Source organism: Rhipicephalus sanguineus, chromosome 11 (assembly GCF_013339695.2).
Source record: "Rhipicephalus sanguineus isolate Rsan-2018 chromosome 11, BIME_Rsan_1.4, whole genome shotgun sequence".
NCBI lineage: Eukaryota > Metazoa > Arthropoda > Arachnida > Ixodida > Ixodidae > Rhipicephalus > Rhipicephalus sanguineus.
Genome location: NC_051186.1, coordinates 111,474,569 through 111,546,657, shown reverse-complemented (window position 1 = coordinate 111,546,657; position 72,089 = coordinate 111,474,569). Strand labels below are relative to the sequence as shown.

The 72,089-nt window shown below is 47.4% G+C and overlaps 1 protein-coding gene across 1 annotated transcript; it reads left to right on the top strand.

The window, feature by feature from the left end:
* The first annotated feature begins 18,134 nt into the window (after window positions 1-18,134).
* Window positions 18,135-47,272, top strand: LOC119373843 (uncharacterized). Its single transcript, XM_037643901.2, has 5 exons — window positions 18,135-18,212; window positions 19,337-19,360; window positions 26,800-26,841; window positions 37,641-37,823; window positions 47,136-47,272. The coding sequence occupies exons 1-5, from the start codon at window positions 18,161-18,163 to the stop codon at window positions 47,195-47,197; spliced, it is 363 nt and encodes a 120-aa protein (XP_037499829.1). The 5' UTR covers window positions 18,135-18,160; the 3' UTR covers window positions 47,198-47,272.
* The last annotated feature ends 24,817 nt before the right edge of the window (window positions 47,273-72,089 follow it).

The following is a 72,089-nucleotide window of genomic DNA, read 5'->3' as shown; positions in this document are numbered from 1 at the left end:
TATTCACGTCATTATGATAAATTGTATCTGTCTGGCTTGCCAACAAAAGGCTTCGGGCATGATTGTAGTCAATCTTCATAAATGTCTTCCTGCTATGAGATTTCTCGAATATAGGGATTTTTATATTAACTAGTATTGGCAAATGATCTGAAATAGTTTGCTGAAGTACTCGGGCATCTACATTAGTTGGTTCGTTTGTCAAGACGTGATCGACTAGAGTTGCTGAAGAAGCAGTTACACGTGTTGGCACAGTTATAATATTACGAAAATTATATGACTGCAGCACATTAGTATACTCAATGTTGTTTGAATTAATACTGTCGATATGAATGTCACCAACGATTACAACAGGAACGTTGTCGTTTAAGAGTGACAAGAAAATTTCTTCTAGTTTACCTAAGAAGTTAGGTATGCTTGAATTCGGTGGCCTGTAAACCACCCCTACTATGAGTGAGCTTTCCAATCGAAGAAACAATGTTTCAATGTGTGGTAGGCTGACTGTAGCCGACGAAACGATGGAAAATCCTAGCCCACACCGTACAAAAAAAGCAACACCACCCCCCCGAGACGTTGAATCGCGTGATTCAGATACTGTTTTGTACCGAGGTATACATATGTTTTCGTTCTTTTTTAACCAAGTTTCTGTAGCAGCAATGATATCGTAATTCTGTTTATGTTGTGCGATAAGGGAGAAAAGCAAGTTTAGATTTTTATGTATACTACGGACGTTGCTGTAAAACATAGCTAAATCGCGCGCACTTTTCGATGTACGGTCTTTGGCCATGATTACAAATAATACATGTTATCAAGGCTCACGTCATACTATTTTCGCCAAGTCTTCTTCGCAGGTCACCTGTACTACCCTTGTGTTTTCAGCCTTCCTCATGAGTATTTTGCCGTCAGAAACCCGGAAAAATTTCCAGTTGTTTTCCCTCTTGACCTGTATAGCTTTCCCAAGTAGTATATTGTTTTCCCTACAGAGATGCTCGTTTATGAAAACGGGCGTGTTTTCCTCAAAGCGAAGCATGGAGGCATTCAGTCGGGTTTTTTTCGCCGCCTGCAAAAACCTGTCACGGGCACAAACACGGATCTGGACACAAACTTCACTACAATATTTTCAGGCCAGTTTCCCCTCGTCGGCACCCTGTGGACAACATCTATTTCACTACTGGCATGCTCTATTTGTAAGCTCGTAGCGACTACTTGGATAGTTTTACGAAGGTCCGCATTCCCTCCAGCAGGCACACCTTTCAATTCAATGTTATTCTTCCTCCCATATTGCTTTAGTTCTATCAACTCTTTATTCACTTCCTTCAGTTCTTTGTTCAATTTCTGGTTTTCCTGCTGCAGGTCGTGGGCGCGAGTTTTTACTTCATTTACTTCCGAGCGAAGTGACTTGATTTCTGACTTGAACTCCTCAAAACTTTCGTTTATGAAGTCCATCGACGCCCGGACAGATGTCAGCTCAGCTTTTACCGCCAGGTTCGACGAGTTAAGCGCCTTCATTTCACTCTTGAGATCATGCAGTGCTGTCGTGAATTTCGCAGTCATCTCAGTCATTACTTTTACTATTTCCGTGATGCTATTAGGCGCTTTTTCGCCCAGTATTTTAGCGAAGTCTGTCAGAGCGTCTGTGGCATTCGTATTCATTGCAAATTAGCAGCCACAAACAGAATATGCAAACTCAAAAAGAAAACGGTGCGCAGTTGAGCAGACCAGCAGCCGCGACCACCAAGCACTCAGTTCACAAATGCTACGTATACACGCAATTACCCGCCTGCAGAATAAAGAAGGAGCATGAGCGCATGTAGCGTGCACGGCTGCTGGCACTGCTCTGTGAAGCTGGCCGGGTTGACGTTCCTTTTATAGGACCGATGGGGGCGTTTCCCACGCGCAGCGACGGAACACGTGGTGGACTGTCCCGGCTTGCAAGGAACCAAGATGCCACGTCAAATCCGATAGTTGTTGGTCAACGACGTTGCCTGTCTGATGATTACAACATGCTTGTTGCCTGCAGCATAAAGAAAGATCATGAGCGCATGTAGCGTGCACGGCTGCTGGCAATGCTCTGTGAAGCTGGCCTGGTTGACGTTCCTTTTATAGCATTGATGGGGGCGTTTCCCACGGGCAGAGACGGAACACGTGGTGGACTGTCTCGGCTTGCAAGGAACCAAGATGCCACGTCAAATCCGATAGTTTTTGGTCAAAGATGTCGCCTGTCTGATGATTACAGCATGCTTGTTGCCTGCAGCATAAAGAAGGAGCATGAGCGCATGTAGCGTGCGCGGCTGCTGGCACTGGCTGCTGGCAACGCCAGCGGTGGCCTTGATTCTCTGATAAGTCCCTATACCATAACGTTTTGTTATAATCCTTCCTGTGATATGGATAAGGCAGACTTTACTCTCGAGGAGCTGTGTCACGCGCTCTGAATATCATGTCGCCATACTTCCCCAGGTGAAGACGGAGTTACGATTCAAGCCGTAGGAAAATTCGATGAGACCTTCCGCCAGTTCGTCTTGGACGAATATGACAAAGTGTGGCGAACGTCGGTCATCCCTGTTGAATGGACGCCCTGCAAAAAACCTCAAGTCATACCGGCCGATGTCACTAACTTCTAATGTTATGAAGCTGATAAAGCAAATGGCACTGTTTCGTCTAGACAGCAGAGTACACGAGCTAAATTTCATTCCTCATATTATGAGCGGCTTTTGTCGACATCGCTCAACCATCGATAGTATCAACACTTAAATATGCTCGAGGAAACGGGGTCCCTCATTCGCTAGTAGATACCTTCGCATGTGGGTATTGCTGCGAATGAAGAGGCCGATCACCTAGCTTCGAGTTGAGCCCACAGCGAGTGTGACTACCAAGACATTTCATGCCTATTTGACTATGCTCAGCTGTTAGTCCGCCGACATCTTCTAAATCAGCACCCTGACCAGCGTGTCGCAAGCGGATTGTTCCCTCCTCGTATTCGTAGCCGTGGATTACCTCGTCGTGACAGCCCCTTTTATACTTTAGTTCGCTCTGGATTAGTTCGTTAGCGATTATATACCGTCAAGGACGTATAGACAGTCCCTTATGTACGTCGTGTGGCTCCTGTGAGGCAGTAGAACACATAATTCTTGAATGTACCGCATTCGGTATGCAGCGAGCACTGCTCATCAATGAATATGGACTTATTGGTCGTAAGTGTACGAACCTTGGCGATTAGCTGTTCCCGGGAGGATGTGCTACTCGGCGTGACCAGGCCCATCGAGCCCTACTAACGTTCTTAAACAATACCGATTTGGCATCGGGTTTATAGACATTTTTCATTGTGACTACCCATATTTGTTTACGTCTGTGTTATTTTTATTATTTCCTCTTGTCTTTCGTCTTGATTTTCCTCTCTCGTCCTTTCCTCTAAGTTTCGCTTCCCGAATGAGCAGGCGGGCGTTGTGCCCCTTTAGGCAGCAGCTGTCAGCCTGTTTCCTCCCTATTTCCTCACTTTCTTCGTGTTTTATACGTATCCAAATCAAATAATAACAAATAATTTGCCGTTGAGGCGAAACTGTGAGAGTGTTATTTTCTTACTGCCAGTGCAAAATTTCCGTTCAGCATGTCTACGTTGAAGCAAACTACGACCCTTGAAATCGGCTTGTAATTCTAATAGGCATACTTTTACGCAATAAAATTGCGGAGGCCAAGCGATCAATCAATAAATATACTTTTACACATATTTCCTACTCATACTTAAGAACATTCTCATCCTCTCATAGAGAGTTTTATTTACAGAAAAGCAGAGAGGTTGACCGGAGTTATAGTATGCTCTAGCCTGCCACTCTACACCGGGGGAAGGGAGCAGGGGAGAAAAATAATAATGAATAACAATGGTCAGGTAGGGAAGTGAGTATATACAGTCCCGTCAAGGTGGCGAAATGTTATAGCCGCACATCTAGTCCAGTTGCTTGTAGGAAGGTTATGACCGCTCTTACGACCGGACTTGCACAGTTGACGTCAGGCCCAGCACAACCTTATCAGTTAATGACCTGCTACGAAATCGTTCAGTACAGGAAACAAGGTTCTGTGGTTCGCGTGCGTATGCTGGGCAGCTACAAAATATGTGCTCAAATGTTTCTAGCACTTGCCTGTGATCATAATTGGGAAATGTGTCACTGTAGCCGATGATATGTGCATAAAGTCTTGTGAAGGTCGCACCAAGAAGAATCCGGTGAATCATACTTGCGCTGTGTCGACTTAATTTACAAGGCATGCGGAACTTCATTTCCGGGTGCCATTTGTGCAATCGCCAGTGTCGTCGATGCGCTTTGGTCCAGTGCACAATGCACAACCTCACACTTGAGTGAGGTTGTGCATCACGCACCGAAGCAGGGCGTTCGTGTCAGGCCGAGAAAACGCAATGCGCACTTCAGGGCCACTGGTTAAGGCTCTTATGGCTTGGGAATTTGCCTTTTCGTTTCCCATGACGCCATAGTGGGCAGGAATCTACTGGAAGGTGACGAAGTGGCCATTTGCTGAAGCAACGTGAAGGAGCTCCGTATTTTATATGGCTACAACATAATATGGACCTTATCTACTGACACAATGATTTGCGAAGCGGGTTTGGCATCGCAGAATATCGTCCATGTACGAGGTTCCTCTCAAGAAATGAATCTTATTGCCTCTCAGAGAGCAACAAGCTCTGCGGTAGTTGATGCGGTTTTGTGGTCTACTTTGAACCGCAGGACGATAACCATTTGTGGGAAGACAAAGGCTGCAGTGGAGGTGCATAGCGTGGTAGATCCATCGGTGTAAACGTGTACGGTGCCGCCGTACGTTGTATAAATGTGATGTAGGTTTAGTTATTTTCGGCTAATCTATGAAACTTCCAAGAATCAACGACACTACTGTCTACGGCTTACGAGCAACAATTTTTATATGTTGAATATTAAACAATGTGCGGGTTGTTCATGGTAGTTGTACTCTAGCCTTCAGGCTTTAACAATGGAGCGCCAAGATATTTTGCTCAGCAAAATGAAGTTGAAGCAGCCATCGCACGAAATGCTTAAGGCGAAGGTATATGGCTCGTACATAGCAGCGAAAGAAAGAAGGGCTGCACTTGTTGCGCTGAGGGTTCACGAGACAGATGTCCCTGGTGGCGCACTTGTGACTCGCTTGGCGATACCACCCTCGTATTGATCTACTGTCGTCACGTTCGTACGGGTTAGAGCTGCCTGTTTGAATAACTGCTAAGGGGATGGCCAAATGGTGACGATGTCACCTGTTACACATGATATTGCGCGAAGGTCGGCGAAAATGAGCCACGTGATTGCTCCTGCCAGAAAGCTATCAGCAACGAGCACTCTGTAAACCAGTCCTTTTTTCACCCGCTGAAGCTGGATGTTCTTTTCCGCGATGGTGGGACAACTACTGAATAAGGGTCGTGCTTCTTCCATAACGGCAACAGACTCGGCAGCAAGTGCGGACACCGTTGGCCGATGCCACAGTGGTGCTTCTAGAGGTAGGACGTCTTCTTCAACTGGACGCCATGCGCCCTGGCCAGCCGTCCTCTTACATATCAACCTGGTTACGCAGAAAAGGCAGAATTTCTGCAGCCTGGTGAGCTCTCTCTTAGGAATCGCCATACCGGACGTATCCTGTGACGCTTTCTTTGAATTCTGGCGATAGAGTGTCGCAAGGTCGTCAGGCAGACACTTCATTAGGACGCCTTTGAGGACGACGTTGTATTGGTCAGGCGAGACGCCCAAAGCGGCCAACTCAGAGGCTTGAAATTGGGCGATGCCGTAGAGTAGTCAAACTTTCTTAACATCCACCGAAGACTTCACTGCTGCCAATACGACAGAGTGGTCGACGAGCACGCTCATGAGCAAGTCGCGACGACCAAATCGCTACCTCAAAGTCATGGTCGCAATGGTACAATTAGCTTCAGTCACTCGAATACCATCGATCTCTTTCTTGGCTGTACCACTTAAATATGACAGTAGGTCCATAAACTTCTTAATCTGCAAAAGGTCTATGATGCACAGATGACCACAGATGTGGTTCCAGAAGGACTGCCAATCGCGAGGCACGCCGGAAAACGTAGGAATCTGCAGTTTCGGCAGGATCACTTATTGACGACGCGGCACGGTTCCTTCACGAGGCGTTGTTACACGCTCTGTGCTGAGGTGCCGGCAAAACTGGGGTCAGCGTTCGGTAAAATAGCCTCCGACCCTGCAGCCGTCGCTTTGTTCGCCAGCTCTTGAAGCACTCCCCCTCGGGACACCGCGTAAGACACATTTCAGTCGTATCCTTCGGCTGCCTCGAGTTCCTCGTTTAAGCCTCGTCGTTCATAGCGTCAAAGATTTAGTCGTTGCGGTGAAAAGCTCCACTTTCGTACACGTTCTTAATCACTTGCGCCTCCTGAAGACCTGGACAAAGCGGCATACATCACTTAAGGAGGCTAATTGTATTTCAATGGCAATAAAATAAAGGAGTTTTTTTTAAATTCTATCACGCTTACTGGCCAGTTTTTTTTATTAGCATTTATATGACCGACTGTACGATTTGCGTAGCACTGTGTCTTTCACTATTCGCTATATTTCTTCAGTTGACTTCTTTATGTATACCCAAAAGAAACAAAAAGTTTCATGAAAAAAATTCAAAAGCGCGTTTCATGAAAAGCTACCCTTCCACCTCTCGATCAGATGCAGCCACAGGACGCGTGGTAGCGAAAACCACGGAGCTGCTATCGCTAAGCCACGCCCAGCCACGGAGAGACCTTGCGCAATCGAGTTCCGCCGCGCTACCGCCGCTCGATCTGATACAGCGATGGGGCACTGAAAGAAAATACCTGCTACTGAACACGAAACAGCGCATGGTGAAGCGAAGCTAGTCGCTGTGCAAGAGCGGCAACGGCAGCGACGAGCACACGCAGAATACGTGGCCAAGGAAAGAGAGAACAAGAGACGGCGAGAAGATACTGCCGATCATGGTCAGTGGAATGCAGCGCGTATGCATAGATTTCATCTTTGCGAACTTCTATATTGCCTGCAAAAGCAAGTTGTGGAAGCTGCTGGCAGTCTACCACAGTGGTCACAAGGGTCTGATGCTGCAGTACCGGTCATCCCTGCTTCAGAACAGCAAATACCTCTGTTTGCTGATGAGCAGCTTGAGACTAGGCTACGAAGCTGCTACATCGCTTCTGAATTCTTCCTTGGCAAAGCATTTCCTTGCGATTGTAGTGTGCCCCCGGTTCCGTGTCTCCCCCCCTAACTTCGTATTTCGCAGTAACTCTAGCGCAGTTTTTTAATCATGAAAAACCAAATAGCCCAATACCTCACTTTGTTCAGGTAGAGTAAGAACATCAAGAAAAATTAGTAGAACACTTCAGTTGTGATGGTTAACCCATAGAATACCCGACGACGAGTCGGCGAGAGAATTTCAGACGAGTACGCCCCGTCTCTTAAAAAAAGCGAAATATTGCACTCGGCTGCGCAAGGCTTGAGAGACAGCAAAGCTGGCCGGTTTGATGGTGTCATATCAAGTTACCAAAGACCTATCATTGTCAAGGTCATCATAGTCAGAGCCAAGTTCAGACCCAGCTACAACCAAGTATAACGTAGTACGGCAACGTTTACACCCAACTACACCCATGTAGTTAGACCTAACTACACCAACCTCTAGACAGTACAAGCTTTCACTTTTTTCTTTCCTCTTCTCTTTCTTTCTCATTAGTCCGCCGCAGAAGATCTGTGGTTATGGTGTGCGGCTGCTGAATCGCAGGTCGCGGGTTCGATCACGGCCGCGGCGGTCGCAATTTGGTGGAGGCGAAATGGTAGAGGCCCGTGTCTGTTAAAGATTGCCAGATGATCGAAATTCCCGGAGCCCTCCACTACGGCGGCCTTCATAATCATAATCATAAGTATCGTGCTTTTAGAACGGAGAACCCCACATCATATTGGTATAATTTCTCATTCTCTTTGTTTCTTGTATCTCGTTCTTCAATTTCCTTCTATCTATTTCTTTCTCACTGTATCTCCTTCTTTCTTTTTGTTCCCTTTCGTTCTCTTACTTCCCTCTCTCTGTTTCTTTCTGTCTCTTTCTCTCTCTGTTTCCGTTTTTATGTATTTATTTCCTTTTTCTATCCATTTTTCTATTCCTCTTCCATAGTATTTCTCTTTCAGTCAGGTGGTGCCGTACCAGGATGGCTACAGCAGCACCCTCCAAATAGTGGCAGGGTTATGAACCAGCGGAGATGCTAGGATTCTTGGTCGTATCCAAGCCCTGTAGCTGAGGCTTGACTTCAGGGTGCTAATATTCGTAGTCATTCGAGTAAACTGACTTGATGCATCGTCCATGCGCGTTATATAATTCGTGTTTACCTGGCGGAAGACGAAACGTATGATTCCTATATCCTTAAAGATCTTGCACGTGGCACAAACCTGCAAGTCCTCAGAGCCCCTTTCAATGCGACATTCGACATCAAGTACACACTGAAGAGTACAGTGCGGTGCAGTGTTAGACGATGCCTCGTTTGCGATTTTAGTGAGTCATTCGAGTATTTTTAAGTTCTCGAATGAAAATAAGGTATAACTGACGAGAGAAAAAGTAAGGGCGTCTCACGAAATTTGATAATTAAGACGAGAACAAACACCGTGGCGCTGATGTCTGTTCAGCTGTCTATCTTTGTATCACTATCCCGTGTTTGACGTTGTTTGTTCACGCCTTACTGATGCATCATCCAGCCCAGTTAGATACACTCGTGCCGTCCATGCCTGAATCCCAGTACTTTCGCGCTTTCCCCCCAACTAGAAGGAAATAAATGAGATGAGACGCCTTATTTTGTCTCGTGTTTCCCACTCGCCAAACTTATCAGTTCCATCCTTGCTTGAATTTACGAGTGGTTTCAAAACACCTCTTCCCGTCTGGCCTGAAGCATCATAAGGATGCACCACACGAATGACGCTTTTGGCAGACGAATGATTGCAGACGCCTTTGGCTCTAGTTGCATACAGTGCACCTTTCAGCACAGAAAATAAGCCGATGAGACTATTAACTTCTCCCCTGCCCCTCGACGTCTCATACAAACAGATAACAATTGTGGAGGTTTTCATTCTCTCAACTAAAATATTGTCACGGGGTTGTGACTTCGACAAAGGCAGTAGTCGGCGTGTCTAAGATGAAACTCTTTATTTGGCCGAACTTGTGGCCGGGAAACGGAAAGTCAAACTACAGCAATACGCACTGTACGCTCATAGCGGCGAACAGAGCAGCGGCTGTCGATAAAGCTAATTTGAAACAAGGCGCGTCTACATTTATACATGCGGCATCGAACATGAGAGCCTTATCGCTGGTGGCCGTGTTTGTTCCAGAATGGACACAGCTGGGGTGCTATGCAGGATGGCCCGAGTTTGGCGAAACTCGGGATCTTTCCGAGCTCTGGCGACACCCCCTTCTGAACGAGCTAACAGTACGAGAAGGTGAAATCCATCCCTCAGGGCGCGCTCCGTTCCATTGGTTACGATCGAACTACAGGCACCTTCTTTCATTTGTTTGTCGTTCCACTGAGTGCAGAAGTGAACCCATGCAAGAGAAGTGACAGAAAGTTCTACTAACTGTATTTTTATGTATTCGCAGGCCATTGGATCCATTTTCAAGCGTTTTATGTCTGCATTAAGTATCCTTTAGAATAATCAGCACCGTGGCCTCCGAGATTAGTTCCGACCGAGCGCCTTACAACACCGCGGCTAGAGCCAATCGCCGACGCCACGTGTATAATTACCGCGGTCAGCCTCTACATTCTAGCGCGTTGCTCGGCCGGCGCGCGCCGTCTTTGTCGTCTTATTAATCGTCTGCTCGCTCCCCGAGCAGGTGCGGCCGGCTGATTAGCTAATTGGCTGGGCGGTATACCTAGCTAAGTCAGGACATGCTACGACGAAGCTCATTAAGTCAAATCATGCTAAAGCTGAGCTAATTAACCACGTCTTACTAAGACCATGCTAATGAACCGTATAAAGCTAAGAACAAGGTAATTAGAACCCTGCTAATTAACCCGACGCTAACTAGGACCTTGTAAATAAAACCAAGATAATAAAGACTTTACTCAGGGATAGCGTGTTAATTACCATAGTGCTAATTAGGATTATGCTAATTCCTATGTACTATTCAGGACCTTGCGAATTAAACCTGAGTTATTAGCGTCGTGGTAATTAAAACGTTAGCAATCAAGGCACGACTATTCAGTATCATGTCAGTTAAGACCGAGCTAATTAGGGCCATACTAATTACACGACGCTAATTAGGAGCATGCTATTTCAAACCAAGCTAAATAGGAACTTCCTCGCCAACTACGCGGTAATTATGATCACTCTAATTAGCACTATGTTAAGTACATCCGTGCTAATGAGGACCTTGATAATGAAATCTGATTAATTAATGCCATGTTAACTAAAAAATTACGAATTAAGACGTAACTATTCACTGCCGCGTTAGTTAAGGCCTATCTAATCAATAGCACGAATATCGAGACCGAACTCACACGGTCATTACATTGAAGCAGGCCAAGCATACTGAGTAGACGAGCCACGTAATAAGCTCTAAAAAGCTAGGTGACCACAAGCTCTTCCGATGGCCCCAGCCTTGCGCAAGTATTGCAAGCTGACCAAATAATTCTATATGTAAAGAAGCTGCTGAGTAGCGTCCATTGCATGAAATACTTGACAGGCACACCGGCACTATGACAGTCCCGAGTTGAACTGGGGCCTCTTCAGAATCAACGAGTTTGGCCCGAGTTCCCGCGTCAATCAATTTGATTGACAGACGCCCGCGGCGAAAAGCGGCTCCGCCCACCGCGTTTCCTCTTGCCGAGGAGCACTGCTCACGCTGCAACGCCAGTGAGCGGCACGATTCCTCTATGAGCTTAATCGCACAGACTATGCACACACGCACGAAGAACTAAAGGTTATATCATCACGTGCCTACGATGTCTCGCAATTTCGCCGCTCTCACGACGTGCCACTCACAGCTATGAAGCAAGCGCCCCTGGTGGGATTTGCGGCGAGAAATGTTACTATTTACTTGTTTGTGGATACATTGCTTCTACCGATTCGCTACTACAGAAAAATCTTCAGACGTGTAATGTAAGCAAGGCAGTGACCTGTCCATTTATTTATCTGTATTATTCTAGAGAAGCGAAACGAGCTGCACCAGAGTGCTGCGTGTGCGCCCTTGTTGCCTTCGAGAGTGGAAATTTTCATGCTGCAGGTGGAATGAAAGAATTCTCCGAAAGAGGACAAACGCCTACGAACACGTCCATAGGAGGCGCGATGATCAGTTGGCAAAAAGATAGCGCGACATTCACGCTGACGTCGCTACACAGTCAAAATGTTGACTGAGTGGCGGCGCTGACGCGTTCGGACGCAGCGTTCCTTTGAAAACCGCCGCAAATGCCGCACATGCGCATGTGACGCCATGCTCGTTCTTGTAGCCGTTTTTATCAACGCTGCTATCGCGTGCTCCGCACTGTCTTCCTGTCATGACCGCCGTAATGCGAGCTCGGAGCAAACTCGTGGGCCGGAGAAGCTCGGGCCATCCTGCATAGCACCCTTGTTCGCGCTTCCGCGCTCAGGCCTAACATATGATAGTAAAATAGTCAGAACGTTCTCAGACACCCTCGCGCGGTTTGCGCAGAGCAATAGAAACTCGTGTAAGGGGGCGGTAACATAAAGGATAGAAAGAAAGGAGCGCGTGTGGCAATATGATTCTGAGGGACGCCGTACGGCAGGGCGGCGAATATTTTTACCACCTGGTGCCCTGTCACATGCACCTGAATCCAAGGACACTAGCCTCTAGCATTTCGCCTCCATTCAAATACATTCATCACCGCCGGCATTCAATCCCACGACTTTCTAATCAGCACTCCAGCCCCATAACAACTACACCAGCATGGCGGGTAGCCACTGACGAATGATTTCAAAGAACTTTAGTGAATGCATGATGAAAATCTACGTGTCTCAAGATCAAGTGTTTTGTGAGGCTGACATATAGGAATTAGAGGCATGACACCATCTGATTTTCTTCACAATCCAGGTATCCAAACGACAAATATGTGATTCTTTCTACGCATCCACCTATAGCAAAAGTGATTTAGGTCCTGCTCAAAATGTGCAGTCATTTCATCGCGTTTGATTTTCCTAGTCGCGCATTTTTCAGCAGTCTTGTTAAAATGAATATCACAAGAATCTGCCACGGTCTTGCACCTTATCTACTGCCATGAAAGCTCCAGAAGATACAGAGCTGCACAAAAACATGACATTTTCGAAGGGTTGCGAGAATATACGCCCGGTTATTACAGCTGCATTCCAACTATCGCAGTTTTAAAACGACGAACGTATTAAAGGGGGAATGCGATGCTGAATGTCAACTTTTGAACTGCTGCGCTAACTTTGGCCAAAATGTGAGGGGTGGCTCACTTCTTGATTGTAGAATATATTGCAATTTTCAGCACACTAGCATGAATACAAAGAAACCTAGAACTGTTATAGTGTTCAATCATGTATGGTAACTTAGCAAAACTATAATTTCAAAAATAATGAAAATGTATCAGTTATTCATCATTTCATATCCTCTAGAAGGTTTGTAGTGCATTGTAAGGCCAGTCACGTATATTTATGACGTTTACGTAAAAATACCATAGCTCTAAAACGAAGGCTACTATTTTCTTGTATATCAGACTAGTGAGTTTTTGTGTGTTAGATATTAGTTACGAACCAGAAAAGTACCACATCTTGTTCCTGACAAAATTTGTCTAGAAGCAACCTTGCAAGGAGCTTTTCGCGAAGCAGTTTAGAAATGATATTTTATCTAAGATGTTTGTTCCCCCTAGCAATACGAACAGAGAAAAACGAGTTTAACGATTTCCCAACATGCTATTTATTTTGATGGCAAAAATTTATTGAAGTGACCTCCTGCATAAATACGGCCTTCTTCATCAACATGACAGTGTTGTTTTGTGACAATTTCATGCAATCGTCTTCGCAGCTTTCGAGCTGTGAATGTTGCTCACAACACGTGCTGGTCGCGAAACGGACCACGCGCTGATCGCAACGACCTCCCAGAAAAAACGAACACATAAGTGGCGTGGCACACAGACGCAACAGGAGCAACTCAAAATTGGCGGGAAAGCCGCGTCGGGTGCTCACGTGATGTGTCACCGCCAATTTGGGCTTCAGTTCTAGTTCTCCAGCGATTCTGCTGTCTGTTCGCGCCTCAAACAGTGCCTTTTCCATTTATTTATTTGTCCTCTGTCGTACTCTCGACAGAAGGTCTTCTGTGAGAAAAAAATTGTACCATATTCACGAAATGAATGATGTTAGAGGAGCTTGCTCGGAGATAATCGGGTAAACTGTGAATGCTCCATACAATTCCTCCACTGCCATATAAAGACCTGACACATTCTTATAACAGCGACTGTGGTCAGGTTGTTGTCGAACCACAAGCGCTTGCAGACCTCGCAGCTGTGAGCGAACGCGTGGTGGAGGAATTCAAACGGGCGTCGGCGCCACCAACTTCAGGTAGCGACCGCTTCCGGCGCTTGGCCGTTGCGTCCCGCGCCCGTACCTCTTCGAGGTGCTCTTGCCGCCGCTTCGGCTTCGTGGGCTTGTATCTCAGGGTCCGCGCGACGCTTACGTCTCTCTTCGGCCTCGCGAGCTCTCACCGTAGGGTGTTGGCGGCGAGCCCGCACTGCTGTCTTGCGAGCCCTCCCCTCCGCCGCTTTGTTTTATTCGTTCATGTTATTAGTAGCGACGCGCACTGTCTGACGACTGTCAAAAGAGAAAGGAAGCGCACAATTGTGGCCATCTAACGGTCTCCTATCACACTAGAGCACGCGCCGGAGTGGAGTGAGCGCCGCGTGCTACAGTTGGATATGCTATATGTGGTTTTGCCTCCGTTAATATTGTCGCGTGGTCGTGACGTCGATGAAGACAGCAGCCGGCGTGTTAAAGATGGAACTGTTTATTTGGCCGAACTTGTCCGGGAAACTGAAAGTTAATTTACAGCAATACACACGGTATGCACTGATAGCGGCAGACAGAGCGTCGACCGTCGAAAAAAAAAACTGACAAGCGGTCAAGCGCGTCGGCTTTTATACAGACGCTATCGAACTTTCCAGCGATATCGCTGGTGGCGGCGTTATCTCTCGACAAAACTGGAACATTCGCGTGCAGCTCGAAATCTTAACAAAATGATCTACTACAATCGCGAAGCTTCTCGAACACCGCTTCTCGGACAGCGTCAAGCTTGGATAACCGTCCTTGCTGGTCAAGCCGCAATACATCAAAATAGACAAGAAGTGGGCGTGGCAATATTATCATCAAGGCGCTGGAAGAACGAGATGAAGAAGACTTCTTTTTAGCGCGAGCGTGCGCTCAGATGGTTATACTATACCTGCGTTAAGCCCGGCTACTACGGCGATGGACAAGCCACGAGCATAAGGAGGAAGCTCCTAAAAAGCGCGAAAAGCATAAAATCTGACACGAAGTATTACTTCGCGTTTGGCTTCTTGCCCGCTTTGCAGCCGCGTCTTGAAAGGGACACTTCAGTGACGCTCTCGCCAGCTAATTCGCGCCACCCTCTCTTAAAAAGAATTTTTTTTATTGTTTTGGGCTGTACAGATGACGGAAAAAGTTGGTGAGCATGCTAATTATTAACCATCAATCCAAAACAAATCAAATATGAAAATGCATATTCTTTTCGAAAATCATGTGTTCAGCCCCGCATTCCCCCTCAAAGTGCGATTTCAGTTCAACCTTTTTCAAAAGCTCATTGACGTAAAAATGCCTAGGTGCACACGTGTATGAGATATGTGCACTTTCTGCGACGCGTTGGGATTAAAATTCAAGAACAAATAACGTGGCTTGCTTCCTTCAACAAACCGAGAATGTACGTTATAACCTACGTACGTGAGCAGTGACCGATCAACGAGTACAGAAGTAAATAAAATTAGCTACGAAACAAGTCTGGGCAAAACACGTAGAGAGCGGTGGCACATCATATTCCATTTGCCCACTTGCGCTGCCTTTACTTACCTTTACTTACTTTTTGATTATGGAAAAGTATTTCCGCATGTTCTTAAAGGTTAAAAAAACTCACACCATCTCCCGCTAAAGGGGACCATGATGCGATAAGAAGCAGCGTTTCGGCATGTCGAGCCCGCGTTTCAGAGGGGGAGTGGAGAGGACCAAATGAAAACAGAAAGGCGAAAGGGGAAATGGAGAGGGCGAAAGAAGAAAGGGGGATGAGAGGAGGGGAGAGGAGTATAGAAAAGAGGGAGGGGAAGCGGAGAGGGGGAAAGGGGAGAGGGAGAATGGAGAAGACGTGTGGATAGGGTATGCGCATGGGTAACAAGGGTGGTCATGCCGCACACAACCACCACAATCGGATTGAACTCCCCCATAAGATGCTTCGCATCTAAAAATATAAAGCCGAAGTATGACGACCTACCATGCAAGCAGATCTTAAAATTATTATACTGCTGGCAAGAATATGCTTCTTTTGATTGCCGCATTGTATCATTGACCAGAAATGGCGGAAACAGTTGTTAGCCAAGAGAAAAGTAGCCACGCGCGAGCTAAAATTACATCGCATGTCGAACAACGCGAGCAGATTATCTCAGTGACGCATGTCAAGAGCGACGATAGCGTTTGAGTTGTATGTGAGTTTACAATAAATGCGACCAGCATCACAACACGTGCTCGACTATCGAGCTGATGACGATGAGAACAAAGATAACTGCGCGCATACTCGTGTGGTCATTTCAAAAGTTGCCAAAATAATATATTGACAGTACAATACCATTCTTCATATATATCAGCGAAAGATGAGTAAATATGGCTGCTAAGGAGTGCTTATTTGTTAAATTAACGTGTATTTTTTGGCACAATCTATGCCCGTAGGCACGCCAATCCGGACGCCTTAGTCGAAGGTTGCATGTTCGATCTCTTCCGGTGGTCGGTTGTCTCGTTCTCCAATTTATTTCTCCATATTTATATCATGTTTAACGCAAGTAACGCCCACTATATTTTTCTTGGCTTGATATTCTGTTGGTACTAGTTAAGGTCGTGTCTAGCAGAGAAACACTAGTCCGTAAATTCCCCTTATTTTGTTCATTCATAGGTAGGGCCTTGTTCTGGCGGACTGGATGCCTTCATGTAGCATGCGAGATATTATATTTTGGTGCCAGCTCATAAAACGATTACGTGCTACGTGACGCCAAGAAGCCTAAAAAATGTGTTGAACACATGCCCTCATGCTCATGAGCAGCGCTAAGACTCCCAGGTTTAAATGCACAGATATGCCAAATAAAATGATCGAAAGGACGACCGCCGCCGTAGCTCGATTGATAGTGGATCGAACGCGTTATTCGAAGGTTGCAGGTTAAGTTCCTGACAGCGATGAGTTATCTTTTCATTCACTATATTTCTTCACATTTATGTTATAGTTACAATAAATAACGTCCAATGTACTTTTCTTGCCTTGTTTTTCTGTTACTTCTTGTAAAGGATGTATGTGATAAAAAACAAGTATTAAAGTTCACATTCTTTCGTGTACTAACCTAAATGAAGTCTACAATGAGCTCGACATTAGGACGGACTGGTAGCCTTTCTTAGTGAGGTGCTTAGCCTTACAACGCCTGTGGAACACGTTATGAATAGCATTCCCTAGTGCAGGGTATTTTATGTTGGCCTTCGAGTTTTTTTTTATTAGTACTTTGTGCCAGCCGTACGCAGAGTTACACATTGTTCGTCTCATGCGCATCACTGGAAGGGCACTCTTTCTCCGGCACTAGCCAGGTGTCACGGACCTCGCCCTTCCTTCCACACTCCCCCTTAGAAGAGCGGGTGCCTCCTTACGTCACCAGTTATTCTGGGTGTGCCGTGCTCCAGTGAATTAGGTTGTGTTGATGGGGTCCCTGCCATCGAGCGCTTGATGCCACATATCTGTTTGAGCGCGAGCGTTGGTCACAGACACTAAAGTTACCTCGACGGTGATATCGAAGGGGGGGGGGGACGCGACGCTAAGTGCACCTCGTGGTCGCGGCTGTCGAGTGTGTGTGACCACGGGAAAAACAGCAACTTCACATCTCCCGTTGCCGCTGCCGCGCGGAGTGTCCACTATCCCTATTCTAGTTGACTCTTCTAGTTTAATCTTCTAGCTCCTACTTCTCCGACGGCGTCAGTTTCTCAGCTCTCGTAACCAGTTACTGTTCTGTGTGTGTCGTGGTACTGTGAATTGAAGAGCGGTTGATGGTTCACTGGTCTCATACACATGATGCTGCCGATGTCTCCTTGGACACTAAGCAAAACACCAGGGCGCACGAACGGCGATGGGCGAGCGCTACTACCAGACACCTAATTCAATAATGAGTGTAGTCTAGAAATTTTCTGTCGGCGAAATTTTGATGTTGAAAACAGTTCTGTTTTCCTCCTCACAGGCATTTACGATCTGTTACGTGTTTGTAGTTGAAAGGTCTTTATTGGACGGCACTCGGCGGCACTGCGCAATGGCGACAACAGTCGGAGCACGGACTCCCAGCACGAGCGGCGCTCTTTCACACAGGAACCTAGCAGGATGACCCATTTAAAGGCGCTGGCGAGGATGACCCCTTACCCAGCTCCCGGGTTTCGCTACAGTAGTTATTTATCTGTGCTTTGTTGATTGAGTACTTTAATGCAGATTTCAAATCACGAAGTCTTAAATTTTAAAGAGAATATTTTTCTCGATATGTTTTACACACTTCTTATTTCATTCCGTCACCTAGCCAAAATACAAATAAATTATCGCGGAAAGGCCATTCTGTTCCTGTGCGACTTCGGCATGAAGGTAAGTTGTACACAAATATTCGAGCGCACAAAAAAATTGGCTGCCAATTCGAAGCATCGACCCTGATTCTGAAATGCACAAATGGAGACGTCATTGAAGAAATGACTCGTATTTAATACGGCCAAATACATGAACATTAACTAAATGTCTTAGTTACTTTTTCTGTGTATTTGAGAGAGCTTGAAGTTCAAACAATCGATTGCAGATGTCGCAAACCTGTACTAATGTATACGGAAGACGAGATGCACTAAATAGGAGCGCGCGGACTGCTTGTGTTCCAACTGTATTTACGGCCATGTACAGGATAGTGTTGCTGCTCCTCTTTATGTTGGCAGTTCCTGCAATGGGTGAGCGGCGGCATAATTCTGATTTTTCACATCGTGCTGCTTGCCAATTTATAGTACTGCTTTTGTATGTTAGGCATTGTCTTTTTGCTTATTTGTTAGAACAACATCGCGGTATTTTGCAGGCACGCTTACATCTTCATCTTATGCGAGGGAGCTTCACCAACAAGTAACTACTGCTGGTGTCGGCGCAGGCCGTACAGCAATGTTTACAAAGCTAACGAGATAGTTTTAGACTATATAGGTATGACTGCACGCACGATGCGAGTAGTTTTGTTTTCGTGTTTGGCAGCTGCAGCACCAATTAGTGTGGATGCGCCCATGTTGATGTCTAGTTCGTAGAGGTTTTTAGCTTGAGCCGCAAACGCGTGCGTCCCGCAGGCCGCCAAGGCACGACATTCGCCCGTCGAAATTGTGTTCTTTCTGCAACGAATATTGCAGCGGTTTGGTTGGTGCTCTCGCAGTCGAAGTAGTCGGCGGCGGAGAAATTCTGTTGGTGCATGTGGAAGTTGCACTACTCCGATGAGCCGGTGCGCGCTGACACGAAGCAAAACGCAAAGAACGTACCTACGTCTAGCGTGCCTCGGCGACGCCAGCACGGCCAGTGCCCCCTCGTTGGTATCGAGACGCCTTAACCATGAGCTCCGATATCGTGCACGATCTCGGAGTAAGCGCTAGTAAGTGTCGATCGTGACGCATTACTTCTTTTCACCTGTCACAGGCGGCGGCCGCACCGTTGTGGGTTCGATTCCCAGCGGCGCATTTTTTCTTGGTTTTTTTTTCTTTCTCGCCCGTTGGCGTCCAATTTATGAACGCCTTATCGTGTAGCAGAAGTACTTGGTGGACCCCGACGTAATACACTTTCATGCTGAAACAGAACAATCAAAATTATTTCACATCTACTTTGGAACGTTATATTTGCTTGTAGCAGATGCAGTGATGACTTCTTGTCCTTTGTTGCGCGAGTTGTCATGGTTTGTACTTGCTCTGAGGCTAGCCGGAAAGCGAATATGCAACACTTCATGATAACAATAAAACAGTGATTGGGTCAGAGAAGTCTCTGATCGGTACACGCTTTAGGCATGGTTGGTTATCACTGCAATTTTCATTTTCATTGTATTTTGCAGGTGGAGGGCAACAGAAGAAAAAAAGTGAGTAAACGTTTACCATATTAAAATCATTACTTCCGCACAGAAAAACACATGGTTGTTATTAGTGTAGAGTGCTAATCGAGAGCGTTTTATATGACAGAGTCGCTCAGCAACTTAGTGTTAGAGGTGTTGCACATCATGTAAACAAATTATTCAAAGAGAATCACGCGAAACCTTTTATCATTTTCTTCAGCGAGAGAAATCTAATTATGCACCGAAGTAAGGCCTACCGAATTCATGCCTGAAACTTGCTGCGCCTTTGTACTTGCCGGATAAGGTCTCTGCTAAAATCTGCACCAAGTTTGTGCATAATATGGTGCCCTCAGTGGCGATGTATTCAAGTTTTTCACTGTACACATGATCGCATGATCACATTTCGCTTCCTACAAAGAAATCTTGTTATTAGTTCTGTAGAACCATCGCAAATTGTATTTTCGTCTTTTTAATCAATCGCAATTCTCGTTCGAATGCTGCAATATCGGTTAAACTGAAATATCGGAAATTAGCGAGCGATGTAAAAATAAATATGACATTTTATATTGCGAGTAGCATCAACACTTTAATTTCATTTACCAGTGGAAAAATGTGATTCGTATAGGAAATAAAACTATTATTTCCATTTTTCACTGACAATTTCGATGGCACACGACATAATTACTTGCATACCCAGCCGTCGCAGTGAGATCCTAAATTGTAGTGCTTTTGCTACACAAAGCAATGATAAGTATTTTTTAACTGCTGATTTTTTGGTAAGTTTCATGGCCTGCCCACCGCATAGATGAGGAAATAGTTCCGATAAATGAACGGAACATAATGGCCTGTACCAAGAACTTAAAGTAGCAAGAAAATTATTCTATAAAATCTGTTTTTTCATGTGCATTGTGTACTAAGCGTAGTTAAATTATCACAATGCAACGGGTGCATCGATCAAGCTTGAAAACAACGTCTCGTTTTCTATTTTAACCCCCTTCTCTCCAAACGTCACATTAGTGTTGTTAATCACCACGTACGTCACGTTGGTATCGAATCATCAGAGAATAATGAGATAAAATATCACTAGGAACAACCAAATGTGACGAACTTCAGAGTACGTAGTCACAGTAACAAATCACAAAATAAACACTGTGCATGTCGCATCAAAGTCTCCAAGAAAATCCTCTAGATCCCCAATATAATTTCCTTTTCGTTTATGATAATTGTTACTATATAACCATGCGCCACTGCGATCGAGGAGGTCACCGAAACATCATGTATAAGATATTTTTTCACAAAAATTGTGACGATGCGCTTCTCCAAGAAGAGCACCAACCTTCAAGCGCTCACACAGGTTGTTTCAAGTAAACGCTCTGGCATTTCAGAAATGTCTGCGAATTCACACACACCGAGTTCTGAAAACTTCCGAACAATGCTAAATGCTCGTGAAAAACAATATGTGAATGCTTGGGCATGTATGATGAGCCATCAACGCTATAGAAGAAGATGGTTTCTCTTATGAATGAGCCTAACAAATATTTAAATCTATGACTGCTAACTGCATGCCAGATATGGTTGCTACACATTGTAGCGCTGCCATTATCTGAGCACATCTATTTATTCCCGAAAACTTGTTGAAACGCGATGTACCAGTTCGTTGGCATGCATTTCCACCTGAAATAAAAAACAATTCATATACGGGTGTGTTCATCGCGGGACGTGTTCGAATGTCAGAAAAATACACATGAAGACTGGATTGTGTTTAGACCACAAAAGTCTGTGTGTTTACACCATCAAAATACTGCACGATACTTGGGGATGTTGCATAAACATATAGTGCTATTTAAAGAAGAATTCTTCATTTTTACGGCGGGATTGTTCTAGGGCTGATCGCTAGTTCTGGTGCTCACAGCAATCACGCTCCGGTTCCCAGATTCACCCACAAATGGCGTAACTACCTCGGTCGTGGTAGAGCTACTGTGTGTGCTACCTTTAGACACTAGAGTTGTGCCATGTTTGGTAAGCAACCACAGCCATGCGGTGAAGTCCCACTCCGTTTTTCCAGGCGACATGACTGCCTTGTCGCTGATTGACATGTCTGGCGTGTCGAACACAGGCTAAACATGAGTGTCGATGACTAGTGTCAATCCAGTTCGCACCAGTGGCGGCGTCGAGAAATACAAAAATATAATATTACCTGGGGTTTTACTTCCCAGAACCACAATATGATTATGAGGGACGCCGTAGTGGAGGGCTCCGGAAATTGCGACCACCTGGGGTTCTTTAACGTGCACCTAAATCTAAGTACACAGACCTCAAACATTTTCGCCTCCATCGATAATGCAGCCGCCGCAGCCGGAATTCGATCCCGCGGCCTTCGAGTCAGAAATCGAGCGCCATAACCACTAGACCACCGTGGCAGGGCGAGAAATACCAAAATTGGTCCGAGAATCTACATTTCCGCAATGCATGGTTGAGAGTGGCGTTTGGATAACAGATGCGCAACTCTGCTCCCTAAAGGTCGGAGGAGGAAGAGGAAGGAAATGAATGAAATGCAAGGCCACGTAGCTTATACATTAACTCTAGGTCGCGGGAGAATCGGTAGCCGTACAGTGAAAACGGGGAAGCCCGACTCGAGCGTGAATATGGCCGAATGTCACTGTATAAGTGGCAGGTGGGGCAGTGTCGGCCGCACGTCCTTTCCCGCCATGGATACCGCTTTACCAAACGCGTACTCGCTCGAGGGCGCCAGCATCGTCGACAGGAGGCTGTAAGATTCCAAGATCGTGAGGCAGTGAGATTGACCATGAGGTCGAACAGAGTCGGCGCCTAGCGGCGAACGGATGAAGCCCCGAAGGGTGGATGGCGGTAACCCGTCGCCGCTCAAGCAGGTGTGTGTTGTGTTTGTTCGAGAATTCACGATGGAAGCTGGCGACGACAATTTGGTCGACGTTGAGTAAACTCAATCCTTCCATGTTTGTAATGGAAGTTCGTAAAGTCACTCGCTCTTTTTAGTGGGGATGCTAAAAGCATGTGTTTAATGCCACTGCACCACATACGGTTGTCGCTTCTCAACGTGTTTTGAGACAAACATTCGTGATTTCCTGTCACAGTACCCTTGTGTCCGAGCAGAATTCGGGCTTATTTGGGCGACTGTGTCATGCTTACCGTCGATGGTGACAATGTTGTTGCGGTGGGCTACATCCCACTTTCAGTGTTGTCTCTTTTACGGGTTGCTCTGACGATGCCGTGTACGTTATCGCATTCGTGCGCGAACCGTAAGGGCTTACCCAAGGCAATTGAATTGCTCATGCTTTGCAGAATAAAACCTCAAATCGTTCGGATACTTTTGGTAGTGGTGCGTATCGGAGTTTGCTGTATCGAACCTTGCGAGGCAGTTTTTGCTAATGGAGTATGTTCGGTAACTTAAGCCTCAATATTTTCCGGAAGAATCATTTAAAATGTAGATAGCAAAGATGTAACAAGAGCTGTGGCGATAAACTCGCTCGCGCATTTTAATTTCTTCATCGCTTACAGGGTTCGTCTGTTTCTGGCTCGCAAAACGACATATTTTACTCCGCACGATATCATGTACAAACTGAATGACTTTCGGCGCTCATATTTATACTGCGCGAGCGCGACGGAAAGCGCACAAACTACAGTAAGGTTCGATGACGCTTGCCTAAAAGACCCGCCGCTAGCGCGAATCGCTAGCGCTGCACGCAGCGCTATCTGCACCTGCTGTTCATATGCGCACGCAGGACGTAGGAAGAATTGTATACTTGGAGACTCGATTCATAGACTTGCGGAAGTAGGCAAAAGAGTAAGCATATCATGACTGGCAAGCTTGGCGAAGACGCCACGGTCTTTGGCGGACTGCAACTGTGTTCATGCACGTAGCGCGCAAGAACTACGTATGCAACAAGCATGCATGCGCAAATTACCTAGTAAGTGTGAGAAACGTGTTAGCGTATTTCACTGAGCATCGATATTTTCGTCAGCGAGCGCTTCCACCCAATGATCGAAGTGCCTGCTACACACCATAAGAAGGCGCCTTGCCACCGCTCCGGCACCTGACCAGCCACTCTCGGCGATGCTGCGCGTCGCCGGGATAGAAACGAAAGCTTATCTCTGGCTCTGTGCAGTATGTGTGGCAATTCCAAACCAAACAACACCTCCCCTTGGAAATTTAAACGTTTGTTACGGCTATGTTACGGCTATGGAATGAAATATAGAAACAGCAGCCCGGTACACTTCCAAACACTGCACTGCCGACGTATCCACACTAACGCCGCGACGGTCCTGTCACCTGTAGGTCACTCTCGCGGCCGAAAGAAAGAAAGTAGTGCAGGCTAAGCCATATTGAATGCAAGAAAATACCGTGCTAAGGAAGAAAGCAGCGCAGGCTAAGCGAAATAGCCGATCGCGAAGTTATATTCAAGCAAAGCGAAGCAAACCGACAGAGAAGGCAAGCTAACCTCGAAATTAGAAAGAAAGATAACGAAGCTCTATGAAATCGCCGGAAAGAGAACAACGAAATTCGCGACAATAAGTTAGGCGAATCGTACGGGATGGGCTATGCACCCGGATTTCGCTAAGCAGGAACTCGAGGCAAAATGCAAGCACCGAGAGATACCACTCACCGAAGGTGCCGACGGATGATTCAAGAGAGATTTTCATGTCAGGAAATTCGTGCACAGCTTTATAATGTGCAGGTGACTGTAGTTTAATCACAACTTCATTCGCATACCCAGGACAACCGCAGCTCCGCTGTTTGTGTCGCATATCAATATGGCGCTATGTAGTAACCCCATATAGGTAGATTTTAGTGCACACTCAAAGAACCCCAGGTGATCAAAATTAATCCGGCGCCCTTCGCTGCCGTGTGCCTCATACTTATATCGCAATTTTGACACGTATTGCTGTTATTATTATTATTATTGTTATTATTATTATTATTATTATTATTATTATTATTATTATTATTATTATTATTATTATTATTGTTGTTGTTGTTGTTCTTGTTATTATTTTTATTATTTTAATGACAGTAGAGCTGATATGCTGGAGGTTTCCCGCGTGTCGTAGATAGAAAATTGTCGTCATCATAAACCAGCATCCGCTTTCATCGTCCTTTCGTGCTTCGCTCCGATTCGTCCGGCGTGGGACACACTAACTCTTATCTGCGAGAGAACAAGTGCGGAGAAAGAGTATGAAAGAAAGAAAGAGATTGTAAGAAAGTGAGATAGTAATCATTGGCGGAAACAATACTTCGCGAGCAGAGATCCGAACCCATGTATCCACGATCCCAAGGCAAGCGTCGTAAGCACTAGGCTATCCAGGCACACTAGCAGAACACACCATAGCCTTGTATAGTATGTGGCGAAGCAATTGGTACTCAGGCATGACCTCCGCGATTTCCTGCTCAATCGCTCGACGGAGGGGAGGGAGAAGAGTGGTTGACGGCTGTTGAACGTACTGAGGTTGAGCAAAGTCCAGCAGCGAGAACTGGCGCGCAATTTCCTCGCGCACGAATGACTTCACCTCTGCGAGCAAGGCGGAGTGGTTGGATATGGTCGACAAGCCAGCGAGCTCGGCGTCGCGGGATGGAGAGCGACGGGTCATCGACCGCTGCCGGCGCAGCTCCTCGTAGCTCTGGCAGAGCGTGATGACCTCGGCCACTGTGCTGGGGTTTTTGGCGAGCAGCATCGTGAAGGCATCGTCGTCGATGCCTTTCATAATGTGCCTCATCTTGTCAGATTCAGACATGGTGGCGTCGGCTTTCTTACACAAATCGAGGATGTCTTCAATGTAGCTGGTAAAGGTTTCGCCGGCCTGTTGAGCTCGTTCTCGCAAACGCTGTTCGGCCTGCAGTTTACGAACGGCAGGGCGGCCAAACACGTTGATGATGGCGGTCTTGAATTCGGACCACGTCGTAAAATCGGATGCGTGGTTGTTGTACCACAGGCCGGCCACACCCGCGAGGTAGAAAACCAAGTTGGTCAATTTTCCCGCCTCGTCCCATTTATTGGGGACGCTCACGCGTTCATAGATCGCGAGCCAGTCCTCCACGTCGGTCCCATCTGCGCCAGTGAAGACTGGGGGGTCGCGGATACGAGGGACACCGGGGCATGAGGTCGGTGTAGGCGGAGACGTCTGCTGGGCGGCGTCTTGAGGCATGGTAGCTGGTAGGGTACGGGATCGAAGCTCCAGAGGCATCGAAAGGGAGCACAGCACTCTCCACCAATTTGTTTAACAGTACCAATTGCTTCGCCACAAGTATAGTGTAGCAAGGGAGTGGGAAAGGCCAGTGAGAGTGGCGATGCGGCTTGATTAAAGCATAGCATTGAGTAGGAATAGAATTTAAAAAAATCTAAATGCAGAACTAGAAAGAAGGAAAGAAACAGAGAGAATCAAAGAAAAACAGAGCAAGAAGTATGCAGAGAGAGAAAGAGGTAGAAAGAAGCAGGCAAAAAATCGATAGAAAAAAAAAACAAGCAAAGTCATGCATAGTATAGTAGAGCAATGGTTGGGAAAGAGAATTAAAGAGGGCAAAATCCTAATCAAGCCCAAACCAGCTAGCATCCCACTAGCTCTGCTGTGATCCAGCCTTGTACTGGCTGCGGCAATTTATTATTATTATTATTATTATTAATATAATTATTATTATAATTAATATTAGTATTATCTTCCAGCCTCTCAGTAGACACAGTTTTACTTCTGAATAGAAGTCTGACGATTTCTGGCCCCTCGATTTGAGAATACGTATTTCTTTTCTTCGTCGGAATAATATGCTGTGATCAAGAATACTTACTGGCTTTAGAACACTAGCCATGCACCGAACATCGGTGCTACTTCTGCTGGCAGGGACGACGTCATCCGCTCGCTTCTTATCCCCACGGAGCTTCATTTACCCAGAAAGAAGCTCTCAGGATGTTACCAGCTTTCAGATGAGATAGTCCGCGCTTCGCCTATGCTCTGTGTAGGAGAATGCTTCTGAATATTGATCCGGGAAACAAACTGGGAGTTTGAGAGGCGCTGACCCACGTGTGCAAGCCACATGTTCAAACATTGATTCTCATCACTTCCCTGTGCCTTATCGACAATGTCGTTGTTATAGCAACCCAGAGCTTGATTACAAAATATCTGTAGAATAAACATATTGAAGTCTATGTTATCGATGAAACTTGCAGCGGCAGTATTGCGCCTTAGTGAGTCATGGTATGAAAAGTTGTCCTTTCTACTGCGCGCACACACAATATGATTGTTGAACAATGGCGCTTGATATTCCTTGGCTCTGTGATCAAATACAACCAGCAAGTTCTGCAATTTTGAATAGGCGGTGGCCATCTGTATACATGCAGTATGTTTACGAATTAAAAATTATTTAAATATATTAGGCTTTTCTAAATTTGACAGCCACAGTGAGTGTCCCGCTAATGAAATGCGTCAATTATTTCTTGTAGGGATAAAAGGATGTGACCCGAGTTACCCTCGAGCTTCAACAGGTAATGTGGGAAGCTTTTTGTATTATTTCTTCGCACGCGGAAGCATCAATTTTTAGCCTCACATGCAGAATGGTTCAGCTGCACTATTGGTTTTATCTGTGAAAGTCCACAAGTATGTGACCTTCAAACAATTATCAGCAAAGCGAATGTTTCAACCTCAATATTACCTATACATTGAAAATTCAAAATGTCTAGGAAGGTGCGTAGCGAGCGAGCGCTCTTTTTGAAACGTCACCTTTAGCACCATAAGTATGAAATAAAGGACGTTGTTTTATGAATATTCTAGCCATCTTGAAATTATTGCTCAGGATGCTTGGGAATTCACTGCATGTAATCGACGTCTGAATTTTCGCAAATAGAGAAATAAATATTTTTCAATTATTCATCAACAGTATGGTATCGACAAAAAAAGTGTTTGCAGTATTGTCACAAAAGAGCGCGTTAATAAGGTGCGCGCGCGGCCGCTTTCAGACGACAGCGGGAAAGCACGGCTCCAGCCGTTCTCTCAGCAAGCGCGCGCAACGAAAAAAGCAAGTAATAAAAGACGCCGGTGCGCCGCCTCCTCCTTTCCCTTTCGAAACGGCCACCGTCGAACAAGAGACTCGGATCAAACGCCCGGCAAAGTCTCAAACCATCTAGAAAGAACACATGATGCGAGGGCGAGTGACGCCACCGCGAGTGGAACCGACGAGAAGTGTCTCGCCTTTTTCTTTGCTTTGGCTGTGCTGCACGCCAAAGAACGCACTAGACGCTTCTGGAACCCGGTGGCGAGACGATATAAGCGTGCATTGAAGACCAGCGGCGGTTAGGAGTCGGTCCAGAGATGGCGAAGTTAATTTGACTGTGGCTCCGTCAGCCAAGGGAGACGTGTTTATGATGTAGTGCGGTCAGTCGATCGTCGATCTGGAACAATCGGATGATGACGCCGTATGAGCAGTGATAAGTTACGTGAGTGTTTTGTGGAAGAGAAACATTCGGGACTGATGACGGAAGAGAACAAGGATGATCAGCGCTGGAGTTTGTGTGAGTGTTTCCTGTAAGAGAAGCATTCAAGTTACGCTCCAAGAATTGAGCACTGGATACGTTAGTGAATATTCAGGAACTTAATTGTTCCTGAATAGGATGTAATGCATGAGATAGCATTTGTAGCGCGTGATCAGTTTGTTTTGTTCCCGTTGTGTTAAACACCATCTAAGTTATATTGTGTGTTGTAGTTCATACCAGCCGTATGAGCATGTTTGTGTGATGCTTGTACTGCCTTAACTGAGAATATATTTTGTTAGTATTATCACCACTTGGCTCTGATTCGGTCTTTGGACCTCATCCGGCGTTCGGTGGCGCACTCAAAGGGCCTACTCTAAATTGTCCGCGCTTTTGTGGTGCGTTTTGGAGGGCCCATACGTCAGCCCTTGGAATGTGCCCGACGACTGCCACCCGATCAACGGGACAAGTGACAAGTATCTAAGAGGCAACGGCTAAGAAAACGCACATGGTTGCATGTTCGTGTCTCGTTGCGCACCTGTTCAAAACTAGCTATGCGCGAGCTAGCAAGGACCCATTGAATACCGTTTCTCAGCAGTGGATGAAAGGTTGACAGCTGACACCATATGTGTCCATATGTGTATTTGAAAAGGTTAGTAAGCATTTCATCCTTATATTTAGGAAATATTTTTGTTCCTTGTGCAACTGCAGCAAAGCCTTGCTAGTTCAACATTTATAAAGAAGCATTAATTTTGATCTGACCTCAAAACACAGTGGTTTTGTACTGTTTGCACCTATTCGAATTGTCTAATAGACAATATTTTGTCGACATTACATGGTGCAGGGTTTCCCTGCTGCATATTGCTTATTTTAAATATATCGGAACCAATCAAGCAGGTCCCGTTGTTCTAGAATAATTAGCCAGGGAGAACCTTTGCCCGTCAACTCAAGAAGAAGAACCGCCGCAGAAATGACTCGCTCTAGCCGCATCGAACTTCTTCAATCTCTTCTCCACACCTATCGTCTTGTGCCGGTCGCGTGACCGGCTGCATGGCGCATTTGGATAACGTCTTGTGTAGTAGATTTTACGAACGCAAGGTGCGGCATGCGTCTTCAGAAAATATCAAACACATTATGGCAATATCTTGAACTGAGAACTACTGCTGTCTGCTCTAAAAACTGCAACGCCATCTTCCTGCACGTTGAGAACAAGTAATTTATTGCTTGGTAGGCACAATTTGCAATTAAAAGAGTCTCTGGAATTTCTCCACCAGCAAACATTTAAAAAAATCACGAAATGTGTCAGTAACACTCGCGAAATAAAAAAAAATTCGGCAGATTCCACGCCTTGTGGGAATCAGTGTTATGCGAAGTAGTCAGCGAGTAGTTGTCTATGCCGCATGTTTTGGCTTTGGGCCAAACGTTAGGAAGTGGATCGACAGTTTTTGTGAGCGCAGTAGTTGGGTGAACATCGCGGCCTTATCCGGCTCGTCGACTACACTGGCGTTTAAAGGGTAACTTATGGTATGACGTAACGTCATCACTCACTTTAGGGCACTGACCTGAGTATTATCGAAACAAAGTGCATTTTACGGTGCGATGATGTGAATGTCATACGCAATTTTGTTTAGCGTATTCCCCGTGGTCGAGCGACGCTTGTATTTAGCTTGCGGAATCATAGGAATACGAATGTAATGTTTATTATACTTCTGTGATAGCGGAGCCACCACTGGAACCACAATTGATATTAACCCGGCATGACACCTATGTCACAGGAGTACACATGTGATGTTTATTTGTTTGCTATAAAATTAGAGAACCAGCGCTGCAACCACAATTGACGCTTCAACGACATTACGATTGCATAGGGTCTTTTTCTAAAGCAGTCTCAAGACGTGGTGTGGCTCTATGGCAGAATACGTGACTGCCACGCAGAATGCTTGGGTTCGATTCCTGTTGGGATTCTCATCTTTATTGTTTCCATTCGTCGGGTCAGCGCTGCCGATGTCAGTTTTTCTTTACGCTCCAGCATGTATATTACCAATGTATGTACTCGCCGTTCCTGGGAAGATATGAACTGTCAATCTCCTGCGGCGCATACCCGCTTACCCTATACGGGTATGTCTCACATGTGTCCGGAGGAGAGGGTCTGACGACGTGCGCGGCAGGATTTTCACTTTATTCATGTCATGACCATGCAGTCATATTCGTCAAACCCTCTTACCCTCCCATTCCAATTTTGGTCTACGCTAAGTTAAGGAGGCGATCATGAAAGCACCCATACGTAGGCGGCTAGATAGATAGATAGATAGATAGATAGATAGATAGATAGATAGATAGATAGATAGATAGATAGATAGATAGATAGATAGATAGATAGACAGATAGATAGATACGTACATATAAACGTTCGAAGTACCAAAGGTTTGCTAAGAAATGCTTCGCGTTTAAAAATTATATTAGCGTAGTTTGCCGTAAAGGCGCAATAATAAGGAAATAACGGTGTCAATGGGCACCTAGGTAGTCCTGGCTGTTGCAGTTTTAGTAATTTTTGAAATCTTTCTTTCTTCCTTCCTCTGTTTCTTTCTTTATCTCTCTTCTCTCTGTTTTGTGTATATCTCTTTGTCTCGGTTCATATCAATTTCCGTCTTTATTCCTTCCTATCTTTCTATTTCTTTTTCTTTATTAGTATTTCGACCTTTCTTTCTCTTTCTTTCTCTCTCTCTCTCTTTCTGCAGTCTTTTTCTCGCTTTTTCTTTCCTTCCATTTCTTTCTCTCTCTTTTTCTTTGATTCCTTTCTCTTCGTTCTCTCTGTTTTATATTTTTCTTTCTTTTTATGGTATGCGCCGCTCTCTCTTCTCCTCCTTTCCTCCTCCTTCTCCTCCTCTTCTCCTCCTTTCCTCCTCCTCACGCTTACTTTCCTTACCCACATCTTTGCTATGCCGTACCATACAAGGCTTTTACAACCTCTGCTAGCCTACCTGGACAGCCGAATGATTAAGACGCTCACCTTCGAATCGTGGCTACGCCGATTCGAATTTCGCCTTGCGGAGAAATCCCCCCCAAAATTTCTCTTTTTGCCAATCTTTATTTCTCTTTCTTTTTCTCTTTCTCTCTCTGTATGGGTCTGCGCACTCGTTGTCTCCCCCATCAGGGCTATTTAAAGGCATTAAAAAAATACGGTTTTTATGAGCCAAAAATACGCGGGAGAAAATGTTTTACACGCCGAAACAGGCAGACAAAACAAGTTTCAAGCCCACAACGTCTCACTTGTCGGCACAACAAATTTTTTGCTTCATGCAAATAATTTCAAAACAAACACGTGCGTGACCTGTACCGACGACAGGAAAGCAATAAATAAGTGTTATTGTTCATGATGACGGAAATGTGCCAAGTGTTATGTATAGCCGTGCCATTGACCTTTTAACAGCGAAGTTCTAGCTTGGCGTGAAGTTTGTGGTCGTGCCCGAAAACTATTATTATCATGAACGCGTATGTGCCGCAGAATCTGGGCAAATCCCAACACTCACCGCTACGGCATGGTCTGTGGTAACTCTGATGTGTGAGAACGAGTACGGAGAAAGAGAGGAGAGAGAAAGAAACAAAGATACAGTAAAATAGATATCAAGACAAAGAAAGGGAAACAGTCTTGGCAAAACAATTCTTCGCGGGGTGGGATTCCATCTCAGGTACCCTCGACCCGAAGGAGAGCGTCCTAAGCACTTGGCTATCCTGGCGCACTAGCAGAGCGTGGCATAACCATGTACAGTATATTGAGCGCAGCAAGGAGGTGGGAATGGTAAGCAAGCGTGAGGAGGAGAGCAAACAACAGGGGACAGAGTAAGCGTAGCGCAGAAAGAATGCGAAAGACAGAAATAGAGATAAAGAAATGGCGAAAAAACAGAAACAGAAGATGAACGAAAGAGAGAGAAAGCAATAGAGAGAGAGCAAAAATCACACCATCGCCCGCTACAGGGGACCATGAGGCGATGCGAAGCAGCGTTTCGGCATGCCGAGCCCGCGTTTCAGAGGGGAAGTGGAGAGGGGGAGTAGAGATGAAAATTCGAGAGGGGAGTGGAGAGGGGAAACAGAGAGGAGGAGTGGAGAGTGGAAAGGGGGAGAGGAGGAGTGGAGAGTGGAAAGGGGGAGAGGAGATGTTGGGAGATTGTCTGGGCATGCGCAGTAAGGGTGGTCACGGCGCACAGCACCAGCACCACCGGATTGAACTCCGCCATAAGATGCTTCGCATCTAAAAGCGTCGCTTCGTGTAGCGACCAGAAACCGGCGACGTGGCCATGTCGCGCATGTATAGAGCAGGTGAGCAACGCCCATCGACGGAGACACCGCGCGCAACCTCTATGGTGCATATCCTCCGCTCTATAGTGGATAGCCTGGCTTCGCCTGATCGTGTCCAGAGAGTCTTGGGGCGTCCTAAGAAAGTGCGTACTCCCGAGGAGGAAGCAGCACATCTCGAAGCTGTCGTACGAGCGGCGACTGGTCCGTGCCTCGCTGTGCCCAGCTCTGCGAGAATTAGTGGAAACTGCCCGTTGTTACGTTCGTTCGAGTTGGGCTCCAAGCCGGGAGAAGGCGTCGCGAGAAGGAAGAACGTGCTTTTTAGTGTGGCATGCTTGTCGAAAGAAGATGTAGTACAAAAAGAAGCGCCCACGGCGTGATCAGCAGTACTTTATAAACCAATGCCGTGGTCAAAAGGCGAGTGAAAACATATCAACGCACATGCGCGATAAGAGATCATCATCCGGAACAGATGAGCCAGACTTGAGCGCCGGCTGATAAGCGGTGAGCGGTGTGCAAGCGCAACAGCCCCTCCCAACGGAAGAGCGCCAAGGAGGTAAAGAAGGCTCCACACGCACTGGTTTTTGCGGAAGGTTCGTCGAAGACTTCGATGTAACGGCACTTTCGGAGATTTTCACCAGTTCAGCCGGCTGCGTGCTTGATGGGCATTCCGAGGTGCAGAGTTGTGACGTTCGCTGACCAACGTCTCAACTACGAACAAACTCCCCCACATATTTAAAAGAGCCTGGTCAGAATACTCGCTTAGCAGCCTCGCTTTTGCCTTGTTAATTACGTTCTCTCGGTACTTTAGAGGGACCACGATTTGGTCAGCGCTTGCGCCTTTCTTGTCCCTAAACTCGCGGTACAAACGCCATTTCTTTCATAGAACGAACCACAGCCTGCGCCTCGCTTTGCGACGCTTTGATGGAATTTTGTCAAGGTTAAATTCGTTTTCTGTTCTTTCATGGACGTGTATTTATCGACGGAAGATAACGCCCGAAAATCGCACCTCGTGGGAGGAATGAAACGCGGTGCCTGTTCGTCTTCCTCGTGGGCGGATTCATGCGTGTCTGAGCTTGCCTCATCGCTATTACCTGAATGACACCGTTTTTGATCCTCGACACTGACAACGCGTGCCAACGGCTCTTGGTGAGCGGTTTGTGAGCGGGAAACCACAGTGTTTCAAGATCAGCGCTGATATTGAAAAAAGACACTCTCGTCAGATTTTTGCCGTCGCCCTCATGCCCTCGATATGTATATGTTTGTTTATATATAAAACGGCAAAACAAAAAAAAAACAAGAAAAAAAGGTGCGAAGCACCCGACCGGGGAATCAAACCAGCGACCCTTCTCTCCCCAGCCTGCTGTATTAGACAACTCAACCATACCGCATGCATGTGCCGGCGAAATAACAGCGAGCTATTTATATGCACCATTAACCGGTGGTGGTGAGCAAATTTCGGAGGAGCTTGAGCGTGTTTTCTATCACGCAACGCTCTTAATTCTTTTTTCAATTTCAAAACTATCCTTGAGACGCGCACGACAACCTGGCCCTTTTCTGTAACCACTCAAGATGTTGAAGGAAAAAAATAAACAAAGAAGACCGGACACGCCTTACATCAGACGCCGTCATGTGGTAGGAGAGGCAGTGGGTTACTCCACGCGCCGCATTTTAAAAGAAAAAGAAATACCTAAGAGTATTTGATTCTCCATTAGAGAGTTTGAGAATTAGGGACCCAAGACTCTAGGTCACCAAGCTGCGTTGGGTAGGTTGCTCTTGCGTTTGGAGTATCAGAAAAGCTTGAGAACTGGGTCAAACGCAGCCTGCATTGGCGCAAACGCGCGGGGAGCCACACGTGGTGCAATTAAAATCATGCGAGACGCTGGCCATACAGCGTCGTGGCCCACACGGCGCCTGCACAGTCTCGCGGTGACCCAAGACGTATTGGGGACTCACGCTAGTTTTAGATTTTTGGGCCTTGGGCCAACGCGAGCAAAAGAGCCCAAGAGTGGCTTCGGTTCTGCGCATGCGCCCTGGCTGCTCGCAAGCTCCTTGGTGCCGAAGATTTTTGGGGCCCCAATTCTCAAACTATATTGTCGACACTTGCAGCGCGTTGCAATTGCTTGCTGCCGCATTCATCGATTCGCTCTTGCGGCGAAACTGTGACTTTTTTGATCCCCCGGAAGATTTAAAAAACATGGTTGATCCCTGTTATAGGAATCGGTATAACACGAAAGTGAAACGTGTCTTCACAGACGTAGTTGAGCGTTTGTTGCGAATTCTTTCACCCCAAGGGCGAAGGAATGAATGCTATAGCAACAAATTGTAATGTCACGCGAAGAACGGCAAGCAGCTCGAAACTTGCAACGCGCTGCTCAAGCAGAAAGGACGCACGGAACGAACATACACAGGATGAGAGCGAACTAACTGTCACATTTGTAACTTATTTCTGCGTGAGCACCGCGCTCCTTTCGCAAAAGCGGCCGCTGCAGTGGGCCAAGCGACCTTCGTGCTCTCAACGCGAGAGGTACAGTGCCGTCCACTCTTAGGGTGAACACGGCGAAGCGTGGCCGCGCTCCGCGCAGCGCCAGCGCACCTGGTGTGGCCGCGCATCGAAGCGTAGCGGCGCAAGCGCAGAGGGACGCGCGGGAGCGACTGAGCGTGGTATGCAACAGAGCTGGACCGTTGCCGTGGTGCCGCTCTTGCCTAGCTGTAGTACAGCAAGAGTGTCGCCCTCTTGTGCGCCTGCGCCGCTTCGATTCGGTGCGCGGCCGCGCCGGATGCAATGCCGCTCCGCGGAGCGCGGGCACGCTTAGCCGTGTTCACCCTGGACGCCACTGTACAAACCACCGCGATCACGAGATAAGCGCACGCACAAGCAACCACGCCCTGTAGACGCGGTCGCTCGTCGCAGCGGCGACGACCTTTCAAGAGCGCTCATCTACGCTCTTCGAGCCCGTCGTGCCATGTCGCTAGTGATAACGAAAACACACTGTAACACAGATCTCTGAGTAGAGCCACCCGCAAATGGTGTATATAAATAGCTAGCAGTTAGCATATCGAAGAACTTGCCGTCCGTGGTCGAATCGTTTCGCGCTGCGCGCTGCGGAGAGAGCGGTCGTGAGTTCGATTCCCGGTGACGGAACTTTTTCTTTAGTTTTTTTCTTTGCCCACTCTTATTCTTTATATTTTACAACGTCATATCCGTGACGGAAATACGTCAGTGGAGCCGTGGTGGACCCCGGCATAAAACACTTTCGTGTTAAAAAAATGTGCCGTTAGGTGAATACTGGCGGAAAGCTCCGGCGAAAGTGCACACCAAGCATAAAGAGTAGTCCATGCCATGTGATGATAGCGTTGTGTATTGGATTCCGCTATGAGGTAACAGTGCCTGTGTCTGTGAAACCGGAAGGTGCCTGACGATAAACATAAGGAACACTGCTACAATGTGGAAAGACTGTCAGTGGGCATGTAGGTATTCATGGGTAGGATTTTGGATACCGGCCTGTTTTTAGTCAGACGTGTCTACTTGCACAAAACGATGATGGATCGCACGTCATGTAACACGAAACAAGGAATTTCGAAACGTCTTGACAACTGCGTCATTGTAACTTCCCGTCCTCTATCAAGCGGCGAATGTGAACTTCCATCACAAAATACGTGATAGCGATAATTAGTTATCGTTCGCTGACTGCAGTTTTCTATGCCTCATTCACTCTGTTATTCCCTGTTTTCGTGGTGAGAAGCACATTTCTGTAGCTTTGAGCAGGAAAATTAGGCCTACTGTAAGTTTATGCCTGAGTGCGTCGTTTTTATGTCATCCCATGTTTCTCACGCAGGGAAGCTTTGAATTCAGCTATGTAGCATCGCGTTGGTCGTTTTTTGTTTCGTTTCTTTATACAACATCTACATTGATATTTCACAGTTCCTTCATTGCTTCTCTCACTCGATACAGTACTCATTTATGCATTCAGGTTTTGTAGCCTGTAGTACTTAGCCAGGGCCTGGAAAAGTTCAATTGAAAAATGGGGCGAGCTGGGGAGGGTGCCGAACTACCCAGCCTACCGTACTGGCTGCACTGTTGAAGGCCAGGGTTCTCCCTCGCACCAGTATTGTTGCTAATGTTCGTGTTGGCTAAAGTTGGTAATGCGATGCTATGTGATCACAGCGCAGAGCACTTCTTTACACGGACAGACAGAGTCCACTCTGTCCATTGTGTCAAGAGTATCTGTGGGCTGTGATCACATGGACCATTTTTTGTATAGAGTAGCAGTTGTCTGCATTCAATGAATGTGAATGCCTGATTACGCTAATACCACTCCACAGCACACATCCCGATGCATATGGTGGTGGTACCAGTTGTCCTTCGCACTGGATGCATTGAGCAAAAGTTTATTTCTTTAAGCTGTGTACGGCAGCAGTAACTTGTTGTGACCAATAATCAAGTGTTTTAAACTGGCTCCTTAAAAACGAAGCTACTGTGAATTCAAACCATGCTTTAGTGGCCCTAAAGAGAGGCCAATGACGTGGTTTCGTCGCCGAATAACCCTTGATCTATCTCTTCTCTAATGGTGAATTCTATTGGCAGATTCGGAGCAGTTCAGGTAGCAGTTTTTCTGCTCCATTCGGAGCAAGTCTGTTCCATTGGCGGATTGAGAGTGCTCCCTGTATGTTTCATTGGCAGATCTGGAGCAGCTCCGGCGCCAGATTCACTCCACGGAGCAGCTCTCTCCACTCCGCGAAAAGCGGCGGATTCGACCGGAAGTCGCAAGCTCCACGCACGTGCACAGAGCGTGGTGTACCGCGTGCGCGATGAAACGCGCTGTCCAATCGCGCCCGTTCTCTCCTCTCGCGACCGTGAAGGCGGAAACTGGGGAAAACTGCGCGAACCACGAAAAATGCTGGGTGCTTGCGAAGTAGATGTGCGCTAGCGCCCCCTACCGTTTGCGCTGGCGAGGGCGCTTGTGTTCCATTGGCAGATTTCCTTCGGATGCTCTCCACGGAGTGGAGTGCTCCGGCGTAGAGTTCGTCGGCCACTCCGAATCCGCCAATGGAATTCACGATTATTGAAAGCACTCCGACACAGTATATAACACTTTTTACACACCGTTCTGCAGAATAGGTGGAATGATGGTTTTAAAAGGTTAATGAATCCACGCGGAGAAGGGTGGTATCTGCGTTCTTATAAGCGCTACCTTGTTATCTCAGGCCGGTAAAATATTTGTGGACTTCTAAATTTGTGTCACGGAGACCTTTCATGTACATGTGGGATATCAAATATGTATTGGAAGAACTTTCCGTTTTGGTTTCATTAGATCTTCTTTTATTCATTAGCTGAAACTTTTTCACTTGGACTGCACTGTGAAATATAATAAAACACCACAACTTTCATCTTTGATCCTTGATTGTTGTTGCAACACAACCTTATTTAACCATGTAACTGTTGTAAAAATTATTGCTTGCTGTGGCCTATGTATTGCAGCGTACTGCTTCCGAAAAATTAATGAAGTACATGCTCATTACAGCTGCGGAACCGTCAGATCATTCCAGTTGTCAGTTTCAGAAGTGTCAAACACCCTGCCCAGATCCGAAACCAGACTGGTTCTACCATGCACTCAACAAAGTGTGTTTAAAGAGCGAAAGTCAATACTGTGGCGTTGGTAATAATAGCTACCCAAGTTGTGAAGAATGCATGAGAATTTGCGCAAGTAAGTGCCGCATTCATTTATTCATAAATGGCATGATTTCAGATAGATTACTTAGATATAAGACGCTCATACCGCCTAAGAATGTTTATGAATGGCAGTAGAAATTTAGCATGCATCTTATATGCTTTACGAGGCGGATATGTAGTTATAGTTTTCTATATTTTACACAACACTTTCACAAGCTCTGCCGCCTTGCTGGTCTCTATATTTCTAACATCACCAGTAGTGCATATTTGCGTAAGTTTCCCGCGGATGATCCAACCATTAGCTGTGGTTACGCACCCAGAAATTCAATATGGGCGCTTTTGATTGCCACAGTTCATATTTTTATCTTTGTCACTCATATTATAAACATCGGTTACAGCAGAACGAAAATCGGCGGCGCACCTTTTTTATGTGTTTTTGTACATTGTGTCTCCGGCGACATTGGTGGTTGCCGGCTATTTATAAAAGGGTATTCTTATGTTGTGGGGATGGCCGGGAAAAGGACACCTTAGAGGAGAATAAGGAGAGAAAAAAACGAAGTTCGCTTGCGGCGTGTGCCGTGGCCGGTGTTCGACGGCACACAGGCGGATGCTCGTAGGCTTGGTAGCCACGACTACCTTGGAACGACTGCAGGCCCGAAATGCAGAGACGAGGTCGTGTCCCACAATGGTGCCGTCAATGTGCGGCTCCGGCTGCATTCCGGGGAGGACATCGATCATCGGGAAGGCCACGCCGCGTCGGCTGTCTGCGGCTTGTAGATGACTACAGCCTGTGCGATGAGAAATATACTTAGGTTAAAAGCGGAAACTTTCGTAGGACCCTACGGCAGAGCTAACCAAACGATTTCAGCGCCATGAGTGGCTGGTCAGACCGATAATGTGTTTTGAGGTTTAGGACGAAACTCGCCTTAACAAACAAGAATTGTGGCGCTTTTTAAAGAGCCAAATGCAGAATCCGAAACTGGGCTAAACTTCACGGTTGCGTCGAGCGCGCTTAAGTATCTTTACCTTCTAAAACAGTTGGAATCAAAATGGGGCTATTCCTGACTGTAACCTTAACTCAAAAAGACAGTTTCTAACCAAAAATGAGCCAAATCTTGCCTATGTTTCAATCAAACTGAGCCACATTCATTAAACCAGCGCTGAGTCAACAATCGTGACCAAACAACCAACAGTCTCATCCAGTCTGTTTCATTTATTAGCTAGTTGCTTTGCTATCGTGTTTTTGTTCCTTAATGAGTTTTTTCTAGGTCGAATTTACCCTTACTGAAGGACATGATGTTGTAGGACAAAACTCGAATATAAAGAGTAAGAGGCCGACTTTCCTTCTTATTTTTGCCTCTTAGTGCTTCTTTTCAAGTTTAGCGCTACAGTATCAGGTCCTCCTTCCGCTCCAGGATGGTATACATGAAATAAAACACAAATGCATTGGAGATATTGGGCACCGATCTGTCCATTGAAGAAGAATTGATCCGAAACGGTATGGCATAAAACGAGCTTAGAAGAAGAACAGCTGGAGCACTTTTCAAGGCCTTCAATAGATGCCAAGAGCAAGAAAACGATGCCGATATCCAGAAGAGTGCGCCTCTTGCGAGGAAGGACCGCTCGCTTTTCACATCTAGTCATCGCCATTACACCCATGCGACGAAGGACGGCACTGACGGAAGCACAATGATTATGTTAATTTTATCTCAAACTATTGTTATACTGTACATTCAAATCGTTTTAGACTTATTTTACGAGCTAATTCAAGCCCAGATAAAATGTTCCAATTTATAAGTGCCAAATGCAAATTACACTCCTGAATGCCGACGATAGTGCGCCATATGGATTTTAGCCGCAATATAGATTTGAAGTATTTACAGGACAAAAACACACAGCGTAAAAAATTGTTAGAGCAGGCCCGACCGTATTGTCAGTAGAAAAAAATCGCGTTTTTCTTAGTTTCAGTTACAGTGAACTTGGCTCTTTAAAAAAAAACGCGCCACAAATGTTTTTCGTGCTCAGATTTGAACCCACGCCCTCATGCTCCAGAGGCGAATGTGTTTACATGTGGGTGACACACAAATACTTTATGAATGTGAATATTTCTGCATCTCAACCACACCAATGCATTGTACTTACGGTGCAAAAGAAATGTAGAAACAGAAAACTTTCTATGCAGGCCTTACTGAATTTTGTGGCAGTGCGTAAAACGCGCTCTAGAGGACACATGTAGGGCCAACATGGAGGATTGTAAACACCAGTAAACTGCAGTAGGGTACGGATTTGGGCTGGTTGGTGCATGACTTCACGTCGTGTTTGTGCCCTTTCTTTGTCTCGTCTCGTAGCGCTGTTTTCTACGTGAAACCAGTAAACATTTCCCTTTGCACAAATTAAATGCCAAACTCGCCTTTCCGTGGTCCTCCTGAGGCGGCTGTTAGAGGCGCTAATTCACGAGTGGAAGTGCGCAAACCTACGCCGCCTGCCGGGTGTTCAGACACTTACTTGCTCGGCCACGAAGCGGTTCGAGCGGCCGATGTTCACTAAAGTGTATTTCTTTATGCTTGCGCTGTGTGACGATGCTCTTAAACCACTAGAGCTGGGGTCCAATGCAGGATGAGCCGAGGGGCTCGTTCTCCGCCTTTCAACCCAGTTTTTTGGACAACAGTCAGCGAACGATATGGCGGGAATGCAGCTTGCAATAATTGTAGAGATAAAGAATCGCATCTCCACGAAAGCGCAACCTACGAGCACAGCTTCGTCGCTTCAAACGCAGGAGGGTGCGTTCAAGTAAGAATATCCGTGCATTTCCGCGAACCCCTTTTAATTTCGCTGAAAAAAAAAATATATTTGGCTGTCTGAGTTCTCGGGTAAACGAAAACAAGCTTAGTTTTACAAAAAAAGTTTCGCCTTGGAGAAACTATTACAAGTACACACGCAAGGTATCCACTACACCACAATTCATAATTTTCAACAAGAAAGTATGTCATACGTCACAAGAAAGTGACGTATTTCTGTCACGGAAATGACGTAAAAAAATGGAAGCGATCAGATGGGAAACAAACAAAAGTTCCTGTCAACGGGAGTCGAACCCACACGCTCATGGTCCGCGACGACAGATACCGCGCACGCTACGCACTGCGCCATGGTAACACACTACAGAGGCTCTGCAAACGCGTCTTTCATATATCAGATTTTTGTCTCAAAGTGCTCTTGGCAGTGGGGTAGTGTCGAGGAGCAAGAAAAAAAGCAGAGAACGAGAGACATTCCAAAGTGCTTCGTCAAGGGCTGCATAATAGAGCGCCAGCTTTTACCTCCTCGAGAACAACTTCAGGATGGAAGATACGCTGAACTAGACGAAAACAGGCAGGCCTGCGCTGACACAAAGAGAGCGTCAAAATTACAGGCTTCCAGAAGATTCTGTTTTGCTTGTTGAAGGAAGGGAACACCCTTCAACTACAGTCAGATACAACTTTAGAAGTCCGCGGAATTTTGCTCTGCAAAGGCGGACGCACACAAGCCTGTGCCAATGGCCGCGCACTACAGACAGACGTCATGAGCCGGACGGCGGATGACCCAGCCTGCGGAGAACGTAGCCGAGTGCGTGAGTGGAACTATTTCTTTAATCGCGTAGGTGATCGATTGCCGCGCTTCGGTCGTCTGGGCGGGGCCCTTCGGAATTCTTAAGTTGTCCCCGACTATAGGCGAAGGAGTCATTAGCCTCAAGGATGGCACCAGGGTGGTAGAATTCGAAGGGGGCCTGTTGGAAAAGCCTTGAGTGTGGGGGCATGCCCCTACTGGTATGAAAATGTGGGGGCGACCACACTCCGCACCCCCCGGTTCCGGAGCCCCTGCATGTAGGTGAAAGCACGGAGTCGAAAGCGGGCAGCATATCTCGGGCGAAGCACTGGCGGGGTAACGCACTGAGCGTGCCCTGTGACCCTCTGCGACATCTCACGGGTGATAGCAAATACGCCTCTGCCACGATGAACGCCTTTCACGATGAAGCGCCGATGTGAGTAGTACCAACGGTAAATAAATGGTGTATATTAATAGCTTGCCATTAGAATGCTAGAGGATACATGCGTCGTGGGGGAGTGGTGAAACGCGCCGCTCCGCTGAGCGAGGGGCCACAGGTTGCGCAGTTCGGGAAAATTTGATGCCAAGCTGTAAATACGTTATATATATATATATATATATATATATATATATATATATATATATATATATATATATATATATATATATATATATATATATATATATATATATATATATTCCTATCCTAATGAATATTATAATTGGCCCGTGAGGCCTATGCCGGGCGTGCTGGTTTCACTGGCTTTCCTAGTGGTTTATTGTTGGCATTGTTCGTAGGCAGTTCGCATTACACAATGAATGATTATCTGGGCACTTCAGTGGGTTGTTGCCACCGTGTCGTGTTGTATGTGTGTGTATGTGCCACACGCGGTTCTTTTTTGTATTTTGAAACCGGACTGTTATACGTATAACCACTGTCTTGCTCAAACTGTGCCCGAAGGTCTGGTAACCTTTCAGATCATTTTAGAATCTTTTGTTGAGCTTGCGCGCACAACGCGAGCAGTACAGTTTATTCTGATTCCATAACAGAATAAGCTGATTTCATATCAAGTAAGATTTCATATCAGCGTACCTGTACTGATTTGCAGTTCTATCGAAACCGCTCGGCAAAAAACAGCTACACTGCACTGCAAAAAATATGCGAGTGTGTTAGTTCACTACAACATACCAGTTGACAGGTATGTGCTCTGACATATGAGTCGGATAAGTACCGGTGAGTGCGGCCGGCAGCTATCGGTTGGCCTGGGTGCGTTGCTGATAGCACGTCGCATAGATGGTCATCGCTCCTTGTGCGGACAACGGCAAATCTGGGTTAGCAGATGTTCAAACTCTACTCTACAGTCATTCGTAGACGTCGGAATGGCGTGTTCTTAAAGTAAAATCGCCCGTGGCATGTACATGGACTCGGCCGGTAGGCCTAACGTTCGCTGGCAGTCTCACTGGGTAGGACCGATCTCGGTGCGGGTGTGTTGCGATGGTTGAAGTTTCTCCATTTTAGCTTCGGTACACTTCTCACTGTTACGCAAAGTGCAGATGAAGTAAGTGGAAGTGCAAAAATCACCCGCGATGCATGTTCGGTGTGGCGATATCAAACGACGGCTACTTTTCTGGCCTCCTTCGGGCGAGGTTGCGAAGCCAGAGCTCATTTACTTCTCGCCAACTGCGCGGCGATGTAAAGATTTGCTGTGTCTGTTCGGGCCAACGCCTCCAGACATATAAACATTGCAACGTGCAATCATTAGACCAACACATCTCGGATGCAAAACTGAGATATGTGCGGGGCATGCACGAAATGTGCATTCGTTGCTGGTACGTGCTTCGCCAGAGTTAACGACGTTATTGACACTACATTAAGAAAAATGCTTGCTACTAAGCAAAATGATCAGTGTAGACTGCTTTGGGTAATTAGCATATTTTTCTTCACATTCAATAGGAAATCATTAAAAATGACAATGATTTCCCATTTCACGTGCATCATGGAAATAGAGCGCATCTCGTACGCTTTCTCCGCCGAGCTAGAATTTGTGACACATGTTTAGGACCTGTTAGGACAACATCTAAAGGTACGATCGAGTCAAACATTCGATATTCAAAGGTACGGAAACATTCCGCCACGCACAATACTGAAAGCAGTGCGCGGCGCTGGCAGAAACAGCGCAGGCTGCAGTATGTGCCAGCGCACGCTAGGCAAAAATACAGCGCTAGGCAAAAATACAGTGGCCAAGCGAGCGCCTTTACCAGGAGACCCAGCAGTTTCCCAGTGCGTTCACCGAAGCCCTAGTGAATCCGAGCGTGTAGCTATGTTCCCAGTGCGATTCAGTGCGAAAAAACGCACTGGAATCATGGTGGGTGTACTGGAACGGCGCTGGTTTTTGCAGTAGGGATGGGACGCCATCCTTTTGTGGATAACCTTCGCTTATGACGGGACGATGCAAGAAACAACGCATATGACGCCGTTCAAACTAGTTTACGGAATGAGCCCCTCAGTGGCACTTGACGCCATGCTGCCGACCGTCAGTGACGAAGACAACCTAGAAGTTTCGATGTATATTCAGGGCACCGAAGATGTCCGGCATCTCGCCCGCGTTCGAATCAGAATCAGCATACGACCTACAGCAGTCGTTGCAATCTTTGACGACGCTTTGTAGAATGCCAGCCCGGCGACTTTGTCTGGATCTGGACACCGTTCACCGATGTGGACTCTGCGAGAAACGTTTTCAGCAATACTTCGGCCCATAAAAGGTCCTTCGACGTCTCGGCGCTCTGAATTACGAGGTCATCCTGGACGGCATTACGGACTCTGAGCGGCACCGCGCATGACCTGAAAGCGTCCATGCCGTGCGTCTTAAACTGTTTTATACGTGTTAGTGAACGGGAGGTTTATACTGTTTGTTTTACTTATTATTGGCCTTTCTTTGCGTATGCATATGTTTTCCCCTTCGATGTTCTGTTTTAATCATTGGGATAATGCTTTTTCAAAGGGGAGCATTGCCACGCGCACTTTTTTCTATATTTTTATGGAATCGGTCCGTTATACGTAGAACCACTGCCTTGAGGAAACCGCACCCGATTTTCTGGCAACCTTCCAGACTATTTCAGAGTCTTCTGATAAGCATGAGCGTGCAACGCGAACAGGGGAGCTTATTCTGGAACTAACCCGGCCACCACTGACAATGCTGGAATGGTCGAGGTCACAGTTATAAAATGCCGACCCGCTTTCCTGCTGCTCAGATTACTGATGACCAACGACAGTGCGTGCCGCTATCAGGGCACAGCGTCTACTGCTTGCACTTTAACTTTTCATTCCATGGGCACAAGCTCGCTCCAATAAAGAATTTCGTCGCGAACACAACGAACGAAGCCTTCTTCAACGTCACGACCACGTGAGATATTATAACGGCATCCCACCAAGATATCAAAAAAAAAAAAAAAACATGCGCCCTAGGAAAGTTCTTCCTGCTGATATTAGCCGAAGTCATGTGTATGTATACATACAGCCTGCATTTCTTAGATGCGAAGCAGCTTATGGCGGAGTTCAATCCGGTGGTGTGCGGCGTGACCACCTTGCTGCGCATGCGCAAACCCTCTTCACACGCCTCCTCTCCACTGCCCCTCTCGATTTAACACCTGCCGAGATCGCGAAGCAGCGGGGGCAGCAGCGGAAGACTCGCGCTCGCCGAAGCGCAACGTAAACGTCGGCAAGGGAACCGCGAGCTCCGGGCTAGTGACGCCCATTGCAAGCGGCAACCTCGGCGGGAAACTGCTATGGATAAAACGCGGGCTCGACATGCCAAAACGCAAAAGGCAGCATCCGCAAGCAAACCCCGCCCTACGCAACGCCGGCGTCGAAGCCAAGCGTCAGCTTCGAGCCGACGCGTCACCTGCCGTCAGACGACGAGAGTCCAGTGCCCTTGCAGAACGCCTCGCTAGGCAACTTCAACGCCCGAGCTTCGACGGTGCCGATGCCCGGTTCCCGCGTGAATTCTTCGACCGGAGCTTCGGGCACAGCTGCTACGTGTGCGACCGACATTGGTTCGATAACACTCTGACCGAGGTCGGTAGCATGCGCAACGAACGCCAACGGAACGCGATCGTGCAAGTGCTCCGGCTTCGCGTCGCCTCATGGTCCCCTTAAAGGGCCCCTCACCAGGTTTGACAATTTTGAGCTGACGAGCGCAATCCATGCACTAGGCGTTCACCAGTACGTCTGCCAAAATTTGCAACGCTACGCGCCGCGTAAATGGGTCAAATTTCAAGCTGAACGCTGCTTGCCCTTCTTCTCGCGTCCACGCGCCCAGAGAATGAGGGGATGACGTGCATGAGAGAATGGCCCTACGTAGATAGTAGTGCTGTGACGTCGCTCCTATACGTAGACGAGTGTGCTCTGACGTCGCCAACAGTAGCACGTGACACTGCGATAATTATTTGACACGACGCGTAGTTTTTGTAATTTGTTGCTTGAATGGATGAATAAAACTTGAGAGCAATAATAAAACACACAAACGGAATGTGTGCGTCTTCTTTTTTTTAATTTTTACTGCGAATCGCAGCGAGATTCGAGACTAATCTACCTCCGTTTCGCACGCGTTCGTGTTCTCGCGCTTTGCGCATCGTGCAGACGCCACCCTTTACAACGAAACTAATTTTCTACTGCGTTCCAGCGCTCATTAGGCTCATTTATCCACCCGCGTCTAACTAGATGTTCATGCGGCACACCGCTAGTCTCGCGTCCGTACAAATGTTGCAGCTTTCGTGCTCAGTAATAGGTTGAAAGCCAAGTGATCGGCGATGGCACATTCGGCATAACTTGCAGAGATGAAGCGCAAAGAACGCCGCCACAACACCGCTCGCGTCTCGGGGGCTCGGGCTGGTTCGGGCGCGTCATGCGCTCGTGACATTCTGTGCGCATGACGTGTTCATGCGTATGCGTTATGTGATCCTTCCGCTCGCGTGCCGAAGAGGGCAGGGAAGGGATTTGGCTTGCGAAGGCTACGCGGGGCGAGCGGCGAGGGTTTGCAGCTCGCCTCCTCGCATCATGGTTTCGCGCCGCTACAAATTATTGTTTTTCTCAGCTTCTAACCGACCGATTAGAAAAATTCTTGTGGCATAATGCTCTTTATTGGGCTCGCAACACCTTGCAATGTGTAACTAAAATTCGTTAGGTCACCTGGTGAGGGGCCCTTTAAGCGGGCGGTGGTGTAATTTTCTTTTTTCATTACTAAGCGATAACAGTTATTAACTTAAATTAGCCAACTTTTTCATTCTTGCTCGAATTGGTAAAATAATACCTTAAATTTGTAGACCACGTCAAGTGACCGCGGAACCAAGCTTTTATTTTGGGCTGAAATGCGCCTGGTTGTTTTTCTTTCTTTCTTTTTCGAGAAACCGTGCGAAACGCGACAAATGGGAAATACTGAAGCGCTTCCAAGCATTATATTTTTTTTATTCACGGCTGCGTACGTTCGTCGCCGTGGTGTACAGGGCTTCACGCTCTATGATGAACACGTAAGCGGCATGTTTTGATGCTGTTTCATCAAATAGCGTGAAACACAGCCGTATATCAACCAAAGAAGCGCTTTGAAGCGCTTCAGCAGCGGCGCGTGAACGCGCGTCTATTTTATATTTGGCGTGCTTCACGGTTTTGTTTAAATATCGCGAAAAAAAATGCAGCTGCGTATATTACTTCGCCCTTACGGCAATACTTAGAGTTTTTATTTACAATTATCTTCCTTTTCTACTCTCCCAGCTCGGATCTGCGCTGAAGAAGCTAGCACAACACGTCCCGATGTACCTTACTCATGGGAGTAGGGCTAGACACTCAAGATGACCTGAAGCGAACCTTGGTATGGTCTTCAATTTGATGTCATGGAAAAATAAATATTATCTCAGAAAAAAAATATGAAATGTTACTGTCTTGTTGTATACTGTCTGCTCATGTAATGTCTGCTCATATTTGTATGTGCTCATTAACTGTCTGCTCAGGCAAAATATTTAAATAATAATTGGTTTACTTTGTGCCTGAAGAACATACAAGATGGTCTGGCGCGTAACACGAATATCTAACAGTATCTAACAGTCGTACGTTCCTATGGACGAACACACGTTGCGGAATTTTCGCTATTATTTGTGTTGCGCATGCAGCCTGAATGCTCAGACGGGAAAATCGTGTTTAATTTTGCAATACACTCTTCAACATCTTGCCGTGATCAATAGAACAGGTGGACTGCAAATAAATGTGGCATTGAAAAGGAAACCTCAAAGGGCTCCATCACTAACCAAAAAAATGGTAATTTATTTTTGTTCAATCAATAAGCAATAAAGAAAAGGTGCTCACAAAGGGTGTATTACGATAAGTAAAGCACAAGTTCTATGCTGTCTACTGAGCTTCACATTGATCCGTAACTCACTGTTAACTCGCCCAAAATGCTATATCCATAGCACTAGAATGATCTTGCACATCATACTCGTTAAAATTGCCGCTGCTTGCTAGCATAATGACGGTGTTTTGGCGCAGCTTATCCAGCATGGTACAGCATGGCACACCATCATATTCTTCACCCACCATTCCTTTGCTGCTTTCCAGCATTCGCGCGGTATTGGGCGCAGTCTCCTATTACTACCCACTATTTTGCTGCTACTCTCCACCACCGTCCACCATCACTTCCACCTTATCCAGCAAATGTACACCATGCCGCCCACCACTATAAACACCATGATTTCCAGCGTGCCCAGCATTACTTCCACAATATCCACATCTTTTCCAGTATCCACCATAGTAGTTTTTCTAATAGGGTAATGTAACTACTCGCATGACTAAAATGACGTAAAGTTTTGTCACGCGACTAAAAATCGCGCCACCGTGATTAAAATGACGTAATGTTTTGCCACACGACTAAAAATCGAGCCGCATCGCGTAATAGCTAGTCACGTGACATGCCCCGCTATAAACCACGTAACAGCTAGCCACTTGACAACCTCCCACCGAAAAAATTTGGCAGATCCCACGTACCGTGGGAATTGATGTTCTTCGAAGCATGCGCGGGACACTCATATGTTGAAGAGTCGCATATTATCATATAACCAGTTGTTTACAGTTGCGTAACAATGCCAACAGCAACTAGTGTGTTACCAGCACCAGGCGCGGTAAGCTGATATGTAGTTCTTATATTCCTAAATACTGGATAGCGCGAATCCGAAGAGGACAAAGAAGGAACACAGGCGCACACGACCGACGTAAGTCGCAACTAAGCTTCATTCAGGAAAGTTTTCCTTGATATATACACAGCCGATCGGCACACGCAGGCGCACTGCACGTACGTTACAGTCACAGTAACAGTTGTAATGCTTATACTTAACCCGTTACGACGGAGAACGCACGCACGTTTCACGAACCCGTGTGTATGTGTAGAAGGGGTTCTTGAGTGCTCTCGAACAAGGTCATTATCACCGTGATCAGTGAGCACCAGCAGCTGGACCGGACTTGTTAATCGGATCCGTTCGTGATTGCGGTTACGAGGGGTCTATGTGTAGTGAAGTGCGAGATATACTACAGCTGGTGGAAATCCTGGATGCATCTTACGATGAAATGATCTATGATGTCTCCTGTCGTGGACGCGGCAGCGAGGTATTTTGATGCCCTCTCCACATCCAATCCGTATTTCACGCTATATAAGGACCAGTCATTTTTGGACATTGATAAATCAATGTTAAAGGCACCAGTAATGATGAGAGACCTGGTTCTCTCAGCAGATTTATTGTAGGAAGCATTGACGCCGGTTTTTGCGTAATCCACGTGGTCCATGTTGCGGACCATGTGGACGAGTAGACTGTACTTGAGCGTCTATCAGGGGTGTTCTGAGTTCAGTTTCCTCACTTTCCTTGCGTTCGCCGCGGCAGTGTAGCGGTTAAGGTGCTCGGCTGTTGACCCGAAGGTGGCGGTTTCGATCCCTCCCGCGGCGGTCGCATTTGGATAGAGGCAAAATGCTAGATGCCCGTGTTCTGTGCAATCTCGTTACATGTTAAAGAATACCCAATGGTCAAAATTTCTGGAGCCATTCGCTACGGCGTCTCTCATATCATATCGTGGTTTTCGGACATAAAACCCCAACAATTATTATTATTATCACTTTCTTTGCGTGTCAATGTGTGTGTTCGCGGTTACTGTGTTAGTTGAGACTTTGTATCACCTGTGGCATATACCCGCGTAACATTCACTCTGGTTTACGGGTATGTACCACACGTGACTTAGAGAAAGGGTTTCATGACGTACGCGACAGGTATTTTGCGTTATTCATGGCATGACCAGTGAATCGTGTTCGTCATACACTGATCCTCTGCTAGGCCAATTTTGGTATAATGCAATTTATGGAGACGACCAGGAGAGCGCCCAGACGTAGGCGGCTAGATAGATAGATAGATAGATAGATAGATAGATAGATAGATAGATAGATAGATAGATAGATAGATAGATAGATAGATAGATAGATAGATAGATAGATAGATAGATAGATAGATAGATAGATAGATAGATAGATAGATAGATAGATAGATAGATAGATAGATAGATAGATAGATAGATAGATAGAAACGGCCAAGTGCCTGAGGTTCGCTAAGAAATGCTTCGCATTTAAAACCACGCAACAGCTACTCACGTGGCATGCCTCGCCAAGTCTGGGCATACTTATTACTGTTAGCAAAAACTTAGCCTCTCAGCAAAAGCTTGACAGTTGTAGCAAAATTTAGCTAGGTCCACGAATAGCTCCGCTGACGGTTCCAGTCGTGCGTCACTAGTGCAAGCGGCGCATTTTTTTTTCTCTTTAGTCAGTGCCATGACACTTTCTCTTAGCCACTATGCCGTGTACTCCAATGCGTGGCGCGTCTATTCCACAAATTCTGATGCCTGTTGTCCAAATTTCCGGTAAGTAGTACTTTGTTATGACGTCTGAAGAAAGTAAGAATGGGCTTACTTTGCGTCTCGTGGCTTTCACACACCAGTGATTTGAACGCTTTCGGAGATTTAGGTTTGACCTACACACTGAGATTGACTTACCAGTACATAAGATTCTAGCAACTACCGTTAAAAATCTATTTAAGGAATATAAGGGGAGCCTGGAATTATTTCGTAATATCTAGAATTTCGTTACACCGAATGAACGACTTCGCGGTCACTTAATTCGGTACATTCGATTATATGGTGTAGCGGCATTCAGAAAGCTCCGATACCTCTAGGATGTAAGCAACAAAATATTTTACCTGAACTATAAGGGCCACAGAGGACAACACATATATTTCCGAGCAAAGAAGTTGGTGGTTTTTGCTTGCTTGCGTTTTGTAAGCAATGACCGCACAGATTTTTCGTAAGTATTAAGTGCATCCAGTCCGTCTTCGGTCCCTCGTGTGTTCCAGCGAAGTGCCGCAGCAAATCAAGAGAATCCATCACTTAACTCGCTCTTGGTACGGGAGCCTCGCACGAAAGAATATTCGCTAAAGAGGGGCGGCGGGAACAATAGGCGGCGGCGCGCGCCATCTGAGACATGCTACACGAAACGTTTTTACTGCTGGTGCCATCTGGTAAACGTAAGCCCAAATTATTCGTTTTTGTGCCGCGCAGTTCAAACTCTATGAAGCTGCTCCGCGTTGCCTTGCAATCCATGGCTTGGGGGCGTTGACCAAAAGTGATTAATTTCTATCGCATTTCTCTAAAGAGTTCGCTAAATCGGGACAGATCGTGAAATTTGTATCGGTATTTCGGGTTAGTCAAAGCATTGGACCCTCTGTGCGTCTGAGGGGGAATCGGGGTATCTTCGTTCAATCGGGTTTCCTTAAATCGAGTTTTAACTCTATAGCACCGCCTCTAGCGATGCTGGATCTAATAGAACAAGGATTTACCTGACACAACATATCTTGGCGCACTGTATGCTTCTATTCCTGCGATCTTTATTCAAACAGTTCTTAAAACTATAATTTCTTTGTTAACAAAGTAAGGGCTCTCTTAGCTGTCTTTGTTTTCCATCCCATACATTACCTTGGCGAGTGCATTGTTTTTTTTTAATTCTTTTTACTGCAATGTGTATTTTATGACGTGCTGGTAAAATAAGGCCCCTGTATAATGCTTACTATTAACCGTCTGCATCATTTCGACTCCTGTTCACATATTTGCATTCCACTTTAATAACCCAGTCGCGCCTGGAGTGTTACTAAGTTCTGCTTACTACTTAGTAAAATACGGAACGCGGGTTTGCATTCTAATAATGGAAGGTGTTAGGAGCCGTCCTAAATATGTTGCGAAGGATAAAAACCAGCGGGAAACACAAACCACAGAGAATGAACACGGCGGGACAGGCTGGTGTTCTTTCTCTGCGGTTGGTGTTTCCCGCTAGTTCTTTTTGTTCAATTCGACGTGTACTAACTAGCCCCTCCATCGCCTTGTTGTTACGAAGGGCTTTCGAGGTTATTTTCCACGGGCACTGATTTTTCTATTGTCTTAACACATGAGTTCACAATACTTCGTAATTAATTGAGATATCTATTATAGGTAACACCTCAATCCTGTATCTGCACTTATTCACTGTGATGTTTCGGTAATCAACAGCCTTCCTGTTTTACTTAGACGTATATGTTTTCTTTTTGTAGACTTCCTCATTATTTTTACTCTATACGTTATCACTAGAGACCAGATTTTAGGCAAATGCCTATTTTGTTCCTTGAGCTCCTATAGCGCCATTTTCATATATGAGCATAAATTAGAGGTAAAGAATGGCTTTTGTAGTGTTCTTATAGTGCCTACAAATGACTATGTTTGGCGTTCGCGCCTAAATGGTTACAAATGCCTATATATGGCTATTTTCAAACTTGACGCTTATATGAACGGTATTTAGCCTCACGTTTCGCTCCCGGGTGCTATCTGAGACCGTTATTCATGTAACGGCGTACCATTGACTGTTGGGAACTATGGGGTTCAACCTAGTCCTCTAGTTCAACCAACTCCCGGAAACAACCGCTAGCAGCAGTGAAGTGGGACATGCCGGTGAGCATTCGCCGCCGCGCTGACATAGCACGAGCGGTGGGCGATTGCGAAACCGCCGAGAGTTCTCAGGCGAAAGGACAGTGAGGAAGAAAAAAAAATGTGTTGTGCACGCAGCCTTTGTTTTGTAATTAATTTTTGAGGTGTTTAACGCAGTATCGTAGCCGGAAATTTTTCCGGGGGACGGGGGTTTCACCTATACTTTCTGTGTGTTCGTGAACGCTTTTGTATGAGCGCGTGCATATACACACACGCAAAGCTGAAAAGTTCCCGGGAAGTGGGGGGGGGGGGGGGGGGGCTGAACGCCCCTACCCCCTACTTCCCTGCTTCGCCAGTGCTTCACTGCCAGCGGAGAAATAGGCTCTACGCGATTCGACCCGGCCAATAAGAGGAATCCCTCCCTTCTCGTCTTTTAGCGATGTGGCTGCCTGCTCCTGCTCTGACCTTCTAAGTCATGCCGAAAAAACACCCACGAGTGTGTTGATTCGACATTGGACACTTGACGCACCCTACAGAACACGGGAGAGACCGTGTTCAGCGATCATTCTGGGACAAAGCAAATTTCGCGGCTATGGTCAACTGTTGGCGCCTTTGTGCCACCTTAAGCACTAACATTTTTGTTTTCCTGTTGCAGATAATGGTCGCGAATGTGTTCGTTTGAAATTATTTGCATTTATATGAAACTTATTGTGACTATATTTACGATATTGGAGGCCTAAAACGTGGTTATGCCTGCCTATTTCTGGCGCCTGAAACGAGCTTTTGACGAATAATGTCGTGGTGGGTGCTTCCCAACTTCACAAGAATTATTATTTGTGGCGTAGTGGCTACGTTGCTAGTGTACTTGTATTGGTAGCCACAAGGGAGTTTAGAACGGGCTCTAGAAATGCCGGTCTTCCAGCTTTCGCTGTGACTTTGGCGCGCTTTCCGCGCAGGCCTGGCATTTTCTTCAAACTGCTTCAGAAAAATCCTTGTATGAATGTCATGAAGTAGAGGGAGTCTCGTTAACGCATGTAATACTGCGTGGCAGTAGTGTAGAATCGCGCCAGGTGGCAAAACATGTGAATTGTGCAATGAGTGGCTGTTTTAAGGCCACTCATTGCTGTATAATGCATACATTTCATGTATATTATTTCCTATACGGCAACGTTTTGCAACATATATTTTTGCAAAAGTCGGCAGTTGTACTATTCGTACTCAAAATATTAAAAAAATACCGCATTTCATTTACGCTTAATTTTTCTGTTTGGAATGTGATTCGAAGTAGCATGTTTATTTTCGCACACCCCTGTAGATTATTCTACATTTAATTTGATCTTACTCTCTCAGGGCTCCTCGGCGCGGCGGCATGACAAATTTTCTGGCTATCTTGAGCATTAACCTAAACTCCTCAGTTAAAGTGCAGAACAAACCTATGTACAAGAAATTCATCTGTCGAGGTTTTAGTGCTGATACGCTCTCTGTATTTAATAGAAGCCGTCGTTTATTATTAAAGTAACACGTTGCTGCCAAGAAATGTGCATTGCCATTGAACTATAATTTGTTGGAGCGTCTGCAGCCTATCTGCGGCCACAGAGGTGATCTCATGGGACCTTAAAATGGCCTTTCTACAAAGATTCCAAAAACTACTCTTACGCATTAATATTTTTCGATACTTACGCACTAACTTACGCAATAATATTCTTCGCTATTACAATTTGAATAATCCAGCGACTTTTGCTATCTTGGCGCGGCAGTTTGTTTTGTTAATATGCACAAAATAAGCGTACCAAACACACGGTCATCTAGCACTTTGCCTCTATCGAAATTCGACCACCGCGGCCGGGATCGAACCAGCGACTTTCGAGTCAGCAGCCGAGCACCGTAACTGCTACACCACCGCGGCGGACGCCTGTAAACTGAGGAAGCTGAAGACAGAGCACCCCTGGAAGACACTCATCTACTATCCACTCGTCGACGTGGCCTGCAACGTGGACCACGTGGATTACGCAAAAACTGGGCAGTGTTTCCTACAAAAAAATCTGCCGAGAGTACCAGGCCTCTCATCATTACCGGTGACTTCAACATTGATTTAGAAAGACGCGAGAACGCCTGGTCCCTATACTGCATGAAAGACGGCTTGGATGTGGACAGGGCATCGATAGACCTAGCTGCCACGTCCAGGTCAGGAGGCATCATAGATCATTTCATCGTAAGAGGCATCCAGGATTTCCACCAGCTTTACTACACCTCGAACATCACTACACTAACACCCCTCGTAACCGCGATCACGAACGGATCCGATTAACAAGTCCGGTCCTGCTGCTGTTGCTCACTGATCACGGTGATGATGACCTTGTTCAAGAATTGTGGAGAACCCCTTCCACCCGTGCACACGGGTTTGTGAAACGTGCGTGCGTTCTCCGTCACAACATACAAGCGCAAGCATAACAACTGTAACAACTGCAACTGTGACTGTAACGTACGTTCAGGGCGGCTGCGCGTGCCACTCGGCTGTGTATATATCTAGGGAAACTTTCCTGAATAAAGATTAGTTGCGAGTAACGCCTGTCCTACACTCTAAGAAAAAAAAATTGCAGTGGCTTAGCTCGGCTATGCCAGAATATACGGTAGCGTTAGCAAAGGTTTAGCTGATTATTCTGAGCTTTCCAGATTTCCGCAGCACGTTTAGCCTTCCTCTGTTCATTCTTCTTACGCTGAAGCGCTAATTGCCAGGCAACTACTTCGGGATCCGATCACATAAGCTTCTCGGCTCTTCTGCGCCGTTGAGCAGCATTTGCGCTCTCCTTCTCCATGGCGTTACCCACCTGCAAACGCCAGTCAGAGGCGCTATCAAGCGGCACCAGCGCACTGTCAGACGGCGACTGCACAGCGAAGGCGAATACACCATCTCCCGCTAAAGGGGACCATGAGTAGATGCGAAGCCGGAGCGCTTGCACGATCGCGTTCCGTTGGTGTTAGTTGGGCATGCTACCGAGCTCGCGTCGTGGAACGCGAAGAGCGACGCTACGCGCGTCGTATCTTCCATCTAGCCTGGCCCTTAATTCTCACAGGGCGAGCGGGGAACGCGGTCGACATGCGGGCGAGAGGAGGCAGCGTAGGAGAGGAGAGAGAAGGGGAGGGGACGCGCATGCGCTCGAGCTCATCGTGGCGTTGCGCAGGAGAGAATTTCGGCATGTCTAGCCCGCGTTTCAGAGGAAGAGTAGAAAGGGAGAGGGGAGAAGGAAAGTGGAGAGGGTAATGAGAGAGGGGAATGGGAGAGGGTAGATGACAGGGGGAATGGTGAGGGGGAGCGGAGAGGAGGTCATGGAACCGTGACTTTCTTCGGGCGTCCATGTGACCCCTTTTGGAAGGTACAGGCTCAGAAAAAGAGAGCATTTGGGATGGAGTCACTGGACACTCCTGAAGCGCGTTTCGATTGCCTTCCGCCATGAAAGAGCCGCCGTATACGCCATACCGCGCGCTTGCCCTTCGGCCAGTTGTGGCGCGTTTCTCGCCAACGGAGACGGGGTTGGCGCCGGGGTGACGCGCCGCTTCTGCCGTCTCTCAGTCGTCTCAGTCTCCTCGTCTATGCTATTGGAATGCGTTGCCATGGGCGTACTCAAGGGGAGGGTTGGGGGGGTTCAAACCCCTCCCCCCCCCGAAATTTTTCAGTTTTGCTTGCGTATATATACACACACACATACAAACGCACGCACGAACATACATAAAGTATGGTTGAACCCCCCCCCCCGAAAAATTCTGGCTACGCCCCGGTGCGTTGCGTTGGTTGCGCCGGTTGCGTGTCTTGAAGTTTCATCAGTTTCATGTTCATGCGCGTTTTCGGTGGTGTTGACGCCGGCTCCGCGCCCGAAGTGACGCTTGGAGCGCGGAATATTCATGGAGCTGCGGATACGGACAACGGGCGCCAGGTAACGGTGAGTGTACTGCTTTCGTAGGCAATATTTATACAGCTTTAGCTGGGCGTCTGCAGCAGCTCTGCGGAAGTTATCTGCCAACCATATCCAACAGCAGCCTGTGTCCGCAGGGCTGTTGCGGATGCCCAACTAAAGCTGTCAGTTAACGAGTTGCCACCGTTATGCGCGTTGCTGTACAAGCTCCCATAAAGTGAGCGATGCAAACAATTATCAAGCGTCATTTCTTGCTGATCGCACGTTGTGTCTGCACTACTGAAGGTGCAAGATGTAGTGATGCAGAACTATCGGTAAATTGACTATCGATATTATCGATATTTTCTTTGAAACTATCGATAGTGTAAACGAACTATCGATAGTACTACTATCGATAAACTATCGATAGTCGAATCGGTAGTACCATCGGTAATATTACTAGCGATACTACTGCCACGCGTGTTTATTGCTTTGTTTTGATGTATTCGGGTTTCACCCACAGACTGTTAGCTGTGTTTGACGCAGACCGAGCCGCAATGTTTGAGAAGCTTCGCGATTGTTTGACATTTTAAGATTACGCGCCGGACGCGAATATTCAAGTTTATTCGAGAGCTTACGCGAGCACCAGCGATAACGCTGGAAGGTTTGATGACTGATGTATAAAAGACGAAGCGTTCCACCGGTTATCAGATTACTCGACGGCCGGCGACTGTTCTCGCCGCAATCACTGCGCAGCGTGTATCGCTTGTATTCTGAGCATTGATTTTCTGGGCACAAGTTCGACCAAAAAAAGAGCTTCGTATTTCCCAGTCTTGCTGCAGAATTCTTCACTGTCACAACCACGTGACTGTCAAGACGTTTATTCACGGGGACTCAGCGACGGCGCACGGCAGCGACAGTCAAAGCGGGGCCGACTCTCTGCACGAGGAGCGTGCTCTCAGAGAAGAGGACGACCCACTGGAAGGCGCTCGAGAGGACGACCCATTACTCAGTAGGAACGCTTCGCTACAATTACCCCGGCTACGAAAAGGGAGCCGCCTGGCGACCTAGCAACTTGTCACTATGAGCGGGTCATGGTAGGGCTTCAAGCGCGCCACGTTGACAATGTCGCGCCCTCGACGGCGCATGTCCGAGGATGGGTCGATGGGTTCGATGACGTAGTTCACCGGGGATGTGCGTTCGACGACACGGTAGGGGCCTTCGTATTTGGGCAGTAGTTTGGAAGAGAGGCCAGGTGCAGTGGTAGGGACCGAGAGCCATACGAGCGCTCCAGGAAGGAACGTGGACGCAGAACTGGTGGTGTCACCGTGAATGCTTTTCTGTCGCTCTTGGCTATGCGTAGTAAAGGTCTTGGAGAGCTCCCGACACTCCTCAGCAAGTCTGGCTGTGGCAGAAATAGGCGCACATTCAGATCGATCCGGCTTGTAGGGAAGGATTGTGTCAATGGTGTGCGACGGGTGCCTGCCATACAATAAGAAAAATGGTGAGAAACCAGTAGGAGCGGTATTGTAGGCGTACGTGACGAAGGGCAGAATGACATCCCAATTCGTGTGGTCGGCGCCGACGTACATCGAGAGCATGTCACCTAGCGTGCGGTTGAAGCGTTCGGTGAGGCCATTCGTCTGCGGGTGGTAAGCAGTAGTTTTGCGGTGAACAACGTTGCACTCTTTGAGAATGGCCTCGACGACTTCCGACAAGAAGACACGGCCTCGATCACTGAGCAGCGCCTGGGGTGGACCGTGACACAGCATGAATCGGTGGAGCAGGAAGGAGGCCACATCGCTCGCTGTAGCCGCAGGGAGGGCAGCAGTTTCAGCGTATCGCGTGAGGTGGTCTACAGCGACGATGGCCCAGCGGTTACCAGCGGACGTCAGGGGAAGTGGCCCATATAAATCGATACCAACGCGCCCAAACGGTCGGTCAGGGCAAGGTAGAGGTTGCAGACCTGCTGGCGACAGGTGCGTTGAAGTTTTGCGGCGCTGACAATCGATGCAGGAGCGAACGAACTTCTCCACGTAGCGGTACATCCCTCGCCAAAAGTAACGTTTGCGAATGCGGTGGTAGGTTTTCGATACCCCAGTGTGTGCACACTGCGGATCAGAGTGGAACGACTCGCATATGTCATAACGCAGACTGCGGGGTATTACTAGTAGCCACTGGCGGCCGTCGCCTTTGTAATTGCGTCGGTGGAGCAGGTCGTCGCGAACGGCGAAATGGTGGGCTTGACGACGCAACAAGCGAGTGGATGGTGTGGCCGATGGATCAGTCAGCAAGTCTATCAGTGAGGCAATCCATTGATCCTTGCGCTGCTCGGTAGCGATGGTGTGGATATCGATGGAAGAAACGACAAAGGGAGACGCTGAGTTGTGGGCATTGTCGTCAGGCAAGGGAGAGCGCGACAGGGCGTCGGCCTCAGCATGCTGACGTCCGTTGCGGTACAGCACGCGGATGTCGTAGTCTTGCAGGCGAAGTGCCCAACGGGCAAGACGGCCTGAGGGATCCTTCAATGACGACAACCAGCACAGTGCATGATGGTCGGTGACGACATCAAATGGGCGACCATACAAATAAGGTCGGAACTTTGTAAGGGCCCAAATGATTGCCAGGCATTCTTTCTCCGTGACGGTGTAGTTGGTCTCGGCTTTAGTAAGCGTACGACTTGCATATGCGACAACATATTCCGGGAACCCAGGTTTGCGCTGCGCAAGGACAGCACCGAGGCCAACACCGCTGGCGTCCGTGTGTACCTCTGTAGGGGCCGTAGGGTCGTAGTGGCGTAGAATGGGAGGAGACGTCAACAAACGACGGAGCTTTGCGAAAGCGTCGTCGCATTCTGACGACCACGAATTGAGGGGCCCGTTACTTCCAAGCAGCTTCGTCAGCGGTGATATGATAGTCGCGAAGTTTCGGATGAAGCGCCGAAAGTAGGAGCATAGTCCTACGAAACTGCGCAGTTCTTTGACGGACGTAGGTTTGGGGAACTCTGTCACGGCCCGAAGCTTGGCTGGATCTGGGAGGATGCCGTCCTTGGACACCACGTATCCTAGTATCGTCAGCTGCCGTGCTGCAAATCGGCACTTCTTGAGATTCAGTTGTAGCCCGGCGTCGCTGAAGCGCGTCAAAACCTGCCGCAGGCGTTGAAGGTGTGTTGAGAAGTCCGGGGCGAAAACGACGACGTCGTCGAGCTAGCAGAGGCACGTGTGCCATTTCAAGTTGCGCAGAACGGTATCCATCATGCGCTCAAAGGTCGCGGGCGCATTGCACAGCCCAAACGGCATGACGTTGAATTCGTACAAGCCGTCGGGTGTGACAAACGCTGTCTTCGGTCGAGCGTCATCAGCCATGGGGACTTGCCAGTACCCTGAGCGCAAATCGAGCGATGAAAAGAACTCTGCTCCTTGCAGGCTGTCAATGGCATCGTCTATTCGAGGTAGGGGATAGACGTCCTTACGGGTGATCTTATTGAGTCGTCGGTAGTCCACACAGAACCGCACAGAGCCGTCCTTCTTCGCGACAAGAACGACAGGAGACGCCCAGGGGCTGTTAGAGGGTCGAATAACATCGCGGCGAAGCATGTCTTCGACTTGCTCGTTAATTACACGACGCTCTGTTGGCGACACGCGATATGGACGTTGCCGCAGTGGTGGTTGGGCGCCAGTGTCGATGCGATGCGTGACAGCAGACGTGCGGTCGAGAGAAGTTTGCGCTATATCGAACGAAGAACGAAATTCTTCCAACAGGCATAGAAGCTGGGAACGCTCGACCGACGTAAGGTGTTCAGCAATCGAGGAACCAAATAAATCAGCGGGTGACGAATCAGATGTGGAAACAGCACTGAGCGAATGGGAGTTGGCACAGTGCGTGTCACCCGGTGCGTCCATAACTTGTGCGTCTTCGAGGGCTTCAGCTCTGCCGAGACATTCCCCTCGCACCAACCTAACAATGTACGGGGATGGGTTCGTAACAAAAATGTCGGTGTCGCCCTGAATGACTTTCACGGTCGCAAATGGCACCAACAAGCCTTTTGTAGTGAAGACGCGGTCAGATGGAGAGAGGAGTGCAACGGCGTCGGCGAGACCGGTGCAGCAGACTGACACAGCCGTTGACGAGTTTGCAGGAAGTGTGGTGTCGTCCTTGACGAGTACCTTGGTCGCAGCCGGTGGACTGTCCGCCGGCGACAAATCTGAGAATGGTGAGAGCTCTATTTCGGCTGGTGCGCAACGAATGACGGCGGCGTGACGGGCGAGAAAATCCCATCCCAAGATGACGTCGTGAGAGCATGAGGAAATTATGATGAATTCGACGGCATATAGAGCGTCCTGAATCATGACACGGGCTGTGCACACCGCTGTCGGGTGAATACTGTGAGCGCTGGCTGTACGGAGGGAGAGCCCGGAAAGTGGCGTCGTCACTTTTCGTAGTAGTCGGCTAAATTTAGCGTCCATAACGGAAACGGCAGCTCCAGTGTCTACAAGGGCCGATGTGCGCACACCATCTACAAACACGTCTACTACGTTTGATGGGCTTTGCTGAGGGCTTTGGCTGTTCGATAGCGTCGCAGCCCTTGGCTCTTGGACTGCGACGACTAGTTTTCCTGGTCTCGTGCGACCGGACGAGGCCGCATCGGTGACAGTGAGCGGCGTCGTGGGGACGGTGACCGACGGGTAGATGGACCTGGGCGTGACGTCGGTGACATAGGCGGCAGCGGGTCATAATACGGGCGGCTGGACGGGTTGGTGACGGCTGATCCGACTCGAGGCGGCTGCACGCGGTTGCAATAGCGGGCTACGTGACCGGCGCAACCGCACGCAAAGCAGATCGCGCGGTTGTCGGAAGTGCGCCATCGGTTTGCCGGGCTAGGTCCCATCCACGTGGCAGGACGCGCGGGACGGGGCGGTTGCTGATATGACGACTGCATGGTTGGCTGCAGTCGGGGCGTATGGACGATGTCGGCGTACGCAGCCGACGCACTCGCTTCGAAGGCCTGAGGCCTGGTGACGGCTCCAGCCTATGTTAGCGGGGGCACCACAGGGAGCGCTGGGGGCGGCCTGGCTGCAACTTGTGCGTAACTGAGCGGCGCAGACGCCGGATGGGGCTGGTGGTATTCCGGCATAACCTCCGCGATTTCCTGCTCGATAGCCCGGCGTAGGGGAGGCAGCAGTGTGGTCGACGACTGTACAACATCCTGTGGGTGAGAGAAGGCCAGTAAGGAGAACTGGCGGGCAATTTCCTCCCGCACGAATGACTTGATTTCGGCGAGTAAGACGGAGTGGTCCGACACGGCCGACAAGCCAGCGAGATCGGCGTCGCGTGATGGAGGTCGACGCGTCATCAGCCGTTGCCGGCGTAGCTCCTCGTAGCTTTGGCACAGCGTGATGACCTCTGCCACAGTGCGAGGGTTTTTGGCGAGTAGCATGGTGAAGGCATCGTCGTCGATGCCTTTCATGACGTTCCGGATCTTGTCGGCCTCAGTCATGGTTGCGTTGGCTTTCTTGCACAAGTCGAGCACGTCTTCAATGTAGCTCGTGAAAGACTCGCCGGACTGCTGGGCTCGTTCACGTAACCGCTGTTCGGCTTGCAGCTTGCGAACGGCAGGGCGGCCAAACACGTCGATGATGGCGGTCTTGAAAGCGGACCACGTAGCGAAATCGGATGCGTGGTTGTTGTACCATAGACTTGCCACACCCGCCAGGTAGAAAACGAGGTTGCTCAGTTTGCCTGCCTCGTCCCATTTATTGGGGACGCTCACACGCTCGTAGATCGCGAGCCAGTCCTCGACGTCGGTGCCATCCGCGCCGGTGAAGATAGGAGGGTCGCGGATGCGGGGGACACCCGGACATGGCGTCGGTGCAAGAGGAGGCGTTTGCTGGGCGGCGTCTTGAGTCATGGTAGCAGGCACGGTACGGGATCGAAGCTCCAAGGGCATCGAATGCGGACCGTAGTTGTTTAAAGGGCACAGCACTCTCCACCAAATTGTCAAGACGTTTATTCACGGGGACTCAGCGACGGCGCACGGCAGCGACAGTCAAAGCGGGGCCGACTCTCTGCACGAGGAGCGTGCTCTCAGAGAAGAGAACGACCCAATGGAAGGCGCTCGAGAGGACGACCCATTACTCAGTAGGAACGCTTCGCTACATGACAAACTATCCATAGTGGTGCGAATAACGATGGTGTTCCTGGCTGGCCAAATTGCCAAAATATTCGCGATAGCCTACTATCAGCTTCGCTTAATTTATGAGGAATTTATGAGGAATATGAGGAAATTTTTATACAGAGAAATTATTTGCGCAGTGAAAATAGCGGCATATGTCCATCAATAAATTAATATTTAAAAGCAACCAGTTACATTTTACAGTTAACAAACTTCGTTCTTGATAATTTTTTTATATTGAAATCATCAAATGCAATATAAAACTCAAGCCGCGCAGTTCTACCCCATGTAACGGCTTCCTTTCCGCTACAGCCTGCTCCTCCGGCTCCACTATGTAAACACGCGCGCGGGGAACCAAATTTACTAGATGCGAAGCAGCTTTTGCTCGGGGCTGTGTCCGTAGGTACGTAGTTCCATTGGCGACAGTCCGCTTTCTACGACCTAGCATAGCCATCTGAGCGCGCGCTTGCCCTAAGGAGAAGTCATCCTCCTCTTGTTCTTCGACCGCCTTGACGATGATACGTGCAGAGCACTTTAGGGGCCCTGGTTGCCATATGCTGTCCTAGCTTGGCGTAACGCAGACAAAACCATGTGTGCTGGCACCCGCTAGCGCGTTCGGGCCTGTGTAAGGGGCTATGTAAGACGTTGTGGCCTCTCTCCCTTACACTCTCTCAGCAATTATGTGATGGCGTCGGGGAACGAGATTCTGCGATGAATCCGCGCGGCGTACTTCAACAAGAGTTCGGGAGGAGTAACAGCAACAGCAACAACAGTGATTTCATGGTGTGCTCCACTTGCAAGGACGCGTTAACATCGGGCAAGGTGCCCGTGATGAACGGAACTTTAAGTCGACCCATGCGCTGCTACGCATCCCCACATGGTTCCCTTTAGTGGGAGATGATGTAATTGTTTACTGCAATGAGTTCGCGCTGTTGATTTTAAACTATCGATAGTACTTACTATCGATAGCACTATCGATAGTATCTTTAACTATCGATAGTTCGATAGTGACTCAACTATCGATACTATCGATAGTACCATCGATAATTCTGCATCACTAGCAAGATGTCGTTTTGAGATGCACTTTAGTCTACTTCATAGTAACATATCCATAGACCTTGAGTGTGCTGCGTGCTTTCGCGCGTGGGAACGTGAAAAAAAGAAGCCTGTGTACAGAACGCTCATACGCACTATGTGTAATGGTTTTTGTTGGCTTAAACGGTAGTTTGAGGTGCAGATATAGTACGGTGGCTTCCAGAACGTACGCGGTAGTCATTCAAGTTGGACAGGCCTCGCTGGTAAGGCGAAAAAGCTAGACTTTCGACGGTGCCCGTTGTTGCGGCCGCCGTCGAAGTCGTTACTGTTTGCTGTCGTTACTGTTTGCTGTTTTCATGATTTGCCAACATGTGCGATTATGCTATAACAGAATCAAGTGAGTGCACGTGATTGTGGGAGTTATGTGTGCTAATTCTTTCATATGACATGTCTGATCTCGACGTAGACGGCGTCCGCACGCGCTGGGTGTCGTTTTGGCCCTCGTACTCGCATGTGTTTATCTGAGTATGGGTTACGTTTGTAAAACATGCGGTCAGTAACCGCTCACGGCGTGCCCCTGACTGCCGGAGGATGTGCTTGGGTGTCGGGATATGCCGGCGCAAAACCGTCTTTATTTTGAACCCAAATTTTGAAGCGATTTCTCAGAAAAGAAGTGCTTTCATTCGTCTATAGCCAGTGGCTATAGCGAGACGAGGTTCCGGCTGCCTTTTACGTGAAAATTTGTTTTCGTTGGGAAAATATTTCGAACGAAACACTCGTGGCAGATGTGTGTACATTAACGGTGTGTTGAACAAAGGGTGGTTTTAAATACAAATAGTCAATGTGTGTGCTTTCCCTATTGCAAAACCCAGCGCCACTGGGTACCAGCGTCCAGTGCCATGCCTGATTATGGGCCCAGCGTCGCGCTGGATACTGGGCCGCTGGAGCGACGTTTTACTGGGAGGCGCTTGGTACTCAAGCGGAAAACGGCTCTACAGCGTGAAAACGGTGGTGCCTAAATGCCCTGCATAAATATATTAGTAAAGAAAGTCATATAGAAAGCATTAGTGCAATAAAAAAAAACAAAAAAAGCCGTTTGAAAAAAAAAAAGCTTCCATGACGAGGATTCGAACTCGCCACCTCTCGATCTCCAAGCGAGTACTCTACCACTGTGCCACGCTGAAACATGTCCGCAGTTCCGTAAAAGGGCTAGTCAACACAGTAAGACAGCGTTTCGTTTGATATTTTGATGTCGCGTATTCAAGAAAGACGCGATCTTCCTTTCCAAACCAAACTTGATTCTTTATTACACACAAACAAAGGGATGCCGGCAACGAATGAAATGCCCAAAATGAGAAGAGCGCCAAGTTTCTTTAAGAATTCCCGTCTTAACTCCGAAAAATATCAAATGGATCGAGGAGCAGGGTACAGTTTGACAGCTGTTACTGCCGATTTTTAATAGCCGTTTCTCGCCTTTGCTAATGATCAACGTGTACAGAAGCTTTATGATGACTCGTTCGATAAACACGCGCCTACATGAATTCATACTGAGTAGTTTTCTCGCGCAAGCGACGATATTACTGCGCGGCGGACATATCTGTATTCTGATTAGCAGTTCTATCGATACCTACAACTAAAAAACCGCTCAGCAAAAACAAATACAATTCGTTGAAAAAAAGATGCTGGTGTGTTACTTCACTAACGCGTATTAGTTGACAGGTATGTGTTCTGACGTATGAGTCAGAGAAGTGCCGGCGAGTGCGGCCGGCTGCTTTCGGTGAGCCTGCGTTCGTTGCTGAAAGCGCGTCGCATCGATGGTCATCGCTTCTTGTGCGGACACCGTACACAAGAAAAAATGGTTAATTTAGGTTAACGGATGTCCAGACTATACTTTGCAGTAAGTCTCACACGTTGGAATTGCGTGTGCTTAAACCAAGAAGCGCCGGTGGCATGTAGACGGGCTCGGCCGGTACGCTAAGCCTAACGCTCGCTGGGAGCCACACTGGGTAGAACCGATCTCGGCGCAGATGAGTTCCGATGGTTGAAGTTTCTGCATTTTGGCCTCGGAACCTTTTTAACTGTTACCTAACGAATAGATGAAGTAAGTGCAAGTGCAAGAATCAACCGAGATGCGTTTCCGGTGTAGCGATATCGAACAACGGCTGTTTTTCTGGCCTCCGTTGGGTGGGGTCGCGAAGCCAGAGCTCATTTACTTCTTGCCAACTGCACGGCGATTTAACGATTTGCTCTGTATGTTCAAACCGACGCCTCCAGACTTATAAACATTACAATATGAAGTCATTACCGCCATAAGCGTGCGCAGGGTTCCCCTTCAGGGGGGGCGAAGGTTCGTCGCAGCGCCCCCCCCCCCTCCCTATTATGTCAATGTATGCGGCTGCCTTTGCGCCCCTCTTCTCGCCCCCCCTACAATGTATAGGGCTGACTTTGCGCCCCCCCCTTCTCGCCCCCCTTGCCCCCCCCCCCCCCCTGCGCACGCCTATGATTACCGCAACACATGACGGATGAAAAACTGATATATATGCGCGCGATGCACAAATGTGTATTCATTGCTGCTACGTGCTCCGCAAAAATTAACGACGTTATTGGCACTGCATGAATAAAAAAAAAGCGTGCTAGAAAGCAAAATGATCAGTGTTGGCTGCTTTTGGTTATTAACATATTTTTCTCTACATTCGAGAGGGAAACATTAGAAGTGACCGTGATTTCAAATATCACGTATATCATGAAAATAGTGCGCATATCTCATCGTCTTGCTCTGCCAACCTAGAATTTGTGACACATGTTTAAGACCCGTTTGGATAGCATCTATCAGTACCATCGAATCAAACATTCGATATTCAACGATACCAAAGCATTCCGCCGCGCACGATACTGAAAGCAGCGTGCGGCACTGGCAGAAACAGTGCAGGCTCCAGTATGTGCCAACGCACGCCAGTGAAAATTCCAGCGTCTCCAACGCTTCCCAGTGAGCGCCAGCGTCACAGCGGCAAAGTCAGTGCCTCTACCAGTGCGACCCAGCTCTTTCCCAGTGCTTTCACCGGAGTCCCAGTGCATTCGAGCGTATACCAGTGTTCCCAGTGCGATCCAGTGCCAAAAAACGTACTGGTATCACGCTGGGGGTACTGGAACGGCGCTGGTTTTTGCAATAGGGTTGGTTATTCCCAGAATCCTGGATCACTTCTCCCGCCTCTTCACTCCAGTTGACAGCCACACTCGGGGAAACGAAGGTGCCGCTCTGGTCTGGCGCCTCACCGCTCGTGATGGAAAATCAACAGCGGCGTTCGCCCTGCCAACTAGGCAGTCGGTCCTACATTTCTTTTGGTTGGACAAGACGACGTAGGAAAAGAGGTGAGTGGCACTCACGCAAAGGAGCCTAAACCAATTTCGTTTGTTGTTTAAAAGAGGCTCACATCATCTTGTGCTGCAAGTTTGTCGCCAAGTGACGTGTTACAAAAGGTACTATGTGCAAGTTGTGTTTTACACGATAACGGCAAAAAACCTGGTTCCTTACCATACGTGTTTGCATTTGTTGTTTTGTTGTGAGCCTTCATTGTGTCTATGTGAACCACTTATTTTGTAGGTTTCGGAAACCTTTACTACAATTTCATTTTCTCCTCATAATATCACGTTCTGCTTTTCAGATACCATTTTTCATGGTGCTCACGCTGAACAGGAACGACAACCTAGCAAGCAACACGTCTGATGCCTCCAGCCGTCACCACTTTTTGATTTACTCTTAATCATAACGAATAAAGATTGAAACATGATGCCTATTTCTGCAGTTTATTTTGCACTATATGGCACTATGCACACCAGTCACACATTTTAGTTGGCTATACTCATAGAAGCATGTAAGTGAGGAATACCCAAACTTCTTATTTGAAATCAAAGACCATCTTTTCGCGCTTTCTATATAACTTTGCTGGAAAATATGTGTTGTTTTGACGAGTTTTATTAAAGTAATGCTAAAACTAATGCTAAAACTGGACTTTTTTTGCAGTCGCTGGGCAGAACGGCAAGTATTATTGGACTTGCTTAAAATGAATACTCCACCATTTTCAACAGTAGTCGCGCAAAAGTAGAGCAAGCGGCAAATGAGTAGCTTAAAATACTTGTGGAGTCGCTTGACGCTTCGGTGTGGGTCATTTGACCCCCGTAGGAGTGTTACCGGCAAGAGTCGTCTGACTCCCTATAAGTGGTAACGTGATCCTTTGGATGAGAGTCTTTCCTCTCTTCCTAGAGTTTCAGGGGACTCTCCTAGAGCGAGCCGAGCCTGACCCACCAAGAGGGTCACCGTGACTATTTAAAGAGAGTCCTATACGTGGCAAGTCAGAACTCTCCCGAAAAGAGTCACACATACTCCTTTTTTTTTTCTTAGAGTGTATGCATCTGTGTTCGTTCTATCTCCTGTTCGAATTCGCGCTATCCAGTATTGAAGAATATAAGCACTACATATCACCTTACCGCGTCTGACGTTGCTAACACCCATGTTGCTGTTGGCATCGTTACGCAACTGGTTAAATAATACATATCCAACTCTTCAACATATGAGTGCGCGTATGCCACTTCCACATTTATCTAGCGTCATTCCGTAGCGTTTCGCTCAATGTAAAAAGATAAACCACAGTCACCATCCTGCGCATGCTTCGCAAAACATCGTGCCCCACGGTACGTGGGATCTGCCGAATATAAAAAAAAATTGTGCTCACTCATTTTCTCAAGAATGCTACGTCACACCCATAGGTAGCTCAAATGAATTACTGAGCACGTGGCGATAAAGTAAGAAAGCTAGAAAGACAGCTGACGGGTATTGTTGTGTTGAGGAAAATTCGCTCTAAATGCGCCTGTTTATATTACGGTGAAGTGCACGCGCCCTTGCGAGCGTGTGAAGAGGGACAAGTTCTCTATGATTGAGGTAAACAAGAATTGCGCTTTCTGACACTTTATACAGTGTAGACATATGTCACCTAACGTTTTCAGTATTCCATAGGGCAGGGGTCACAAGCACGCGGGCCGCCCGGCGCATGGTTGTTTACGTCCCATATATTTTATTGAGATAGCAATTTTATTGACACTCTCGGCTGATTTTTGCCGTCGCCGTCGGCTTCATGCCCCGAATATGTATATGTATGTATATATATATATATATATATAAGGCACAAGGGAAAATAAAGCAGAAGAAAATTCCGAATCACCCGCCGACCGGGGGATTCGAACCACCGACCCCTCGATCCGCAGCCAGCTGTATTAGACAACTCATCCATGCCCCATGCATGCGCTGGCGTAATAACAGCGAGACATATACATACACCATTTATCCATGGTGGTATGAAAATCTCGGAGGAGCTTGAGCGTGTTTTCTATCGCGCAACGCTCCTAATTTTCTTTCACTTTGAAACTGCCCTTAAGACGCGCACGACAAAAATGGCCCTTTTCGGTACCCACTCGTGACATGGAAGGAAAAAAAGAAGAAACAACACAGGGCGCGCCTAACATCAGACGCCCCCGTGTGGTAGGAGACGCTGGGGTCACTCCACGTGCCGCAGTTTAAAATAAAAAATTACACCATCTACCGCTAAAGGGGATCATGAGGCGATGCGAAGGAGCGTTTCGGAATGCCGAGGCCACGTTTCATCCATAGCAGTTTCACGCCGACGTTGCCGTTTGCGCTTGGCTCCCCTAGGAGAGGGGGAGTGGAAGTAGAGAGGGGGAGTGGAGAGGAGGTGTGTGGAGAGTGTTTGCGCATGCGCAGTGAGGGTGGTGACGCCACACACCACCACCGGATTTAACTCCGCCATAAGCTGCTTCGCATCTAAAAGAAATATCTAAGAGCGTGTGATTCTCCATTGTCGACACTTGCAGACGCAACGCTCCTAATTTTCTTCCAATGTAAAAACTGCCCTTGAGACGCGCACAAAGAATTGGCACTTTTCTGTACCCACTCGTGATGTGGAAGAAAAAAAGCACAAAGAACACTGGTCACACCAGGCACACCTTGCATCGGACGCCCCCGTGCGGTAGGAAAAGCAGGGGGTCACTCCAGGCGGCGCAGTTTAACCGAAAAAGAAATATATTCCGAAAGAAAAAGTTTGAGAATTGTGGAACCAACTCACTGGGTCACCAAGCTGCGTGGGGTAGGCTGCTATGAGTTGGGAGGATGAGCAGAGCTTGAGACCTGGGTCAAACGCTAGCTGCGTTGGCGCAAACGCACGGGGCATCCCCCGTAGCGAAATTAAAATCATGCGAGACGCAGGCCATACAGCGTCGTGGTCCGCGCGGCATCTGCATACTCTCGCGCTGACCCAAGGCGTCTTGGGGACCCACGCTAGTTTTTGATTTCTGGGCCATGGACGAACGCGAGCAGAAGAGCCCAAGAGTGGATTGGGTTCTGCGCATGCGCCATGGCGGCTCGCAAGATCCTTGATCCCCAAGCCTTTTGGGGCTCCAATTGTCAAACTCTCTACTGTCGACCTTTGTAGCGCGTTGCTCAAGCACAAAGACGTAACAACTGCGACAGTTGTTAGTTTCCGCTTGCCCTGTACATGCCTGTGCGTTCTTTTCGGGCGTCCTTCTTTGTGCTTCAGCGGCGCGCTGCAAGCATCGAGCTGCTTGTCGTTCTTCGTGTGACATTTCAATTTCTTACTATCGCATTCATTACTTCGCCCTTGCAGTGAAACTGACTTTTGTTTAGTAAGTACTTCCATGAGAACTTAATTTTTCGAAATGGTACTGTCATGTTTTTGTTGCCTATTGTGAATAATAAAGAGTTGGTCGGGTAGGTTTTACATTCATGACTGATCCCAAGCATTTTTTTGTGAGGCATGCCAAGTGGTCATCCTATGTTGAAGCATCACCGTGGAACAAATGTTTGTAATTCAGAATCGTCGTCCACATTTTAAACATTCTGGAGATCGATATCGGTATGTTGAATTCTGACGTCAAAAACACCCCTATACGGCACAAAAGAAATGCCTCCTTTTAAATCGCAATGATAGTTACAGTTCTGTTCAGCCTCCCTCAATCCCCCCCCCCCCCCCCGCTCCGAAAATCAGTCTCCCGGCTCTTATGAGACTACATGTCGTGACTGCGTGACTGCAGTCCGCTAGCAGAGTTGAGTTTGAGACCACTGCTATAGGGGATATTCAACATGCAGACCGCCATCTATCGACAGCGCTGCAAGCGCCACCCTCCTTCTTCTCTTGGGCACAAAGCGCAGCCAGTAGCACACTACAGCATTTTAGGTGCTAGCTGCTGGCTTGTCCACTTCGTTCTACGGTAACATTTTAATGCTTTGTGTGTTGTGCTGGCCACCAGAGAGCACCGAAGATAGTCCCAGTAGTATAGCCCTGGTCGTAAGTGAAAATATTTATTGCTTGAAGGAACAAAAAAAAAAAAAGATGTGCCGATGCGGACGAATTTCTTCAACGTGATCGGCACTGTATTTTGGTTTCGAACTGCAATGGGCGCGCGTGCAAGCACCATTCAACACAAGCTCCTATTTCCCTGTGCAATAGAGTTGCCATGCTTGCGATATCAGATAGAATTAGCGAATTACAAGTGGTATAGCAATTACGAAGTATTTCTTGGCGCACCAAATATATTTTGAGCAAATATATCTGTTTTGCCACCTACGTCCTCGTGTTCCCGCTGTCGTCAAGTGATATATACCAAAGTTGGTATGAAACAACATGAGCGTATGATGGACATAACGTAAAAATTATGTCCTAACGTAAAAATTATGTGATACATGCTAATAACGGCATGATTTGCATGGCGCGGTGTTGGTGCTCGCGCGGCCACTCCCCTACCTTCATATACAAGAATATAAATGGCACAGCATGACATGAGTGTAGTGCGATCAAGAATGGCTGGTCATAACATAAAAATCCCTATATATACGTCATTATTGACATGAAATGATCTGGGCTCTCTCATGACCCTTTCCAGATTTTTTATATACAGTCTAGCGCGATATGAAGTTTATCGCGCGGGCGTCAACCAAGTCCCACAATGCTTTTTCGATGCGAGGGAGCTATCAGGCAAGCATAACTCACTCATTTAGATGCGAAGCAGCTTATGGCGGGGAATTTGTCCGTCCAACCCTGGTCCCTTGTCGTCCACCCCCATTACGCATGCGCGTCCCCTCCCGCTTTCTCTCCTCTCCTAGGCTCCCCTCTCTCTCTCCTCTAGCAATTCTCTACGGAGCGGCGCGCACGACAGGTGGTGCGACAGCTGCATACTCCGATGGGGGCGCCACGGTAGTTCCACGGCATAAAATGACGGAGCGTGCGCACCACATTCTCTTCTGCGCAACGCCGCTGTGAGCGCCAGCGTCAACGCCGCCGCCAGTGTCAGCGTTAGCGCCATCACACGCGGGAAATGTGTAATTTCTTGCTCTTAGGCTGCGATCTCTCCTCTCCGAGGATTGCACATTTTCATTTGTTTTTGTTTTTACGGCAACACGTTATACTTTGCACCAGCTTTACCAGATCTCTAGCAGCAATTTTGTTATCTGCCTCGGAGATGAGCCAACATGCTTGGCCGCAAAGAGTGAAAGCTCAAAAAAAATTGAAAGGACGC

What these genes read in the sequence shown, in the direction of transcription:
- LOC119373843 (XM_037643901.2), top strand. Translation starts at nt 18,161, where the DNA reads ATGTACAGGATAGTGTTGCTGCTCCTCTTTATGTTGGCAGTTCCTGCA. An exon ending in GTTGGCAGTTCCTGCAATGG is followed by an intron (nt 18,213 to 19,336) that starts GTGAGCGGCGGC and finishes TGTATTTTGCAG; the next exon opens with GTGGAGGGCAACAGAAGAAA. An exon ending in ATGCATGAGAATTTGCGCAA is followed by an intron (nt 37,824 to 47,135) that starts GTAAGTGCCGCA and finishes CTACTCTCCCAG; the next exon opens with CTCGGATCTGCGCTGAAGAA.